This window comes from Quercus suber, unplaced genomic scaffold (assembly GCF_002906115.3).
Source record: "Quercus suber isolate HL8 unplaced genomic scaffold, Cork oak 2.0 scaffold_443, whole genome shotgun sequence".
Taxonomy (NCBI): domain Eukaryota; kingdom Viridiplantae; phylum Streptophyta; class Magnoliopsida; order Fagales; family Fagaceae; genus Quercus; species Quercus suber.
Window position 1 is genome coordinate 523,403 of NW_027069894.1, and position 72,089 is coordinate 595,491.

General features: G+C 36.5%; 4 protein-coding genes, 1 long non-coding RNA gene and 1 pseudogene across 5 annotated transcripts in view; 4 read left to right on the plus strand and 2 right to left on the minus strand.

Annotated features, from left to right (window-relative positions):
* Window positions 1-12,715: 12,715 nt before the first annotated feature.
* On the minus strand, window positions 12,716-15,793 carry LOC112011298 (uncharacterized). Its single transcript, XR_010624439.1, has 2 exons — window positions 15,568-15,793; window positions 12,716-13,226 (listed from the first exon to the last, which is right to left on the minus strand). It is a non-coding gene; the product is annotated as an uncharacterized LOC112011298 (long non-coding RNA).
* Window positions 15,794-16,518: 725 nt separating this feature from the next.
* On the plus strand, window positions 16,519-24,015 carry LOC112011305 (uncharacterized). The gene is made up of 4 exons (XM_024043681.2): window positions 16,519-16,827; window positions 20,994-21,073; window positions 21,218-21,276; window positions 23,127-24,015. The coding sequence occupies exons 1-4, from the start codon at window positions 16,534-16,536 to the stop codon at window positions 23,429-23,431; spliced, it is 738 nt and encodes a 245-aa protein (XP_023899449.1). The 5' UTR covers window positions 16,519-16,533; the 3' UTR covers window positions 23,432-24,015.
* A 13,092-nt stretch (window positions 24,016-37,107) lies between these two features.
* LOC112011315 (receptor-like protein kinase FERONIA) lies at window positions 37,108-40,675 on the plus strand (annotated as a pseudogene).
* Window positions 40,676-49,407: 8,732 nt separating this feature from the next.
* LOC136062706 (uncharacterized mitochondrial protein AtMg00810-like) lies at window positions 49,408-50,127 on the minus strand. Its single transcript, XM_065762124.1, has 2 exons — window positions 49,723-50,127; window positions 49,408-49,614 (listed from the first exon to the last, which is right to left on the minus strand). Exons 1-2 carry the CDS (start codon window positions 50,125-50,127, stop codon window positions 49,408-49,410), a joined length of 612 nt encoding a protein of 203 aa, XP_065618196.1.
* A 6,461-nt stretch (window positions 50,128-56,588) lies between these two features.
* On the plus strand, window positions 56,589-59,959 carry LOC112019809 (disease resistance protein Roq1). The gene is made up of 4 exons (XM_024052351.1): window positions 56,589-57,725; window positions 57,850-58,152; window positions 58,256-58,876; window positions 59,390-59,959. Exons 1-4 carry the CDS (start codon window positions 56,589-56,591, stop codon window positions 59,957-59,959), a joined length of 2,631 nt encoding a protein of 876 aa, XP_023908119.1.
* A 5,001-nt stretch (window positions 59,960-64,960) lies between these two features.
* LOC136062707 (disease resistance protein Roq1-like) overlaps window positions 64,961-72,089 on the plus strand; it is a 9,204-nt gene continuing 2,075 nt past the window's right edge. The window contains exons 1-4 of the mRNA XM_065762126.1: window positions 64,961-65,160; window positions 67,798-68,316; window positions 70,542-71,637; window positions 71,754-72,047. Of these exons, the coding sequence (XP_065618198.1) occupies window positions 67,826-68,316; window positions 70,542-71,637; window positions 71,754-72,047 (1,881 nt within the window). The 5' untranslated portion in view covers window positions 64,961-65,160; window positions 67,798-67,825. The remainder of the gene's footprint in view (window positions 65,161-67,797; window positions 68,317-70,541; window positions 71,638-71,753; window positions 72,048-72,089) is intronic.

The following is a 72,089-nucleotide window of genomic DNA, read 5'->3' on the forward strand; positions in this document are numbered from 1 at the left end:
CCCATTCCCACCAGAACTCCTTGGCAAGCCATACCCCAAGGGATATGAGCCACCAAAGTTCCACCCTTTTGATGGAAGGAATGAAAGTGCAGTAGAACACGTGAGTAGGTTCGTCCACACCATGGGCCCCTACGCAGGAGACCGGGAGCTGTGTCTAAGGGAGTTTGCTAAGTCCCTAGTGGACAGAGCATACACTTGGTACACCACACTGAGGCCTGGGTCCATTAAGACATGGGACGAAATGATGGAAAAATTTTGTGCAAAATATTACCCTGGTGAAGACAAGGTCACTTTCCAAAGTCTTCAGATGATAAGACAGAGGCCTGGAGAGGATCCTGTCCAGTTCATCAAAAGATTTGAAGATGTGTCCCTAGACTGTTATGGGGACCATGAAGAAAAGGAGCTCGTGGAGACTTGCGTCTCCAACATGCTTTTCGATTACAGACTCAACCTCGAAAATTTATGTATCACACAGTTCGCTGACCTGTTACAGAGAATAAGAAGGACAGCACAAACTATGAGGGCGAAGCGGGTACCAGCGTCCCAAGCCATGACAGCATCGGTAGGAGAAAAAAGGAAGAGGCCCGATGGAAAAACATTCGAGGAACCACCAGTGATCCCATGTACTGAAGAAGAATTAAACCACGTCCTGGACAAATGGATCGGGGATGGAGTGGTTAGGCCATTCACTGTATCCAGGCCACCGACCGAGGAAGAAAGGAAAAATCCTTTGTTTTGCAGGATTCATAACTATGTTAAGCATTCCACCAAATATTGCTGGACCCTCCGCAGGCTTTTTCACAGGAAGCTAAGAGAAGGAACCCTGGAGCTCACCTAGAAGGAACTAAAAGTACAAAGAAACCCCCTGCCCGACCACAAAGGAAAGGGGGTGGCAGCTGTGGTAATCCATGGGAACCCAGTAGAAGCAGAAAAGCCAGAAGGATCCTTCCACCCAAACACAGTCAGGACCCTCCAGAAGAATCCCAAGTTCAGATCACTATTCAATCAGCTGGGATTTGGACCAGAAGCAAGGAGGGTGGCTACGGAATCTCTCATGACCATAGTAGCAGATTCAAGAATGGAATGTTTCACAGCAGAATCACATGCCAGTTGAGCTTTCTTGGAGACAACCAATGCCATAACTTTCACTGATGAAGACATGGAGGTTGAGCATTCAGACCACTGCAGACCTCTCTACTTAATGGCCACCATAAATGGTGACCAAATCAGGAGAGCACTAGTGGACACAGGAGCATCACTCAACCTCATAGCCCTAAATACCTTGGAAGCCGTGGGCTTAGCTGGAAGAAGGATCCTGGGGGCTCCCATGGAGATAATCGGATTTGGGGGATCCGCAGAATCAACCGAAGGATATGTATAGCTAGCTCTAAGGGTGGGGCCAATAGTAGCCTTGACCAGATTTCATATAATCAATTCAGAGGTGTCCTACCATGTACTGCTGGGACGGCCATGGCTCTATAAGCACCGCCTTATACCATCTACATACCATCAGTGTGTTAAGGGGAGATTGAATGGGAGGCCTGTAAGGATCCCTACCAACCATAACCCTTTCAGCCAAGAAGAAGTAAACTTTGTAGAAACAATGTTCTATGATGAGCTAGAACCCGATGATGAAAGTCCCATACTAGGGACCTCAGGAACACCTATCTTGGAAAAAGAAGAAGGAGGAGGTACCCATGACTTGAGGGACCTCCTGAAGAGAAAAAGGCAAAAGAAGGAGCCTAGCACCTCAGGATCCCAAGAGTGTGTAGTGGTACGGGAACCTGGGGGAAGATTAATATACCGCTTGTGAAGGTGCGTGGGACATGAGTGCATCGTGCAGGAAGGTCCCGGACCACCAGAATGTATGATAGCTCAAGAGGAAGTCCCAGATGAGCCAGTCAAAGAGACAAATCCAGCTTGAGGAAGAATTGCAGGAAGTAAACTTGGAGGCTGAGCTGGGATCCCAGAAGCCTGTTTTCATCAGTAGTCAATTGGCAACACAAGAAAAGGGGCCACTGGTGGCTTTGCTCAAAGAATACACAGATGTGTTTGCATGGAGCTATGATGAGATGCCTGGTCTGGATCCCGGGCTAGTAGTCTATGCCCTCAATGTGGACCCAGGAGTTAGACCAGTAATCCAACCAGCCAGGGTCTTTCACACTGATATAGAAGCCCAGATAACTCAAGAGGTCAAGAAGCTGCTAGTAGCTGGTTTTATTAAGCCCATTCAGCACCCCAGATGGCTTTCTAACGTAGTACCTGTGAAGAAAAAGAACGGCCAGATCCGTTGCTGTGTAGACTTCCGCAACTTGAATAAAGTGTGTCCTAAAGATGAGTTCCCACTTCCTAATATTGATCTCTTTGTGGATTCAACTGTGGGAAGTTCTATGTTCTCATTCATGGATGGGTATAGTGGGTACAACCAGATTCGTATGGCTGCCAAGGATGCCGAGAAGACAGCATTCAGGACACCAATCAGAAATTTTTATTACACTGTAATGCCCTTTGGCCTCAAAAATGCAGGAGCCACATACCAGCGAACCATGATAGCCATCTTCTATGATATGATGCATGAGGAAATGGAAGACTATGTGGATGATATTGTGGTCAAGTAAAAAACTAGGACAGGACACCTTCAGGTACTTGAACGAGTTTTCAAAAGATGCAGAGAGTACAAGCTATGCATGAACCCCATGAAATGTGCCTTTGGAGTATCTACAGGAAAGTTCCTTGGGTTCCTGGTACATCACAAAGGAATAAGTGTAGATCCAGCCAAAGCTGCAGCCATTGCCACAATGAAAAGACCAACAATAGTGAAGGAACTCAAAAGCTTCCTGGGAAGGGTCTCCTACATCAGGAGATTCGTGCCAGGACTGGCTTCAGCCACAGGAGGTTTATCCAAGCTATTAAAGAAAGGAACTGAGTTCACATGGGGAGCAGAATAACAGGAAGCCTTCCAAAGGGTCCAACAGATCATGAATCATCTGCCCACTCTCCAGGCACCAACACGTGGGCGACCCCTATTATTGTACTTGGCATCAAATGCCCAAGCAATAGGAGCCCTGCTGGCGTAAGAGGATGATGATGGGAACGAGCAACCTGTTTACTATGTGAGCAGAACACTCAAGGATGCCGAGACCAGGTATCCCAGGATAGAAAAGGCTTGCCTAGTGGTTATTTACGCATCGCAGAGGCTGAATAGATATTTCTCAGCTCACCAAATCCTTTTAGTGACTAAGTCACACCCCATAAAAGCACTCCTGCATCAGCCCCTCCTAACGGGAAGAATCGCACAGTGGCTGATCCTGCTTTCTCAATATGACATAGGCCTAAGGACCCCCAAGGCCGTCAAGAGTCAAGCCATAGCTGACCTCCTGGCACAGTTCCCAGGGAAAGAGGAAAGCTCGCTAAGTGAAGAGATCCCGGGTGAAGTAGCAGTAGCAAAAATCCCAAGAAAGAAATGGACAATGAGATTCGATGGGTCAGCTACAACAACCTTAAATGGGGTGGGGGTTGTACTGAGCTGTGAAAATGGGGACACCATACCTCTATCTTTTAAGCTCGGTTTTCCCTGCTCCAATAATGCAGCTGAGTACGAGGCGTACTTAACCGGGCTAACTATAGCACTCAGTATTGGGGTGAAACACATGAGAGTACTGGGAGATTCCAATCTTGTAGTCTCTCAGGTGAAAGGTGACTTTGCACTAATAGAACAAAGTTTGGCGGCCTACAGGACATGGGCACAGAGGCTGGAGCAGGAGTTCCTGACCTTTAGCATAGAGTATATGCAGAGAAGTGAAAATAGGTTTGCAGATGCGCTTGCCACCCTAGGATCCCAAGTACCATTCCAGGGAAAAGACACTCTGGTCAGAATAGGAAGGCAGGAACATTCCATCTTAAAAGTCCTCTCACAGATATCCCCCGGAGAGTCCAAGTAGTGGGACTGGAGGAACGAGGTAAAAGAAAAAATGAAAGAAACAGGATCTGGAGGGGGTGTCAAGAAGCTGAGGGACAACGCTCTGATAGAAGGAGAACTATACAGAAGACTACCCGAAGGAATCCTATCCAGATGAATCAATGAGAAAGAGGGGAAGCAAAGGTTGGAAGAACTACATGCCCAAGTCTGCGGGACCTCAAAAAAGATCAGTCTATACAGGAGGATGCAACGCATGGGGTACTACTGGCCAAATATGAACAAAAAGGCATCAACTATACAGGAAAAATGTCAAGAATGCCAATCCTCGGTGGACAAGGAAGAAAGCTATGCTGTATTTGTTACAGAAGATTGGAGGACTCCCTTCATGGAATACTTGGCTCAAATGATCCTACCAACTGACAGGACACTGGCCCACAAGCTCAAGAAGCTCATAGCCAGATATTTCTTACAAAATGGGATCCTATTCAAAAAGGGATACAGCGGAGATCCCCTAAGATGCTTGGGACCAAAGGAAGCAAGGGAAGTAGTCAGGGAGGTCCATTCTGGTGATTGTGGAAGCCACCCAGGAAAGAGGAGGCTCTATAAACAGTTACTATTGTTGGGATACTACTAGCCAACAATGAAAAAGGACTCTGAGGAGATAGTCAAAACCTGCCACGCATGCCAAGTCCTCAGAGATGCCATCCATACCCACCCAAACATGTTACAGGATATGACAACTCCGTGGCCTTTCCACACTTGGGGGCTTGATCTCATAGGGCCTATAAATCCTCCATCCGGCAGTTACATATGGATCTTGGCAGCCACTGAATACTTTACAAAGTGGGTAGAGGCCATCCCCTTGAAAAAAGCCACTGGAGCAGCTGTAGCAAACTTCATTCGAGACCATATCATTACAAGGTTTGGGATCCCCAGGAGGTTGATCAGTGACAACGGAACCCCATTCATAAATAAAGACATGAAGGGGCTAACAGAGGCTTACTACATCAAGCATGGAAGGTCTACGCCCTACTACCCACAAGGAAATGGCCAGGCAGAGGCCACTAATAGGGTGATATTGAAAATCCTTAAAAAAATGAAGCAAGAGTACGGGGGAAAATGGAGCGACCACCTGGCAGATGTACTTTGGGCATGCAGGAACTCTGTGAAAACAGCCACGAGATTCTCACCATTCTCCCTGATCTATGGAACAGAAGCCATCAGCCCAGTAGAACTAATTGTTCCCACACCAAGAGTAGTACTCGAGGAAAGTCAGGAGGACACCGAGGACACAAACAATGAAAGGAGATTAGCAGACCTGGAAGGAGTAGAGGAAGAAAGAGAGCTAGCCAAGAAAAGAAGCTAGAGGTACTAGCAAAGGATGACAAGAGCATATGCACAAGCAGTACGCCCGAGGACTTTCACTAAAGGGTAGTTGGTACTAAGGACAGCGGAACATGTAAAAAGAAACCTACCAGGACCTTCCAAATTCGCCCCAAAGTGGGAAGGACCCTACATCATCAAGGAGGCCCATGATAGTGGATACTACTACCTTACAAAGGAGGATGGAACAGTCCTGACAAAGCCCATAAATGGAAAGTGGTTGAAACCATACTACGCATGAGAAGGGAGAGGTCTCAGTACATTGGAACCCTTTTTGCCAAGCTCTCCAACCTGCTAAGTGTTTCTGTCTTTTTTTTTATATATTATTATTTAAGTAATTTTGCTCAAGGCTCGAGATAGAAGGACATTACATGATCCTTACTATCTTTGTTTCGATTTGCTGTATTCCTTGAATGACATTTATGTTTTAAATTCAATGAAATTTCTTCTTTTTCTCAGTTATTAAATCCTAAGTATCACAAAGTCCTAATACAGACGAAATCAAAGGGAGGATATCTGGGGAAATCTTTTTGATGCATAACCCAGGATTACCCCACAGATAGCTACAAAGCAGCTAAGTCTCAAATACATGGTCTAGGATCCCAGGCATATACTGAGGATACCGAGCCTGGTACTTGATAAAAAAAAAACCTGCCAAGATTCATGAGCTGGGACAGGTAAAATATTGCCCAATGTACCCAGTTCAGTACTTGCGTAACTAAGAAGAAGAGGGAGGATACCTGGGGAAATCTTTCTGATGCATAACCCAGGATCACCCCATAGATAGCTATGAAGCAGCTAAGTCTCAAATACATGGTCTAGGATCCCAGGCATATACTGAGGATACCTAGCCCAGTACTTGATAAAAAGAAAAAAAAAAAAAAAAAAAAAAAAACCTGCCAAGATTCATGAACTGGAAAATATATATATATATATNGCAAAAGAGATAAAACTAAAAAGCTATATAAAAGAAAAGAAACGCTCACCTGTTTGCCCAGATGATGATGCGCCTCCCAAAGTCTTTGTACTTAACCCAGTCTGAGGTAACATGGTCTTGACAGGGCTGGGAATCTGCTCAAACTGAGAACCTGGGGATGCGGGAAGCTTGGGAGCCTTAGGATCCTGGGCAGCCTGGACGTCCTACATTGGTTGCCTGGTCTCCTCAGCCATACCACCACTGGGAGCCTCCTCTCCCCTACTCTGGAATGTAGCTGTAGCCATCTCCTCCTCCAGAGTCTCATCGACCACAGGGGGAGGAACCTCAACCTAAAAAAAAAAAGGGGGAGGAACAAAAAAAAAAAGGAAAGGACGTGAGCAATAGGGCAGCACGGATATATAACACTTGTGAAATGAATGTGAGGAAGTAGCAAAAGACACAGATAAGGAAAGTCGTACCACATCTTCACCAGAAGACTAGCTTTTACCCTTTCTGGGATCTAGCTTATGCTTGGACTGCAAAAAAAAAAAAAAAAAAAAAATCACCCATTAGTTCAAAAAAAAAAAAAAAAAAAGGGAGAAACGACAAAACTGCAACTTAAAAGAGCAAAGGAGGAACGAGGCCTTGCCCTTCTCTCTCTTTCAACAAGGTCTTCAGGTCTCTGTTGTTTACTACGGGTACGCCCAAAGGGTCCCGAGAAACCATGAACTGAAAGACTCACAAGAGCCTGAGGAAGAGAAGACTCTACCTTAGTCTTCACTCGGCCCCTTGTAGCCAAAGGTTGCTCCACTTCCTTCTCCTCAGCAAGTATCAACTGCTTCTGGGATTTCCCAGTCTTCTTCTTTTTCTTTGACTTAGAGCCAACATCCTCTAGACTCTCTTCAGCCGCGACCTCCTTCAACTTTTCCTGTTTAACTGATTTCCCTTTACTCATGCCAACGGGAGTACTAGCACTTATTCCCTCTACTGCCCCTTTTTTAATTGGTACCCCAGCAGAAGCACCAACAACAAGATCACACTCCAACCAGTTCTCTGGGAAATCCTGCGCATAAGTCATCCAGCCTTCCCTGGAAGTATGCCATTCTGCAAAACCAGTTTTGCTGCTCACAGCCGTAGAAACAACACCAGCAGTAGGCAGGGACAGACGCCAGTTGGATGATGGGGCGGAAGAAATGTCAGGGTTGGGTACTCTCCCAATCGTCCTAGAACCAGCATAATCAGCAAAGGACTTCTGAACCCTCCTCCAATAACCAACATAGCCACTAGAGGCAAAAACTCCTCTCTGAGAGTTAGGCACTACAAACTGAGGACTCCGTCTTGACCAATAAGAGAATGCCTGAAGTCTCATGAAGGGATCCAAGGAAGGAAGAGAAGGAACTATGTCATTGAACACTGGGGGAACATCCTGATCAAAGCCAAACTGCCGAAGTACTCGATGCGCCGAATAATGGGTGTACTGTGGGCCAGTCGAGGAAAGCACAGGAAGCCAGGAAGGACTAATGCAAGCCAAGTAGACTAAGCTGCCTTCATCACCACTACGTAAATCAAAAGTGTTCCCTGTACAAGTCAGAAAGGGAGATAACACAGAATTGCAAACAAAACCAGGGCCAAACTCCCGGGGGGAGCGCCAATTCAAATGGCCTGCTTGATCAAATAACTCAACCAAGTTAAGATTGCCACCTTTTAGACTCAGCCAACGAAAAATAATAGGGAGGCTGTCAGTAGAACTGCCACAAAGCCCTTTTACCACATCAGGAGATCCCTGAAACTTATCTTTCACAAACCTTAAATTCTTACATTTTGCTAAGGTAACTGAAGAGCGGTCCCACATAAATACTTGGAGAATGGCGCAATGAAGCGAAGAAGTGATAACATAACAAGAATCACCCTCAGCCTCATCTCCATGAAGTTGATCCAATTGAGAATAAACATGACCCAAAAACATGGGGGCTAGAGGATATTGGGCGCCCTGAGCCAACTTAATCGCCAAAGGAAAAAGAGTGGACTTGATCTCATACCCGGGGAACTCGCTGAATAGGAACTTGCTAAGCCAGAATGCAAGGAACCCAGCACGCCTAACCTCCTTATCCTTTTCACGTGAAAGAGTCATAACCCATCCTGACCGGTTTCCCACCAGAAGAAGCAGTACGTCCACCAAAGTGAGCAAATAATTTCTCTTCCACTTCGAGATCCTCATCAGAAAGCTTGATATCAAAGGGGTTTTCATCCCCAAGCACCGGAAGGAGAAAATTATTGACCACATCCTCCAAGGTAACAGTCAGTTCACCAACAGAAAAGCAGAAAGTATGCAAAGTAGGACACCAACGGCGCACCAAATGCCTAAGGCCTTTGGCATCTTTGAAACCCTCGAGATTCCTGGAAATAGCCACTGCCTTCAGGACGCCGGCACGATCTAAGCGACCCACAAACTCCTCGTCAAAAAGCTCATTATCCACCCAAATGGGCCAGCCTTAGATCTTTCCAGCGACAAAATCAAAGAAGATGGGGACCGCCTCCCGAAGTCCTCGCCTAATTTGAAGATCAAAAATCTCCATAGGGTCTGGAACTTGTGCGGAACCAGCAAAACCCGCTTGACCAGAAATACCCAGACGTGAGGGGATGGAGGGGTTTCGCCATGAGACACCCGAGGAAAGAATAAGCTAGGAGTATACTAGGGGTCTCACAAAGGAAAAGCAGGGCGCCCAACGACAGGCTCATCTTGCGCAGAACTAGAGGAGCCCTCACCTTCAAAGGGACTAGGAGTACGCTCCTTTCTTTTTCGAGAAGAAGAAGAAGCCATTGAAGTAATGGGTATCTGGAAAGAAGAAAAGAAGATGGCGATGAGACTGATCGAAAGAAAAGAAAAGAGTTGGGAACAGAAGACTCAGGTAAGAAAAAAAAGGAGAGCAAATGAGAAAATACTAGAATGAAGAAATAAGAGCAGTTAGAGAAGATGATGTGTGGAAAGATGCGCCAGTTGCCAAGAATTAAATTTAAAAGAGAAGAAGTTAGCGGCAGTTATTAATGAGTGTTATGGGAAACGTAAAAGTAGGTGGTGGGAGTTTTATTTCAACCCAACTGCCACGTCCCACGAGAAAGGGAGGAGTCACAAAAAAACAAAGGAGGGAAGAAGCGAAGGAGCCAGGACACCGAAGAAATGGAAGATCAGGATCCCCGTAGAAGGATCAAAACAAGAGAAGATCCTACACACACAAAAAAAAAAAAAACTCACGCATAGGCTGCAGGCAACCCATGAGCTCGGGGGGCTAAATGTTGAAGTTCAAAATAATTAAATAGCCACAAATAGGCCCAAAAGAGATGGAAAAGACTTTGGGCCCATTTCACACAAAGAAAAAAGAAATAATAAAGGGTGGGTTCTCACAATAAAGAAAAGGAAGAAGAAAAGAAAGAAAGGGGAAGAAGCCCAGAGGATCTGATCCAGAGGTCCACGAAAAAAAAAGGGCCCAAGAAAAAACAGATAAAAAAAAGCAAGCCGAAGGAAGCCCAGAAAGAAGAATTGGGTCGGAACGCCCAGAAGCAGCACCAGAGGCAGAGGATCCCTGGACGCACGAAGTGAAACTAAAGCAGATTTGAAGAGAAAAGAGACAAAAGGCACGTGGACCTTATGACCCAGGCACACAGTGGAAGTACAAAGCAAAACGCAGGAGCTTTGGTTCCAACCATTTGAAGAAAGAGACAAGGAAAAGTACAACTGGGAAAGCTGGAGCAAAAGCCAAAAAAGCCTCAGGTCAGCCAATGGGAAAATCTGGAAATGGGAAGCTAGCTGGGAGACTTTCATCCGGTCGTAACAAAAAGAAAGAAACTATGAAGAAAAAGGAAACGACACGATCCTGAAGCAACCAGGCACGGGACAGACTTCAAGGGGCAAAAAGGAGAAATCGTTAGTACCCCGAGAGCCCGAAGCTGTGCTATAAAAGGGGGGAAGGAAAAAGGATAAGGCATTCAATTCTGGACGCTTAGATCATTCGTTAAGGCATTTAAAATCGTTTCTCTAAAGTCTCACAAAAAATTGTAGAAGAGACTCTGTAAAACTGAAGGGAAAATAGAGGAATTTGTTCCCGGTATCCCAGAGGCAGCCGCTACAGTACACACTCGGATTCAACGAATTCAAACCTTGCAAGTCTTTGAAGCTTGAATGGCTATCAAAGTCTGTAATTTTTGAACTCAGTTGAACCTTGCATCATGTCTTAGCGAGCATTGTAATCACAATTAAAAGAAACTAATGAAACACACCTCACTAATTAGAGGATCCCTAACGTGTTCTTTACATTATATTTCACTTATTATGCATTTCCTTTACTGTTAAAATGTCATTCAATACGAATACTCTTTTTTTGTTAGTTGTTTGTATTGTAGGAAGTTTGTTCTGTGCACCAATCAATTCTTAAAACAGCCCTTTAGCTGCGGAGAATCGATCCCAGTCCACCAAGAACATCTTACACGGCCCAGGATCCTTGGGCCATAGTGCTAAAGAAAAAAGGCACTCTCACAGCATATTTATCAGAATGCTGCTAAGAATCTACATCTTGTATTTCATTCATCTAAGCATTTTGCAAATGATTTTAGTGATTATTTGTATGAGTATGAAGATGAAGATGAATGGCTTGTTTCATGGGATTATATGCTTAAGGAATATGGTCTTACTGATAATAAATGGTTGTGTAGCATATTTGATGTGAAAGAAAAATGGGCTATGGTATATGGTCGACATATGTTCACTACTAATATGAAAAGCACCCAACATAGTGAGTCAATAAACAATGTGTTGAAGAAATACTTGAAACCAAAACACGATTGTGTGCGCTTTTCAGGACATTACTCTAGAGTTTTGGTTGATAAGAGACATCAAGTACTACAGTTAAAGTTCAAAATAAGGCAAACAAAACCGATTTTACAATCTCCAAAAATTTTTCAAATGTTTCAAGATGAATATACGAAGATTGCTGATTGTACTATTTACAAGGCTAATAAATTTGATACTATCACAGAACACAAGGTCAAATATAGTCAAAGAATTCAAGAGCACCTAGTTAAATATGAAGCCTCAACTACAACGGTGGAATGCAGTTGCAAGAAGTTCAGCTTTGTAGGAATTCTTTGTGCCCATGCTTTGAAAGTTCTTGAATATAAAAATGTTAAAAGACTTACCGTCCAATATGTATTGAAAAGATGGACGCAAGATGCAAGGACTGGTTCTATCAAGGACTATCATGGCATTGATATTAAAGGTAATGCTCAAGAGTTGATAGGAAAACGCTACTCTCATTTAAGTCACAATGCTCGTGAAATTTCCACACTTGCAGCAGAGAATGAGATAATGTATGAACATACCAAAGAATGTTTTGAAAAATTAATGAGGGATTTGCAAGAGATTAGAAAAAAATGTCATTCGAATAATATGGAGAGTTGCATAGAGGTCCATGGTGATGTTATTGCAAATGTTTTACAAGGTGATAGCATACATAGGATTAAAACAAAACCTACTGTTGGGCGTCCAAAGAGAAGATTGAAATCTGCATTAAAGAAGAAAAATGGCAAATCTCAAAGCAAAACAACACATGCTAAAAAACATGCCAGTGGCTTACAAAAAAAAAAAAGCTTGTGAGGCGAGACAAGTTGAATCACTTGGAAGCCTAAATAAAGTAAGATTTGTTACATTCCACTGTAATATATCAATCTTGTAGGCACATAAATTTGTTTACAGTCTATGTGACAATTATTCTTTGCAATTGTTTTCAAGTTTCAACAACTACTTCTGATGTTATCCAAGAAGAGCACCATTTTGGCAAAAGCACTAAATAGGTTGGAGTTAGGTGCAACTTTATTGGATGGAGATTGAAGACTATGCAGTTTTATTTGTTAGAGATTGAAGACTATTTTTTATTGTTAGACTATTGGCAAATTGTTAACCTTTTAGTATTTTTTATTGTGATGCCATTGGCATATTGAAGACTATTTTTAATGGTTAGACCATTGGCAGATTGATGATTCCATACTAATCATGTTGTCATGTGAGGCGGAATATAGTTTAGGTTGACTTTATTTTAGCTATTGTGAGAGATATGTTTGTGGTTCAAAATGGTACCACTTGTTCTGCAGTCCTAGTTTTACTTGTTTTGCAGTCCTAGTTTACCACAAGTGTATTGTAACTTTCAGTATGGAAGATTTGTAATTCCCTGGCAAAGAAGCCCAATAATAATTCTGCTCTATTGATATACATTTCCTTGCAATATCCATTTGTTAATGCCTTGCATATTGCTATATCAGGTGGCACACCAAATTTAACTATTTCTTTCATTACATATTCACCCTCCATACTTTTGTTTATTTTACTCAAGCAGTCTATTATAAGCTCTATATGCAGTGAGATTGGGTTTTAAATTTTATACACCATCTCAACTTTCCAAGCTAATGCCTCTGCCACATAATTGTCAAAGAAATTCAAATTACTGCACTAGCAGATAAGAAATTACCATTTTAATAATAAATTGTACCACTAAGGTAAAGGACAAATACTTGGCTCAAGTGCTTTCATCAAGATCTTACAACAAAACTTAATTCACGTTGTGACCCAACAAGCATACAATCCATTGCCAATTGCAAAGGCAATAAAATAGATTCCAACGCCTTCAGTGGCAGGTTTTTGGAAGCAAATAAGGAGAATTCCAACAAATAGGGACATTACAAAAGAGCTCCATAGTATGAAAGGAACCATAAATAAAGCCCATTCCCTGATTGCCTTTTGCCATGCCAATGCAAGAGTAATGCTCAAAACAGATGCGGCTTCAACTTGTGGCAGATAAAACTGCAACACCCTTTTCTCTTTCATTTTAATAGATTCTAACGCTTGTATTAGGCCTTGAATTCCCTTGAATATAAGAAAACAAACTAACCCAACAGCAGCAACAGAAACATAGATATTCTGTCTGTATAAGCTCTTGAATTCAGTGTTGTCAGTGATGGTTGCTGTGCAAAAAGAGAGAAACCAAAAAAAAAAAAATCACATTCTTGACTTGAAAATTAAGCATAGATTTTAACTCATTCTTTAGTTATACATGAAACTTGACATGAGAGACAGTAAGAAGGAGCCAGAAAAATTCAAATTTGCCACCTGTGAACAGCAAATATATAAGCTATTATTTTTTAATCTTATGAAAACTGACTTCTAATTGTACCCATAAGAAAATAGACAAGTTCTTTTGAGATGACAGACTAGAAAAAGGTTCAAGAAAATTTCTCCTTTTGCAGACTATGAAACAATACTTTTAAATAGAATATAGGATCTCTCCAACACCTTTTAGATTTGTTTCAATTCAAAAATAGAATAAAAAGGTAGAAAATAAAGTTTAAAAAATTTTGATTGTAGCTTCAAAAGAAAATGTCAAAAGCAAAATAATTGCACAAGATGCAAGCACTGGTTGATAGCTAAGCATTAACTTTCCCAGAGTTATTCACTAGGTTCTTGGCCAGGCACATAACCATACTGAGAGTCTGAGAGATTCTTTCCAGAAGACTTCTAGTGGCAATTGGCCGATTCTCTTCACACAGTTTGACCACTAGATATTCATAAAAGTCAGCAAAAATAGGAATTTCAAATCCCTGAAGCTCTGACAACAATTTCAAAGCTGAAAGCAACTTACTATTGTTTCTAGGTCCTTCCACATCAACTTGACAAGTAAAACTATCCAGGCAAACCCCATTTCCTATCACTCATACAACAATGACTTTGACAATTTGAGACTTAAATCATTCTTGACCCAATTGAAGAAAGTGAGAGCTGATGAGGAATCAGATTGAAACCTCAACTGAACTTAAAAAAACCAGCTAGCAAATACTCTTCAGTTCTTGAAGGAATTAAAAAAAGTAAATTTAGTTATCTATGAATAAAACAAAAGGAATTAAAAAGGAAATTTAGTTCTAACCGGTGAAGCGGCGGAGACTGAGTGAGCCGACGGTGGACACAGAGGAGGATTGAGGTGGTTGGCCGGCGGTGGAGACAGAGGAGGATTTGAGGTTGGCCGGCGGTGGAGACAGTACAGGATTTGAGGTTGGCCAAGGGTGGAGACAGGAGGATTTGGGCTGGCCGGCTGGCGGTGGAGATAGGAGGCTATGGGTGATTGGTTGGAGCTGGGTTTTGGCATTCTGGGTTACAGTTTAGAGAGAGAGATCATACGTATAGAATTTTTGAGGGTTTTTTTTTTTTAATAGGTAGTGTAGTTAACTAAGGTTAGTTGAGTTAAGTTTACTTTAAGTAATCATGTGCAATGCACATGCTATTTTTTACATATGTCATCTTATTAGAGTAGTTTGTAGCCTAAAGTTACAACTGGTTTTGTAACTAAACTAAGTGGTTTGCCGGCAGTGGAGACAAAGGACGATTTGAGGTTGGCCGGTGGTGGAGACAATACAGGATTTGAGGTTGGCCGACGGTAGAGACAGGAGGATTTGGGCTAGCCGGTTGGTGGTGGAGATAGGAGGCTATGGGTGATTGGTTGGAGCTGGGTTTTGGCCTTCTAGGTAACAGTTTAGAGAGAGAGAGATCATAGGTATAGAATTTTTGAGGGTTTTTAGTTTTTAGTTTTTTTTTTTTTAAGAGGTAGTGTAGTTAACTAAGGTTAGTTGAGTTAAGTTTATTTTAAGTAATCATGTGCAATGCACATGCTATTTTTTACACATGTCATCTTATTAGAGCAGTTTATAGCCTAAAGCTACAATTAGTTTTGTAGCTAAACTAAGTGGTTGGCCGGCGGTGGAGACAGAGGAGGATTTGAGGTTGGTCGGCGGTGGAGACAGTACAGGATTTGAGGTTGGTCGACGGTGGAGACAGGAGGATTTGGGCTGGCCGGCCGGCAATGGAGATAAGAGGCTATGGGTGATTGGTTGGAGCTAGGTTTTGGCCTTCTGGGTTACAGTTTAGAGAGAGAGAGATCATACATATAGAATTTTTGAGGGTTTTTAGTTTTTAGTTTTTAGTTTTTTTTTTTTTTTTTTAATAGGTAGTGTAGTTAACTAAGGTTAGTTGAGTTAAGTTTATTTTAAGTAATCATGTGCAATGCACATGCTATTTTTTTTACACATGTCATCTTATTAGAGCAGTTTGTAGCCTAAAACTACAACTGGTTTTGTAGCTAAAATTTGTCCAATAAACAAAGGAACAAACATATATATTCATTATATTTCTCTAATACCCACAAAAATACCTTAAGCAAATTCACAATCAAAGGAAAGCATAAAAGCCTACCTAGGCATTAAACATCAAATAAATTCACATACTAGGTCTAGGAGGAGAACTGGAGAAGCATATTACCTTGCAGCTGTGTTGAGCATCAAAACCATCTTCCAAAGAATTGCTTTGAAAAAAAAAGGAGAGAGGAGGTGAACATGTGAAGAACGGTGGCAGTGAGCGATTGAGGACGGTGGCTTCAAGCGGCAGTGGGCGGCAGAGGCTAAGAAGAGAGCAAAGGTTACTTGTGATGAGAGAGAGAGAGAGAGAGAGAGAGAGAGAGAGAAATCAGTTTAACCTAGGATAAAACGACGCCGTTTTGAACATGTAGTTAAAATTAATCTTAAGTGTATCAGTTTTTGTTTTTTTTTTAAAAAAAAAAAACACTCAAAACGACGTCATTTTGTGATATATAACTAAACCCTATTTATCTCCTTTTGACATTTTGACAAAATGCTGCAACGTTTGTCATCAACAAGAATTTCAAAGACACTGAACCATGTTTCCTCAGCCTATGTTGTCCCAAAACACTCATTCACCGCCTTGTCTTCGCAGCCAAATCTTCAAAAACTGCAACAGAGAGTGATCCCTGGCGATTTCGTGAGATGGGGTTCGCTTGGTTTTTGTAGAAGTTCAAGCTTTGCCACTGGGTTCTCGCCATTACAGCACAAGCCGTTGGACTCTATTATGGATATTCAGAGAGTGAAGGATCGCTCGCCTGAGGACATTGCTTCCGCCTGGGATGATGTAATGTCTCTCACAAAAACTCCCAATTTTTTGATTCTATTCTGCCTATTATGAATCTTAGTTGATGTGATTTTCTTGTATTTTTTTAAATGGGTTTTTTTTTTTTTTTTTAGAGAGAGAGAGAGAGAGAGAGAGAAATCAGTTTAACCTAGGATAAAACGACGCCGTTTTGAACATGTAGTTAAAATTAATCTTAAGTGTATCAGTTTTTGTTTTTTTTTTAAAAAAAAAAAACACTCAAAACGACGTCATTTTGTGATATATAACTAAACCCTATTTATCTCCTTTTGACATTTTGACAAAATGCTGCAACGTTTGTCATCAACAAGAATTTCAAAGACACTGAACCATGTTTCCTCAGCCTATGTTGTCCCAAAACACTCATTCACCGCCTTGTCTTCGCAGCCAAATCTTCAAAAACTGCAACAGAGAGTGATCCCTGGCGATTTCGTGAGATGGGGTTCGCTTGGTTTTTGTAGAAGTTCAAGCTTTGCCACTGGGTTCTCGCCATTACAGCACAAGCCGTTGGACTCTATTATGGATATTCAGAGAGTGAAGGATCGCTCGCCTGAGGACATTGCTTCCGCCTGGGATGATGTAATGTCTCTCACAAAAACTCCCAATTTTTTGATTCTATTCTGCCTATTATGAATCTTAGTTGATGTGATTTTCTTGTATTTTTTTAAATGGGTTTTTTTTTTTTTTTTTGCATGAATTTCTTTGATCGCTTTGCGTGATTGACTAGCTTTGTGGAATTGTAGAAGTGAGAACGAATTGAATTTGAGATAGAATTCTTGGCAGATGAAAATTTACTATCAATTTAGGTAATATAGGTGTATGTTTATTTGTGTGCATATTTGCTGACCTTGCTTGCAAAAGGAATGTGATTATTATCAGAGAATGAGAGAAAGTGTGGGAAGGTAAATGTAATTTATTTGTACTTAGTTGATAGCCTGTTTGGTTGCTCAGAATCTTGAAGCTGATTTTTTTTTTTTGTTACACTCTGTTTCTATTTGGTTCGTGAGAAAGTTTGCGAAAGCAGACGGAAATTTAAATTTTTTGGGACTTGAGGTTAAATTGTCATAGATCTATTTGGTTGGTTAGGAAAAATTGGAAAAGATAAACGAATTTTGAAGATGTAAATTATGTAATTTTTGTGTGTTTTTTTTTTTTTTTTTTTTCCCCCTCTTTAAAGCTGCAATTTTAAGTTTTTAGCTATTGAAATGGAAGAATGATGAACATGGTGGAGGCTGGTACCGCAGTTTGTTTATTGAGAAAATTTGGGATCAATAAAGCTAGATTCTGGAAAGTGTTCATTAGTCAAGTTATTATACCCCAACTTGAGCAATTGGAGTTGTCCCTAATTACCAAAGTTCTTTGGTACATAACCAGTGAATAAGTTGCCCCCTAATATCTAGAATGGTAACTTTTGAATTATTAGTTATGGAACTTCGAAGATTTCCACCAAGCTTTATTTTCTCCTAAATATACTTCTCTAACATTGGGAAGTGAAATGCCTATATCTGTAGGAAGACTGACCGAAAGGCGATTTGATACCAGTGAAATGGACTCTGTTGTTGAAATGCTAAAGAGGGTCGGAGGAATGGAGCCTGTAAGTTTGTTGTTGCTCAATTTCAAGTTGCTTAAATCAGAAAGAAATCCAATTTCCCTTCTGGCATATTACCTGCCAAAGTGGTTAACATCCAAAAACAGAAGTTCATAAATCTGCCTGGTTCATATTGCCCCAAGACTACCTACAGGTACAATCATATAATTGGTTCAGTTTGAATGTGCGCATTATCCCCAATTATAAACTGACTTGTTATAAACTTTTTTTTTTTGGCTGAATGACTTGTTATAAACATATAAAGAGTTCTTCCAATTTATCATGATATTATATGATCTCTTAACAAAAGGAAATGTGAAATGTTACCTGTCAAGTTGTTTTCTCCAAGGTCCAACTTTTGTAGCGAAGTGCAATTCCTGATTCTTATAGGTATTGTTCCAGAAAATTTATTATTGGTGAGATAAAGTACCTCGAGTACAGAAGGATGGTAACAGATATCTGTTGGGAGACTACCATATAGATCATTGTTTCTGAGAATTAGATATTCCAGAGAAGATATGTTGAAGATGGAAGAAGTTAAAACTCCTGTTAGTTCATTATTTTGTAATCTCAATATTTCCTAATTGAGTAGGTTCCCAATCTCTTCAGGAATTTCACCTTTAGAGTAGCTAAACATTAGACATAAAGAATTAAAATGGAACAATTTAGGAGATGCAACTAACATAGATTAATTTTTAGTATTATTTTGATGGGAAAACAAAAAATGAGTAGGATTGTCACATTCCAACTACCCCTCAAACATAGCTATGTTCCCAAATCCCCAAATTATTTATCCTTAAACTATACCTTTGAAACTATATAGGCCAAGGACAACCTCTCAAGTCTCAAGCATGGTAATGTTGCCAATTTCTCTTGGTATGCCTCCTGTAAACATATTTGAAGACAAGTGATAGAATTTGTAGCTTCCTGCCTTTGTATAAATGGGAAGGAATCTGTCCAGCTAACTTGTTGAAAGAAAGGTAAAGGCATTTAGAAATGGAACATGATAGCACATATCAATTGGAAGGCTACCATTTAAGCTTTTATTTATGAAATGATGCTTTGCAATGAGGAGGTATTGAAAATAGTGGATGGTATGGAAACCATGAGCTGGTTATTATCCAGGTATTTTATCTTCAGGTACTGAAGATAACAAATTTCCTCTGGTATATGTCATTGGTGCTTAGACTCAATGTCTCAAGGTTTGAGATGTTGGAGAGGGAAGGTGGGATTCTACCTGTGAAGCCATTGTCTTCAAGAAGTATGTTTCACAGCCTAGATAATGTTCCAAGCCATGTTGGAAAAAATCCACTAAAATCGCTGTACTGCAAATTAATGAGATTTTTAATCCATGCAAATGACTTGGTTCATCGGGCAATGGGCCACTAAAGTTGTTGTCACTGAAGTTGATGGAAACTAAGAATGAGAGAATGTAAGGAGGAATGGTGCCAGTTAGACCAATGTTAGGAAAATTCAAAGATATGACTCTTTGGTACCAAGCACTACAAGTGACTCCCATCCAATTGCAAAAGTATGTTGGTAGACCAGTTATGTGACAAGGGATTTTCAGGTTCAAATGAGATATGGGACTTGAAAGCAAGAAGGGCATATTCATTTGTTAAGTTTGTTAAAGATACGGTTAAGGAGGCACTGAAATGGTGTGTTAATAACACTGAAACATAAAAGAAGACGCAAGTTCTTTACATATATAGAAAATTGAAATAGTACCAATGAGAAACAAAAATGATCAGCTACTGCTATGGAGAAGGAATCCCAATTAAATAGCGAGTCTGGCAGGGGAAGATCCTTAAGAATGGAAGGCGGAGATTTGAAAAATGCGTTACTTGTCTTAGAGTAGATTTTCTTTATTTGACCATGTTATTGGCAGCTTGCAAGGAAGAGTGATCCAGATTTCCATTATGAATGCTGTCAAGGTCAACTTCACATTTACTCAAATAGACAACAACTAAATTGATCAGTAACCATGTGAAGAGAAAAATGGTGTGATTTCAATTCATTGGGTCTACTTCAAATCTTTTACACTATACACCTTATCACCACATTAGAACCTTATCTTAGGAACCCATTTTAAAGTTTTGGGTTAGAAGTTAGAACATAGAGGCATATATGTACTAGTTGATACGATGTGTGGGTATGTTACTTATAGGTTCATTTTGAAATATGTTGTAAGAAATTATTTTATGGTCTATGTATAATGGTCATTATGGGTTATAATCTTTGAAGAAATAGATTCAGTTATATTACATGTCATTAAAAAGAGAGTAATGTAAATTGTTAAGATTAATATAAATATTATTGCTTGAGTGAATGAAAAATATGTAATTATTTCCACTAACTAAAGTGAATAAGTTTTTTGCAAAGTAATCAAAATGTTGTGTGGTAAATTAGTGATTGTTATTTCATTGATGAAGCTAATACTATGTTTTACTCAATTAGGTGAATTTTAAAATTTTGGCTCATTGACTTGTGTTCTTTGTTTCTAAGAAACATGAAAATTCTGTGTCCACATTAACTGCATCTGGTTGTGAAGGAAATTGAAGTAAAAGATTGTACTTGGTGTAGCTTTTTACATGGGTTGATTTCTATCTTAATTAGTGTGTGCTTCTTTGGGTTTTTCTAAGAGAATGTATAAATGATTTCTGCTGTCAGTTTGCTCTCTCTCTTCTTTGATGTTATTACCTTATTTTTGGTCATAATAATATGCATTTTGTGAAACCCCAAGAACTGTTTTGCTTCTTGTGATGTGAGCATAACCACATTGCGGTCAACATTTGCCAAATGAAGTGTATTTTCATGATCCATTCCAAGTTTATGGCCTTTCTAAATTTGTTGGCCAAACTTTAGAATGCATTTTATGGAATGAGCTTAATTTCCTTGGACAACTAATTAGCATATGAGGAGTTCTTTTGTACAATGATTGTTTAGAGAATCTGTAGCCTGGTACTATATTTGAGAAGGTTAAGGTTTCTATGGAAACTAGAATCTTTATGAGTGAATTGAATTTTCCTTTGCTATTTTGAACCAAAATTATAGTGACATGGAACTCTAGGACCATAGCTTGTAGATAGTTTTTTTTTTTTTTTTTTTTTTCTTATGCATATATTTAGTTATTTTTTGGAGGTGTTATGTTTGTCAGTATCACTTGGGAAGAGGCCATATTGGTGCATCTCTGAAAGCAAAGCTTTATTACTTGTTGGAGCAAAGAGCAGCTGATTGGTAATTCATTTAGATGATGCTTGTTTCCCTTTGCACCTTTTATTATATTTATTGGGAAAAAAAAAAAAAAAGATATTGATGTTTGTACTGTATGGATATCTTCTCTCCATATTTTGCTATCCATACTTCTGTCTTTTTTTGCAGCCGATATTTTGTTATTCCTTTGTGGAGAGGAAGTGGTTACACAACAATGTTTGCTCAAGGTTTGGTTTTTAACTTTTGGCTTTATATCACACATGCTGTTTTTATTAAGCTTTGTATATGTGCTGAGAAAATTTCATTTAGCGTTGTTGTTGGTGGAGTAATATAATCCTGGAAATTCTTATAACCCTGGATATTAATTAAGATAATTAATCGCATCATCAGATTTTCCTTTACCTTAATGCTGGTGCAAATTACTAATCTACTGATCTATTTAGTTATGAAATGTAATAGTATTTATTTGCTAGCAAATCATGTATACATTTGACCAGGAGCTGTAACACATCCGAGTGCAAACCCAAATAGAGGCTGCCACCAAACTCAAACAAGCTTGTATTTTTTTATGATCATTAATATATTAGAAGTATCTATTCTCTTGTTTTTATGTTTTCTACACATTAGCTGAAGCGTATGCAATGGAACGTTCAAAGGAGAAAAATGCATTGGCAAGGTCTGTGTTGCAGAACAAAACAAAAGCATTATCTATTAAAGCTTGAGCTGAATGTGTTTCAATTTACAGTTGATATGTCATAACCCAAATAGTTTTGGAGACAAAGTCTTTTTTTATTAATAAAAATTGTTATATACTTATTAAAAGAATAATAATTAAAATTGTTATATAGAAGGAAGTACAATAGATTTTGGAATCAATGTAATGGGTATATACTCAACCATTTACTTTGAATCACTCAAAAATACAAAGCATCTATTTGAGGGTTTACATCATTCTATAGTAACCAATGGAATAAAATCTACAATTTTTGATGGTCAATTCATTCTTCTCCTATTATTGCTGTTGTATGCACACTAATATCTTGATAGGGATTAGGCATTAAGGAAAAAGTATAATACATAAATAAGATATTTTTTTGATAATGTTGGATGCACACTAATATTCTGATAGGGATTAGGGATAAAGGAAAAATTATAATACATAAATTAGATTTTTTTTGATAATTTGATAGTTGGGGGAGGGGGGTTAAGCCATGGATGTCATATACATCAGAAGGTGCCAACCAATTGAGCCAAATGGCTCTTGGCATAATAAATAAATAAGAATTGAAGAAAACATTCCGTTCTGTAAGCAACACATATTAAACTGCTAAATGAAGTTTATATTTGACTTGGTATTCTCCTTCTTGGAGGAATCCTATTGGACTGAATTTACCCTTTTCTTTATACTTAAAATTATTGTGGTCCTTAGTAGACTCTCCATAATAACTAAATTCATCTTCTTTGTACTAATGAGTACTGGAAGTGCCTGTTGCAATTGCCTAGTTCCCTGTTATTCAGGTCTTCAATTGACAAGACTTTTTAACTGCCTTACTAGTATTCTAATGCATACCCTGAGATATGTTTCTAATTAATTCAATTAAAGAATAAAAATTTAAATTGACAAGCCTGTTCAACATTACTATCCTGTTTCAAATGTTCTTTCCCAAACTAGATTGGTCTATCTCCTGAAATGGTTGAGCCCCAGTTCTTTATTCTCTTTTTACAATTTTGTTCTAGAAAATCTATTTCAAGTAACCTGTTAGGGTTATGGTAACCTGTTAGGGTTATGTTAACCTGGTAGGAGTACTATTTGAAACAATACATTTAATATCTTGTAAAAGGCTATTTTAGCTAGTGCTTTCAAAAGACTTTTAAGAATGTTATATGTTTTTACACTCTTACAAAAGCAATATTTCAATACGGGACAGGGAGCAGCATATGAGTCATCCACGGCTATAGATGTGCTTTTTCATGTAACGAACTTTTTACAGCTCACTATACAACTTATTATCAGTAACAAAGTTGATCTTCAGTGTATTTGCTATGGTTAATATGCTTATTTGAACTTTTCTTGCAGTGCAGATGCCGCACATACTTTTCACTGGTCTTGAAGATTACAAGGCAAGAGGAACTCAATCAGCTCCTTACTTTACTGTATCTTATTACAATGAATTTGCAGAAAGCAAGGACTTGGTGCTGATCCGTGGTGATGTTGTGTTCACAAGCAAGATTAGTGACACAGAGGCAAAATGGCTGTTGGAAACGACCCAATCTTTTTATTTGAATGATGTGAGGTACAAGCTGGTTGAACGGGTCAACAAAGAAACACATGATTTTGAGTTCAAGGATGTGTTGCAAGCATTAGACATGCCTTTGCTATGATCTGCCAAAAGAATGGAACTTGGCTAATATGATGGTGGAAGACAAGTATTTAGTCACCATAGGAACTGAGACTACTTAAATTGCGACAAAGACATTATCAGGAATTGTCCTCATCAGAATCCAATATGAATGGCGTTAAAGCTTTAAGAAGATAAGGTGGGGGAATCCAAACCGATGCTTCTTCAAATCAAATTTCCTTCCTGGTTGGAGGAAATTTTATTTTTGGGGACTTATAGATTCTTTGCCAAGAAATGAAAATCGATGGAGTTGTGGATAATCCAGATCTCCCTTCCTCTTTCTTTGTCTCTACCTTGCTGTTCAGATTATAAAAACAGCAATATATGGCCAATGCTTGACACTTTCTAGAGGGATTTCTTTGGTTAATTCTCTTTTGCAACTTAATTCAATGGTAAAATGGATTTGTGGATCCTGTTATTGCTGACAATTGATTGAGATGTATCTTTAAATTTTTTTTTTTTTTTGGCAAAACTGTAGTACAATTGAATTCCTTAGGTAATTTATAAATTTTAACTGCATCGATTTAGTATAGAAATATTATCTCTTTCAAGGAAAATTAAAATCAATCATGTGATCTATTAGTCAATGTAAACACATGGCTAACTTTAATTGCAGAACCTAAGAATCTGTACTTAAGTTTATCTTTTGTTTTATTTTATTTAATGGGTTTGAATGTTGTCTTAGATCAGCTTTTTTGGGCTGAAAGTTGTTGGTGAAGTGCCAATGTGGAAAAGAAACCTTGGGCTCTTCACACTTGGAAGAAAAGGATGATTTAATTTAGTAGGCCTTCAACACTTCCTTCCCTTGTTGTGCAAGCTTAAAATTTGAAGATTCTATTAGAATTTTTATTAAATTTATTTTTTGTCCTCCCTACGCTGTCACAGCCACTAATCAGAGCATAAAATGTTGTATGTGAACCTATAAATTGTTTCGGTTTCTTGATCTTCATGCTATAAGATTTTTTCCCCTTTTATTATTTAGTGAATCAGGGATGCTAAGGTTACTAGTTACTACTATATAAGCCTTACAAGCTAATATCTTAATTAAGAAATGTTTTATTGTTGATGTAGCATCAATCGCATTCATTGCCATGTTAAACTATAAAACTCTTGTAATAAAATTGGTATTAGTATATGATACTCCCAGACTCAAGGGTGAGCGAAGACTGAAGAAGGGTGTTTGACTTCATTAACACAACTGTGAGATTGTCACTACTCTAGCTTTGAGGAAAATAGTTGATAGATTTTCTAGCAATCCATATTATCCGTTTGGATCCGCGTTTGCGGGTCCACGTTTGCGTTTCTTTCCTCTTTTTTTTTTTTTTTTCCCCAGCCGCATGTTTTGACTTTTCAGCAGTGAACAATGCACCTGTGCACTATTCACAGGTCCCACAAACTTCACTTTTCAGCAACTTTTTCATTAAAAATGAGTCTCACGGTACTATTCACACATTTAAAAATTATTTTGCTACAGTATTTTCAGTTTTTTATTTTCAATTTCAGCAAAATAAGTTCTATCCAAATGGATCTTAAATGTTTATAGGCATATGAAAAACTTGGTTGGAAGAGTTATAAAAGTCTTACTGAAAAACACATTAACAAGGGGAAAAAAAGGTAAAATTGTTATAAACATGGTCCCACAAGGTTATGATTCACAATGTTTTCAGTTTTCAATTTTCAATTTCAGTAAAATAAGTTCTATCCAAACGGACCTTAAATGTTCATGGGCATATGAAAAACTTGATTGGAAGAGTTATAAAAGTCTTACTGAAAAACGCATTAACAAGGGGAAAAAAAGGTAAAATTGTTATAAACATGATCCCACAAGGTTATGATTCCATGAGTGCTACTTTCCTTTGACAAATGATATTTCACTAGCATAAATAAAGCATAGAATTATGAATGTGCCACAACTCACCCACATGGACGAGTTGTGACTGGTAGGGAGATCTAAAGAGAAACTACCTCACTGGCAAAATATCAGATACATTTCCAGGCAATGTAGGTTACAAACTTTGTATCTCAGCAGAAACCTACTAGAAGGAGTGGTACAAAAGTCTCTTGCCAATTGCACATATTTGGTGGTATTAGATATTTGGAACAACTAGATGCCTTCCCATGTCACTTGAAGTACATATCTAGTTTGCGCATCCTTGTTTTGCGATCAAACAAATTTTATGGATCTATTGATTGTGGAGGACCAAATGTTACTTAGCCGATGCGTCAAATTGTAGACCTAGCCTCTAACAACTTTAGTGGTAAGATATCAATAAAAGCCTTGGCTAACTCAAAGGCAATGATGGCTAATAATGAGAACCCATCAAAACTCATTATCATCCATTTTTAGACTCGAGATGGATCTTGTAATATTGATACATTAACTGTTATCTACAAGGGTCTAGAGATCATTTTGGTGAAGATTCTTACTATTTTCACTTCAATTGACCTTTCATGCAACAATCTTGAAGGGCCAATACCAGAAGAAATTGGAGTACTCAAATCCTTGTATATTCTCAACTTGTCACACAATGCTTTCACAGGCCGAATCCCATCAGCTTTGGGAAAATGAAGTCCAACTTGAATCACTAGACTTATCAAGTAACGTGCTTGGCGGTGAGATCCCTATGCAACTTGCAGATAGTCTATCTTTCCTTTCGGTCTTAAACTTCTCGTTTAATTAATTAGTTAGGCCAATTCCATACATCAAGCAATTTGCTACATTTTCATAATCTTCCTTTGAAGGGAACAAAGGACCATATGGGTGTCCTTTGAAGACAAAATGCGCGTTTCTGGAGCCAAGTTCGTCGCCTCCAATATCTGAAGATAGTGACTCAAATTCTCGGCCTTTAATTGGCAGGAATTACTTAAGTGTAGAACTGGGATTTGTTTTTGGGATGATCATTTGGCCTCTTGTGTTTTGTAAGAGGTGGAGGATTCGGTATTGCAAATGCAAACACGTTGATGACATTTTATTCAGGATCTTCTCACAGTTGTACCTTGGAGGAAAACAATACTGAGGAATCCAAGCACATAGGAATGTGGGGCGGAGGCAGTAGGGATGGCTTTCATTACGAAGAGCAATACATATAGCCATAAATAACTTCTTCTTTTTTTTTTCTATTTTTCTTTCATTATAAGAGAAAAATAAAAATGTATCCTTGCAATTGGACACGAGCTTTGTCAGGTAAGATGTTTGTACTATTTCATATTCGCAATGAACGTTATTGTAAGATTATATTAAATTATGCTGTTTTCATATACAACTAGCTTAGATATTTTAATAAGCAATTATATTAATATATTTTAAAATTTTTTACTTCTTTTCGTTTGTCTGAAATTATAACAGGTGGAATTTGACCATGTTTATAGCTTTCAATTAATACAAGGACATTACTTTTATTTTTTAGACGCTAGAGTATTATGCAACTTGAACAAGAATTATATATAAGCTAAATAAATATTTTAAATATTGAATATATTTTACAAATAAAATGAAAAGACTTATTGTAAATAGAAAATCATATGTAAAAGCAAAAAGTTAATTTATGTTGATGATATATAACCTACTAAAATGTAGGTAAAATTTTTTGAATCGTTCTTTAGAGTATTTTCAAATTCCGTCACTTTTTCCAGATTGATCTCTATTCTTGAGATCACCCTTATTGCAAAACATATGTTGGCCTCATTATAAATAAAGAAAGATAAAAGGAAAATGAAGAGTGATATTTTTTTTTTCTACAAATGTTTATATGTCAAATATTGTGATTAAACTTTGAAGTGAAGTACTTTCTAGCATTTGACATCATTTTATTTACAAAAATCAATATCAATATGTTAGATCAAGAAATTTTCTTGTAAAATTATCGTGAGCTATACTTAATTGGCCTACCGCAATTGCACAACTATTAAGGAAGATACTAAACAGATTTTGTGGCCTGCACTATTAGCCTACCAATTGGACCACCTTTGGAGGAGTGGAGGCAACCCCAACACCCCAGCTATATTTTCTGACAGAAACGACTAATTGTAATTCAATGGCCAATTATATGTACTATTTTTTCTTTTTTTTGCTAATCTCCGATTATATGTACTAGGAAGTAGGGTTCATAAAAAAAAATGTACTAGGAAGTAGGTTGAGGAGAGAAAAGACCCATGAAACATGACTTTTTTGGCACGGGACTGCTATTGAAAAAAGAAGCAAAAGCCAAAAGACAGGTTAAGAGAGTGGTGGAGACTCGTGAGAGAGAGAGAGAGAGGGAGAATTTGATTGATTGTTTTGTTAGTAGAGATTCATCGAAGAGATGAGCTGTCATCAAAGTAAACAGTGTATTTTTTTTTTTTTTTTTGGTAGTGTTAGGTTTAGTGTCTTGTAAACGCCTTTGATTGTGTCAACTTTTGTTTATACTAGACGCAAACCCGCACGTTGCGCAGGATATATATAATCAATACTTTCCCCTTCTATTTATATTAATGACAAAATATTTTATATTTCTTTAAGAATTTATTTATAAGTATTTAACCATGGTTAGTAAAAACATTACTCATAAATTTAAAAAAAAAAAATACAAAATTTATTGAGTACCAAAACATTTGAAACGGTAAATCTCTCCATAACTCGTTGAGAAAAGAAAAGGGAAAAAAGAAGAAGCAAAAGTTGAGTATAAAAATCACAAACAAAAGCAAAGTTGAGTATAAAAAACAAAGCTATTTAAGCCAGACGTAATGCGCGGGTCTGCGTCTAGTAGAAACAAAAGTTGACACAAACAAAGGGCGTTTACAAGACACTACACCAAACGTTACAAAAAAAAACACAAAAATACGCGGTTTACTTTGACAACGGCTATTCTCTCTAATGAATCTCTGTTAACAAAACAATCAATCCCATTCTCCCCCTCTCTCTCTCTCTCTCACAAGTCTCAACCACTCTCTTATCCCGTCTTTCGGCTTTCGCTTCTTTTTTCTACCACTTATTCTATGACAAACTTTCAGTAGCAGTCCCATGACAAAAAAGTCATGTTCCATTGGCCTTTTCTCTCCTTAACCTACCATTACTTTCATTATGTCTTCAATTCTCTACTGTATCAGTCTTTCTTGTTACTGCTCCAATGAGAATTCCACTCTTTTCATGGCTTTTCTTCATACCCATTTGCTTAATTTTTCTGACCTTCAGTATCAATGTGATGTCTAGCCAATCTCTCTCTCTCCATTGGTAACCTATTATTTTTCCAAATTTGATGATGATTTTATTGCATTAAATATGCACTTGTAGTTTTTTTTTTTTTTTTTTCATTTAATTTTGCAACCCTTAAGTTAGTATATCTATAAGTATTACTTTCTTTATATTATATTTGGTTTGATATCCTCATTTTTTTTTAATTTTTTTTTTTTTTATAATTTAGTGTTTCCCAATTGGCATTTGTTTTGTATTACATTTTTCCTTTGGTGTATTGGGTTTGGGAATGAGTGTGTCTCTAGTATCACTCCACTTTATGAGGAAACTTTCATTTATTAAATCTAAGTAAAATATTAAATTTTAATTTTTTAAAATAAAAATGAGAGAAAATATAAATAATTAAATGATATGGAAGATGTGAGTAAAAATATAAGATATAACGGTAAGCACCAAATTATTCAAATCATGCTATGTAATAGAATATTATTATATTCTTATGTACTATCTTTAATTCTTTATAATGCAATAGAATGATATGTAACAATCAAAGAGAACAAAATAATAATTATAATAATAATAATAATAAGTAAAAACTAAATCATATCAACCTAAAGTAGAGTTTTAAAGAACAAAAAAATTTATCAACCTAAAGGAGAGATGAAAGAAAAAAAATATTCACCAAAAAATTGAGTGAGATATAACATTTTTTGTGATGGAGAATTATATATAGAATGGAAGAGAGAATTAAAAATTTATATTAAGATGATAAGAATAAAAAGAAATAAATAAAGGAAGATAAAAGGAAAGAGGAAGAGTGATATTAAGGTAGAGGGTAGCGAGGAGATGAAAAGATAAAGAGAAGGTAAAATGTTGGATAAAGAGTAAATGTAAAAGAAAATAAATACACTTTTTTTAGGATAATTTTATTTAAATTTAAATTTAAATTTAAATAAAATATTCTATGTTCAATTTCTAAAAATAAAAAATGTGAGATAATATAAATAATTTAATAATATGGAAGATGTGACTGAATTTACATGTTGAATAACATAAGATGAGAAGAAAAAGAAGTAAAAATAAAATATATAACAATTGTGGGGCCAAAGAATTTGGCAACCCCGGCTCATTTCATAATGAGCCCAAGGTCCACGCCGAGGAGGAAGGAATGGCCGAGGACAAACAAAGAAAGCCCAAATTGCCAAGGAACATCACCGAGGATGATTCTGTCCTCAGTCAACCAAGATTATAGAAGGGAAGAGCGGCACACCATCAAAGGCATTCTCCCAGAGCATTCCAAAAAGAAGGACGAGTACGATGGACCAACCATAGGAGCATGGTGGAGGAGCAATCCAAGGAGAAACTGTCATCTCTGCATTAAATGCCCACAACTAACGTTCTGACCGCATTAATGAGGAAATGACTATTGAATAGTGTTACCTCAGTTACTGCAACTCACAGAACGCCAAAAAGGGCGTTTGATGGAACAAGCATTCAAGTATAAGCTTGGATGATCAACAAGTGGAAAGTTAAGCTCATTTAAAAAGGACTATATAATAGGAGCAACTCACCATAGAAAGGGGGCATGAGGACGATCTCAAGAACTCTCGCAACCATTATCATCCAATATACACAAAAGTAGAGCTTCTCGAACTAGGCCGAGGACAAGCTTTCTTTGATAAACTTAACCCCTTTCTGTTTGATCAACATAAAAACCCGTTTTAACTGTTATCCATGCACTAAAGCCTATCTCTATAACCCACTTTCTACAAATTCATTGTACCGAGTCCACTGGACCAAGATCCCACTCATTGTACCTCAGTTACTGCAACTCACAGAACGCCAGAGAAGACATCTGATGGAACAGGCATTCAAGTATAAGCTTGGATGATCAACAAGTGGAAAGTTAAGATCATTTAAAGAGGACTATATAATAGGAGCAACCTACCATAGAAAGGGGGCATGAGGATGATCTCAAGAACTCTCGCAACCATTGCCATCCAATATACACAAAAGTAGAGCTCCTCGAACTGGGCTGAGGACAAGCTTTCTTCGATAAACTTAACCCATTTCTGTTTGATCAACATAAAAACCCGTTTTAACTGTTATTCATGTATTAAAGCCTAGCTCTATAACCCACTCTCTACAAATTCATTGTACCAGGTCCACTGGACCAAGATCCCACTCATTTTTGGGCTTAGTCCAAAAATCGAGACCTTACAATTGGCGCCGTTTGTGGGAAAAGCTTGTGTAATAGTGAGTGCAACGGGTAGTTAAGATAAGCTCAGGCCCTCATCAGCCAGGGTCCCTAGGGAAAGCTACTATGGCGGTCAGTTTACTATGCGAATAACACTCTGCATAAGGCACACACAATTATGGTCCCAGTTTAGCCTCTGCTCAAGTCCATATTTCGAAGCGTGGGTTATATGGGGAGGATTGCTAAATGGAGGACAGTTCTAGGGACTTCTGACATCAAGTACAGGCCTCGTACCCCTGACTAGGGTCAAGTCCTCACAAATCTGGTGGCCGAGTTTGCCGGACCTCTACTAGGGGAAGTGGCAGCAACACGGAGCGATTCAAGGAGGCTCCGTGGCGGGGCTCGTTCTGGAAAGTATATATATTGATATCTTCTAATCTACTAAAGTGGTTAAACAGAGCCTTGACTATGACGGGTCCTCGAACCTCCTGCTTTGGGGGAATTAGCACACATTAACAATTACCTAAGTGTTAGACAGAACCAAGGTCTTGCATAGTCCTCGAACTCAAACCTATGGGGAAACTAATAAATTTTGGAGATTATCTAAGTGTTAGACAGAACCAAGGTCTTACAAGGTCCTCGAACTTAAACCTATGAGGAAACTAATAAATTTTGGAGATTATCTAAGTGTTAGACAGAACCAAGGTCTTACAGGGTCTTCGGACTTAAACTTATGGGGAAAGTAATAACTTTTGACGATTATCTAAGTAGTGGATAGAACTAAGGTCTTGCATGGTCCTCAGACTCAAGCCTATAGGGAAACTAACAACTTCTAACAACTATCTAAGTGTTAAATAGAACCTAGGGCGTGCCTGGATCCTTGGACCAGACGCTTGGGGAAAACCGACACCATGACGTCATTATAAATGCCGAACAGAGCCTTAATGCATGAGAGTCAGCTCGGATGGCCTACTTTAAATCCAACATCCTTTCATGGCTAACTTATTTAAGGTTAGCAGCAGGGTGCTATTGTCGGCTTTGTTAAAGTCAGGGTGACAACTTTTTGTTACCATCAACACCAGTTCCAAGCCCCATTGGAAGGAAAAATAACAACATACATACACTAAATTATTACTGCAGAGAAATGAGAAATTAAAATTCATAAAATAAAAAGTGCAGTCCTTTTTATTAAATAAAGGAAAGATACATCATACACCAAATGGCTTAGGCGAGCTAGTTTTAAAGCTAACTATAATAGGAAAGGCTGAGGCAGGCTTGTTTTAAAGCCGACCATACAAAGAGAGGCTGAAGCAAGCTTGTTTTAAAGCTAACTATAATAGGAGAGACTGAGGCAGACTTGTTTTGAGGCTAACTCTAAGAAGAGAAAGCTCATGGGAATGATAGATCCGCCACCTTGTCCCAGCGGCAACCGATCCAGTATGAGTGGTATCGACAATGAGAAAGAAGAAGAGATAGAAGCGCCTAATGGCCCCATCCTAAGATGTTCCCTTGATTCTCTCCCAGCTTCATGATAATTAGGCATTGGAGATGGCAACACTCGAGTATCAACCATTCGACAATCTTGCAAACCTCTGTTAATGTCCTGCCATCAATGTGAGACCCAAACTTTGTCGCGCCAAAAGTCTGATGCGGTATGTGCTTGCTTCAGTTCTTGGCCGAAGGAGGAGGGTCTTCTTCCTTGCTCAGTTGAAAGGTGGGAACATCCTTGGCCTCTACTTCCTTTGCCTCAACTGCGTCGTCCAGGATCGAGGCAGCATTCTTGGTTTCTAAAGGGGGCTTAGTTTCCTTGCCCTTGCCCTTATCAAGGGCCATCTCATTCACTGGACCTTGATCACGATCTTGGCAAGGTCCTTGATAATGCTTGGAAAGTTGAGAACTTGAGGTTCTTGCTGAACTTGAAGATTTGTAAATATGAAAGAACGATTCCCCCGGAGCGTCTTATATAGGAGGTGAAATCTAGCGGAAATTAATTCGCACGGTATCTAAAGAAGGAGTTACAAGCGAAATAACTCCTGCCCAATTTCCGAAGAAATCCTCAACCGTTAGATCACCATCACACTGTTGAACGTGAGGAACACAGAGCCACCAGAATTTAATGAAGGAGTGCTCCGTATATCGAAGCGCTAGGAACGTGTTTTGGGCAGGTGAAGAGACTTAGGTGCTAACGAAAGACAAGATTTGACAAGCCGTGACAAAGACCCGAGGACATCAAAATCTTCCTCTCCGTCTAAGGAGTTGGACAGCAAGATTTTTAGGGGCTATTGTGGGGCCAAAGAATTTGGCAACCCCGGCCCATTTCATAATGAGCCTAATGCCCACATCGAGGAAGAAGGAATGGCTGAGGACGAACAAAGAAAGCCCAAATTGCCGAGGAACATTGCCGAGGATGATCCTGTCCTCGGTTAACCAAGATCATAGAAGGGAAGAGCAGTACACCATCAAAGGCAGCCTCTCAAAGCATTCCAAAAAGAAGGACGAGTATGATGGACCAGCCATGTGAGCATAGTGGGGGAGCAATCCAAGGAGAAACTGTCATCTCCACATTAAATGCCCACAACTAATGTTCTGGCCGTATTAATGAGGAAATGACCCCTGAACAGTGCTACCTCGGTTACCGCAACTCCTAGAACGCCAGAGAGAGTGTCTAATCGGACAGGCACTCAAGTATAAGTTTAGATGATCAACAAGTGGAAAGTCAAGATCGTTTAAAGAGGACTATATAATAGGAGCAACCCACCATAGAAAGCGGGCATGAGGGCGATCTCAAGAACTCTCCCAACCATTGTCATCCAATATACACAAAAGTAGAGCTTTTCGGACTGGGCCGAGGACAAGCTTTCTTCGATAAACTTAACCCATTTCTGTTTAATCAACATAAAAACCCATTTTAACTGTTATCCATGCACTAAAGCCTTGCTATATAACCCACTCTCTACAAATTCATTGTATCGGGTCCACTGGACCAAGATCCCACTCATCTTTTTTACTTTATAAACTCTCTTCTTTTTATTTTCTTTTTTCTTTTTTTCATTTTAAATCCCACTTTTCTTCGGTTATTCACTACTTGGTTAGCTGAAATCACTATTTTGTTTCTTTCTTCTTCACCTCTTTGGGTATTTTTTGCCCCATCAAGGAGCAGAGGCATTTGAGTTTTGGGCATTTTTATTGTGGTGTAAAAAATTATTATTTTTATTATTGAAATAAAGAGCCAAAATACATATAGGGGATTACCAAAAAAAAAAAAAAAGTTAAAAATTAAATTTAAAAAATAAGATTAAAAAGAAAAAGAAAAGCCTACGAGCACATGCATGAAAAATCCCAATTAAATGTGACTAATTAGAAGTCACTAAAAATTTTTTCCAACAAAAAAAGTATTTGAGCATGCACATATAGCTTTCTATGCCATTAGTTTAAGATGCATTTAGTTTGAATAATATTTTAAAAATTCTATTTCTAATTATACTGTTTTTTCAAAAATTAAACAATTGACAATCAAATTAGAAGTAATGCAAAAATTGGATGATATTTATAGTATACTAGCCTCATCACACCCACTACGTCCATGCTAAGAGACTTTTTTCCTTTTTCTATTTTGGTTTAATGTCAAAAAAGTTTCACTCATCCTAAATTGAAGTTAATATGTTTGTCCAATAATATTATGCATTTGTAAACTACTAAGTACTGATAGAGTCAGGAGTGTGAGGCTAGCACCAAAAAGTGAATACTCCATATACAAACATATGGTTTTAATGTAATTTTGGTGTTCATTTTTTTGGAGCCATCTGTGGTGAGCCTTTTTGGTATTCTGGACGGGACTATTTCTGCTATACTATGGCCTATAGTTCGAGGGTAGGAGAGTCGGGACCGACTTAATTGAAACTCACCTCAACCTAGCTTGTGCACAAGCTAGGACCTCTTTTTGCAAAGATTTTGGTCATGTACCCACAGTAGGGGATGCTGTCATAGAAATGTTATAGTAGACACATAATATAATTGGATAATAAAAGAGATATTCTAACTAAAGTGCTTGCTGCCAACCAAAGATAATATTTAAACAATTTCGCAATAGAAAAACATGGTAATGTGAGTATGGCATAAATAATTTAGCAATAGTAAACAAAATAAATGCTTAAACAATCATGATAAAAGAGGGGAAGGGGGATTAATCTGCTGAACTTGGCTCCTTAGCATATTTAAGTCCAAGAAGGAAACCAATCTCTAATGTGGGCGATCTCATAGGAAAATCCTGCTATAGGAATTGCCTACTTTTAAAAAATGGACCTAAATGGCTCAATCTCTAATCTCTTAGCTTGCTAAAGAGTAGGCTATTGAGAGGAGAGAAGGGGGTAGCCTATCGGTGCATGCCTTATCACACTCTTTTTTTTCTCACTTCATTTCCTATTCTTTTGTTTTTCTTTATTTTTCTATTTATCCTCTCATTTTTTTCTTTTTCTTTCTATTTCTCCCTTATTTTTATGTTCCCTGCTGTTCTTCCTTGTTTTTCCATTTTTGTTTACTGTACACAGCTAAAACTTATTTATACTACCTGCAGTGATGAGATTTACTGTTTTACCCCTCAACTACTTTGGGCCTGGTGTGGGTGTCCTTCCCAGGCCACCCACTGGTTTGCTAGTTGCTCAGCCAGCACCACTACCCTGTGCTGGTTGTGCCACATTTCATTCCCAAACAAAAGGAGTTTTGTTTTATTTTCTTGCATTCCATGGCATTCCTATCCGGATAAGGATTGGGTATTTTCTCTTACTAACTCCTATGGCATGCACCTAGTGATTCCAACTCATCTTTTCCTCTTTTGGGTGGTACGTCATCCCAACAGGATGTTTCCCGCAAAAGAGCTTGAGTAGGAATCCCTTAATAGACTTCCCCCTTCTCCCCACTGCCAGACCATACCCTCTCTTACCTCTGACCCATGACCCACTACGCCTGTATTGGCTGGGTACAAGTGGGTAGTGCCTTAGCCTTGTGCGTGCTCTACTCTTATGTGGTGCATGGATGAGTTATTAGGTCTTCATTCGTTGCATCTTGTTTCTTCTTTGGGCTGGGTCTTGCTTGGGGACGGGCCCTTTCTTCTTCAATTCAACCCCAATCTCCCTTTACTTCTGGTTTGTAGGTCAACTAATACTTTTGCCACGCCACTGCACTACCATGATATTACTTAACTGTGCTTGCTGGGCCTCCTTTGGGCTTGCTGTGTATTTTTTCTTCACTTAGTTTGCGTTGCCCAGCATTTCTACTAGGTCAGTTTTCATATTATACTGGGCTTCCTCGGCCCATTTTATTTCTCTACGCATCCTCGGCCTGCTTCATTCCTTTGGGCATCCTTGGCCCATTCCATTTTTACATTCCCATGGGTTTTTGCTAAATCTTTCGAGCTTCCTTGGCCCAATTACTATATCCTTTACTTTTGGGGATTGTTGGCCTTTGCACCAACCCCTTTTACGAATTCATTTCGTTAGTCTCTTCTGGCCCATATTTATTCGCTTTTTACTTCTTATGATTCTCATGGGCCTACTACTTCCTTTTCTAAGCTCTCCTGGGCTCGTTTGCTTTCTTTAGGGCCTTTTTTTCTGCTTTATAGGCCCGTGGACCATTAATCCTATTGTTTGGACTTAATTGTTTTTCTTACTTTGCTAATTCTTCTTCCTTTACCCCGTTTAATATTGTTCGGCTTTTTCTTGTTATTAGGCCCTTTTGCCAAAGTGGATATCAACACCAACCTTATCACACTCTGATTATATCAATAGTTTGCAAATGTGCAACATCTTGATCAAACACGAAACTTCAAATTGGGATAAATGAACAATTTTACATTGAACCAAAAAAAGATTAAAAAGACCTATGAGAACGCATGTAGTGCATGCAATGAGTTTGTATAAGATACCAAGATTCACTAACATAATTACTTAACAATGATCTATGGTAATGTGATTTTTTTTGGTAATTTTATATTACTGTAATTTTTTATACATACAAATGAACCAACCACTATAATGCCACTATAACATCAACGGCAGACCGCCAGGAATTTTTCCTAGGGGAGCCGAACTATTATGACCAAAAAAAAATTTTATTTCATAAATTAACTTTAAGTCACATCTATTTGCTAGATCATGTTCTAGAGAAGCAAACACGTCCCTAAAAGTATGTATGACCTAGTCCAAAACCAAAAGCAAACACGGGTCTCCCACATTAGCAACTTGAGTCAACTTGCTATACTAAAGCCTCCCCAGGCAACTTCCCACGGCCCCACCCCCACCCGCTTATTCCTCCAGCATTTTTAACTCCGTACAGACCTAAAAGCTATTGTGGTTGATAGCATCATCAAGCGATACAATAATTTTGCTGTTTTTACTTTCGTATGGTTGAAACAGAAAAGGAGTTTCCTCCTCTTTAATTTTCTTTCAATTTGCTACTCAGTAACCTCTTGCTCCCATGAAGAACCACTCAATGTTGACACCTTTCTTCTTCATCTTCGTCCTCTTTTTCATCTTTCACCGTATCACAGTTGCTACTGCTACACCCCCTTACATAGCTGTTGATAATATTACCCTCGACTGTGGCTCTTTCGGCAACTCAAAGGCTACCGATGAGCGTGACTGGATCGGAGACATAGGTTCCATGTACGGTCCCATGGAACAAAACAACGAATCTAATTCCTCTGAAGCCCAACGCCAAGCATCCGTTGAGTCTATCCCTTACAGTACAGCTCGGTTGTCTTATTCCCAATTCAAATATGTGTTTCCGGTCACACCTGCCCGAAATTCGTTCGGTTGTACTTTTACTCAACTGCATACTCAGGTTTTACCAAGTCTAAAGACTTTTTTACTGTCAAAGCGGGCTCGTTCACCTTACTTAGAAACTTCAGCACTTCCATTTATACTAATTCTTCAGGCGAAAAGTATTTTGTTAAAGAGTTCTGCATCAATGTTGAAAAAAATAAAAAATTGAACTTAACCTTCATTCCTTTTACTAGTGGTTCTATTAGTTACTATGCTTTCATTAATGGTATTGAGGTTGTCTCCATGCCTATGGACCTGTACTATACCTCAAGTAGTTCTATTATAGAAGGTAAAGTTCCTGTTTATGTTGGCCAGGATCCTCAGTTCTACATAAACTCAGCATGGCACTCGAGATGGTTTATCGATTAAACATTGGCGGGAGCTCCATACCCCCAGTGCTAGACACTGGATTGTTTAGACAATGGTCCGAGGGCATAAATGATTATTTGTTGAGCGACGGTGTAAACCCTCGTGTTCCATCTTTGAAACTCAAATACTCAAAAATACCAAAATATATTGCACCTGATGCTGTCTATCAGTCTGCAGCTTCAATGGGTCCAAACAGGACTAGGAACTCAATGTCTAATTTGACATGGGGATTACCTGTTGAGACGGGATTCAAATATTTGGTGAGGCTCCATTTCTGTGAAATAGATCCTGAGATACAGATCTCTGGCATAAGGGAATTCACCATCTATATAGACTATCAGCTAGCAGAAGAAACGGCAGATGTAATATTGTGGGCTGGCAATAACGATACGCCATACTACAAGGACTACGTAGTAATGATCCAAAACAAGGGCGAGGATAATCATACTCTGGCCATTGATCTACACCCTGGAACAGATACAACTTTGCGCGATGCCATTTTAAACGGTGTGAAGTGTTCAAATTGAGCGACTTATCTGGCAATCTTGCTGGACTAAATATGGTCCCTCCACCGATGGATCAACAACCTGCTCTTACAGCCAACAAGTCTAATACAAAGAAAACAATGTTCATTGCTACTGGAAGTGGTGTTGGCTTTTTAGTCGTGGCCGCTCTAGTGTGTTTCATGGTTTTCTGTAAATTGAAGAAGACTGAGCGTTATGGTTCTTACCATCCACTAGCAAAGTGGTGGTGTTGGTTTAGGCCAGATCCTTACAAAAGAGAGTTCTCAAGGAGAACAGCTTCATCACTGCCTGGAGAACTATGCCGTTACTTCAGCCTAGATAAAATCAAAACAGCAACCAATAACTTCAATGAAGATCTAATTGTCGGTGTAGGTGGCTTTGGCAATGTTTACAAGGGTCTGATTGAGGAAGGTAATGAATAATACAATGATTAATTTTTAGTTTTTTCCTGAATTAGTCCTAATTGCAATCTAACTGCATATAATTTAGATTAGTGATACTATATTTTGCACGGTTGTTTAATAATTTGATCAAATCTGACTTGTGTCGAGTTCCTATACATATTGGACATGGTCATATATGAAGGGAAAATATTTTCTTACACACATTTTACATACACTATTTTACAGAATATCCACAATCAATGTGTTGACATACACATTTTAGAAGATAAAAGAAATGTCTTCTTTTAAAACATGAAAGTGAGTATCATTGCCCATATATATAAACTGTTTAATGTAACCACCGTGTCCTATTTTAGGACGTCTTCACATCTTATAGTTTCCAAAGAGCATAGAAACTAGACATAAGTCATACTCTTTGTTTATGCACAATAATACAAGAGTGGTGCTAGAGATGGTACAAATTCCATTATATAAAACTTACACATTAATGTGTTCTCATAGATTGTTGAAAGTTGCAAATTAATGTTATAGGTTGTTCAAATCCACAAATCACATTCATCGCTACATTTATTGGGTTTTAGAAACACAATAATACAATATATTTTGTCCTTTAGATAATATAGTGGTGGCAATCAAGCGCATGAAACAAGAGTCTCGACAAGGTGCTCGTGAGTTTATGACAGAGATCGAGATGCATGCTTTCTAAACTTCGTCATGTGCACCTTGTGTCTCTCATTGGATATTGCAATGATAAGGGTGAGATGATACTTGTTTACGAGTACATGACAAATGGTACCCTCCGCCACCACCTCTATGACACCCCGAATGATCCCCTCACCTGGAAACAAAGGCTCCAGATATGCATAGGAGCATCACGTGGTTTGCACTACCTAGACACATGTACAAAGCACCCTATTATCCACCGTACGTGAAGACAACAAATATTCTATTGGATGAGAAATGGGTATCCAAGGTTTCAGATTTTGGGTTGTCCAAAATGGGTTTGGATAACACTGCTGTTAGTACCCTAATAAAGAGGACATGGGGGTATTTGGATCCAGATTATGCAAGGCGCCAACAATTAACTGAGAAATCAGATGTGTACTCATTTGGTGTAGTGATGTTTGAAGTGTTGTGTGCTCGAAAAGCATTGAACCAAAGACTCCAAGAAGAGGAACGAAATTTGGCAAGCTGGGCTCAAAAATGTATTGAGAGAGGGACCATCAATGAAATCATTGATCCATATCTAATGAACAAGATAGTGCTAGATTGTTTCAAGGTATATGTGGAACTTGCAGAGAGTTGTGTAAGTGATCATAGAATCGAACGACCCACAATGAATGATGTGATGGAAAGGTTGGAGTTTGCATTAGAGCTCCAAGAGTATGCAGAAGCAACCAAGGATACCAATTCAGATGTGGTATCATTTCGTGTTGCCACTGGCAATGGAGCTCCTTGGGACAACAATGTTTACCATGGACAGGTGTTGGAGTCGACTAGTGGAGCTGAGTTAAGTACAATTAACACTGGATTAAGTTACCCTAGTCTTAATTCTATTACTATTAGTACCACAAGTCAAGATGACTCCTTGGCTACTAAAAATAGTAGTTCTTAAGCTATATAATTATAGTTTTGTCTTTCTAAAAGTCAGAAGTAGTTATGTTATGGAGATGACAGAAGGATTTGTAATATTTATTATTAGGAATAAAAAGTGTTGTAATGGAACAACTAAACCTATTCATAAGTTTGGTTGTGAGTTGTAAAATTAAAATAAAACTTAAGATTTATTTTAGAAAATATCTTATTCATACAATTATATTTACTAAAAATTAATATTTTTTTAAAAGAGAGATAAGTTATGTTTTATGATTTTTTTTTTAATTTTATTTCCATAATTGTTAAGTGAATAAGGAAAGTTTGTTTATTTTAAATTATTGTCTTACAGGAGCATGATGCCTAGTTAAAGGATATCTAACACCAAATGATATTTTCAATGAATAATTAATTTTACGTAGAGAATTAAATAATAAAGATAAGCCATAATGGTTTGCTTAAGTGAAAAAAAATACGTCTACATTTATTTACAAATATTTAAAATAAATTAATTATTAAAACAACAATTAAATAAATGGATAAAATATCGGCTATAATTTCTTCTAGGTTCAATATTTTATGGTTCCAATAACGAAGGTGGTATGAACCTTCATTTCTTTTCATCTTTTGGAGCATTAGAGCACTAGTATTTGAGGATGCAAAAAAAGTGTTTATTTTATATCTTTAAAAATTACTTTATTTATTTTATTATCTCATTTTACAACTCACCCAATATCTCAGTTTCTATTTTTACACATAACTCGTTAAAATAATATAAAATATACCAAAAATAATATAAAAATTTTGGTTTCTCTATCTTCTCCTCCATCTCTCTACCATTTTGTTTCTCTTTCCTCATTAAAATAATATTTTTGTTTTACATTTTTGTGAACAGTTGGTAAAAATAAAAAATAAGAACTGACCCCCAGATGTGGGGCAATTTGGCCTTATTGGTTGCTAAAATAGCAAATGGGGGTTTTTAACACCCCTCCAATGCTAGTGCTCTAAGCATTGAGGGTGTCACCAAAATTCTATTTTTAGCAACAAACACACCCGTATAATGGGTGTGTTTGTTGCTAAAAATAGAATTTTGGAGACACCATCAATGCTTAGAGCCCCACTTTATATGGGTGTGTATCGCTAAAAAAATTTGCCACTTTGCTACCGTAAGTTGTTACTTAGAGCATTAGGATCTAGGTTTTTATAACAATTCTTATTTACCATCTGAAAACTTACTTTATCTATTATACCATCCAGCTTTATAATACACCTAACATCTAGTTTTTATTTTTCCATACAATACATTAAAATAGTATAAATTACACAATAAAATAATATAAAACTATCTATCTCTCTTATCCATTCTCTCTTCTCCCTCTAATTTCTCTCCCTATCTTTGTCTCCCTCTCAACCACCCACCACTAAACCCAAACCTAAAACCACTACCAACAACTACAATCAACACCATCGCAATCCTTCACAGAAAACCCAGCCCATCGTGTCTCTCTCTCTTTGTCTGCCAAAACCCATGGCAAAGACCATAGCCAAACCCACAAATTGCAACAAAAACCCACCACCACCACCACCACCTATCAACAAACCCAATCTAAAAACCTACCACCAATCAACAAACCCATGATCTCAAAACCCACCACCACTACAAATTTGGCACCAATCCAATAGAGGGACAAGAGACGGAAGAGAGGGAAGTGAAAGAAAAGAGAGAAGTCTGAGAAAGGGTGTTGCACTAAGTGAAAGAGAGAAAGAAAGAGAGGCAGAAAGAGAGTTAACCTAGGTGAGAGAAAAGGGAGAATGTGAATCAAAATAATAGATTTAAGTATACAACTGAGCTATAGTGAGTTGTGGTGGTGGTATCATAGTGAGTTGGGGTTTTTTGTTTTTTGTTTTTATCTAATTTTTGGTATGGGTATGTGATAATGGTGGCTACTGCTAGTTGTGGTTATGGTGATGGTGATTGATTTCTGGTTGGGGTGGTGGTTGTTGTGGTTGATTTTTTTTTTTTGGAAATATGTGGTTTGATTTGTGGGTGAAGAGAAAGACACTGCTATGAAGTGAGAGAGGTGGTGAGAAAGAGAGAGAGTGTGTGTGAAATTAATAAAAAATGAATAATATTTGATATGATGTAGAAAATAAGAATTGGATGTTAGGTAAATTGTAAAATGAAATTATAAGATAGATAAAATAGCATTTTAATTGTAAAATAAAATTTTTTTACAACCCCGATTGTAAATGCTCCAAGAGTAAAAGAAAATATCAAACTAATTGATCGGTGCATGACTTTTTGTCTAGATGGTATGAGATATAATTATCTATTTATTTAAAATAAGTATTTTGTTTACAACCTCCATTGTAAATGCTCCAAGAGTAAAAGAAAATATCAAAGTAATTGATCGGTTCATGACTTTTTGTTTAGACTGTATGAGACAAAAAAGATAAACCGTGACCACAATAGTGGGCCATACTTCATAGATGAGACATTGAATGCGAAAAGACCATCATGAAACAAAATTAAACGGTTAGAAACAATGGGAAAAAGAACCTGGACTCACAATCATGGACTAGGCAGATGTTGTACTCTCCTCTAATTCTAAGAAGTCTAGCTCTAAACACTTTTCCAATGGGCCGTAGCCTAATTGTATTCCATCTTGACATGTGGTGTGAGTGTGAGGTCACGGATTCATTGATCTATCAACTATTTGTCTCCCGTTTCTTGATGTGAAATGTTTCACATGACACTTTCTTCTTCTTCTTTATTTTCTTTATTATTGTTATTTTTCTTTTAAACATGACACTTGTATATAAGATAATCATGTTAGGGTTAATACTCTTGCACTCGATTTATTACACACAAGTTTACACATATTCTATACATTTTTTTTTATCACACAAATACTTGTAAACTTCTGTATATTAGAGTGTGTATAATAAACATAACCCATCATTTTGTACAAATGTGAAAGAGTATGGAGATTGTGAAATATGAAATCATCGTAGCCTAACTCAAAATATCAATAAATGATAGTGTTAAATCAATAATATAATAAATAAATAGTTAGTTATTATTTCTTTATTAGAGAAATTTCATAAACATAACAAAATATCATAATATCTTTATAGTAATTTTATTTTGAACTATTGTTTGTTTGGGTATAATTTTATTTTATTTTAATGTATGGTAAATTGACATCTCAACTTGTTGAAAAAATATTCAGAGATTTTTTATTATAATAGTAGAACTCTTTACATTACTTGTTTAAAAATGGTAAATCAATTTGTAAGATAGTAAATTTTAGGTTTAATTATACATTTAGTGTGTGTTTGGCAAAAATTAAAAAGCCAACTTAGTTTACTATTAAGCTTATTTTTACTACTATTTATGGACCCTACTGCACTTTTTGGTACTATTCATGGGTCTCACTGTACTATTTCAGCTAACTTTTACATTTATCTACAGTACTTTCAGTAAAAAGTTGTTGAGGTACAAATTTTCGGGCCTTAGTTTCATTAGCCCACTCACAAAAATACCCACACAAGCCTATAAATTATTTTAAGCCCACATAAATATTTTCCACATATTACTCTAATATTCTCCATGTTATTGGGCTCCCACAAATATTTCATATATAAAGCCCCATAAATTGCTTTGGGCTCTCTCACAAATATTACCCATTATATCCCACATGTTATCCCACTTAGATTTTCCACAAATAATACTTATCACATTGCTACCAAAATTGGGTCACAAAATTACACTCTCTCCACAAAAGGCCCAAAGTCATTTAACTTGTGGGTAAAGCCCAAAAGCTTAGCAAAACTTTTTTAAAAAGCCCGTTGTTACACAGCACCTCTAAAGCCCGTTGCTACACAGCACCTCTAAAGCCCATTGCTACACGGCACCTTTACAAAGCCTGTTGCTACATGGCACCTTTAAAGCTCATTGCAACATGGCACATTTACAAAGCCTGTTGCTACATAGCACCTCTAAAGCCCATTGCTACATGGCACCTTTACTAAGCCCGTTGCTACACGGCACCTTTACAAAGCCCGTTGCTACACGGCACTTCTAAAGCCCATTGTTACATGGCACCTCCTAAGTTCGTTGCTACACGGCACCATTTACTAAGTCTGTTGCTACATGGCACCCTTACTAAGCCCATTGCTACACGGCAATATTTTACGAAATCTTAAATTATCTTACAAAACCCAAATATTAATTTGGCACTATTTTCTTAAAGCCCAAATTAATCTATTTTCGTAAAGCCCAAATATTAATTTGGCACTTATTTTACAAAGCCCAAACATTAATATTTGGCACCATTTTACTAAAGCCCAAATAATAATTTGGTACTATTTTCATAAAGCTTAAATATTAATTTGGCACTATTGTCATAAAGCCCAATATTATTTTGTCACCTATTTTACATATGCTAAAGTCCTTCACTCATGGTGCCTTCTTTCTTCTCCTACCCATCCTGTTAAGAGCCAAGAGCAGCCATGACAAGGCCCTTAAAGCTCTTGAAACAACTTGAAATCAACTCATTTTCATACTAAAAATGCATACTCTTTGGTTCATGGACCAAGCACATGAATCCCAAATGGGAAAATTTAGGGAAATGTGGTTTGGAGGGCAACAAGGGGATCCTAGCAGAGTTCCCAGCAAGGGCTTCAAGATTGACAACTGGCTTGGGGTGGCACAATCTACCCTAGGGAGCTCTGATTCTAGCAGCAACATAACCAAGATCATTAGCCTAATGCATGCTCTAATCCCATCAGCCAAGGCCAATCAGCATTCAATGCTAAGTTAGAATCTCAGCTGTTATTACCTAAAACAACAAGAACCTTCTAAAAGTTGAGCTTACCACTCTTAGCTAAAATCCTAGAAATGATTCTCTAAGGATTTTCTTAAGATTGAGGGAGATTTAGCAGAGATTATTTGCTAATTACCCATAAAACCCTACTATAAATGAAATTCTCCATTAATGCTTCAAGGGGAGGAGGGGGCGCAAGATACACTAAGATACACATCAGAAAAATAATTCTTCTTCCACCTCTCTGTTTTAGCCTTCTTGAAGCTCTGAAAAAGTCATTGAGTTCTTAGTTTTCAAGCTCAAAAACTAAGTTGCCTAGCTCCTAGCTCATAAACACTCCTCATAGTTTTACTCATAAACACTTATCTACTCCCAGTAGAAAGTCCCAGCAACCTTACTATACATTCCCACTCATTACTAGTAATGAGTACTCATATTACTCACAAATGACTCTCTCTACTCACTATATATACTATATTCACGAGCATGCCTTGACACCATAATGATCTTGCTGTGCTAGCTGAGATCTCTCTCTCTCTCTTCATCTCACACTAAGTTTTCCTCATTATTTGTTATTATGGAACCCATGATATTTACTTATTCATTTACTATTGATGGCTATGATGTCACTGTTACTATAGAATTTTTCCCTCATATTGTTGTATTAGAAGACTCTTCTCTAGAGCTAATAGATGATGAGTTTGAAAATGTAGATATTTCCTTTAATCTGTGAAATAGCTGACAGCTGGAGGTTTATCCTGTTTTATCTTATTTTACCACTGGGCCATCTTCTGTAGAAACATTTTACTACTGGACTATTTTCTTCAGAAACACTTTACTGCTGGGCCATTTCTTGCTATATGTTTTTTTTACCATATTGACGTGTCTGGTGTAGGGATTGTTTACGGGTCATTCTTGTCAACTTCAATCTAGGCCCAAGGCATAAAATACAGTGAATTCCTTGGATCTTCATCGATAGCCTTTGGGCCGTGCATCAAGACCATCGTTGAGTTTCGGTTTAGACCCCCAACCCAATATAAATCTCATTTGTCAGGAGGAAAAATTTTTCGCCCTCGACAAAAGTTTTCAATTTCAGCAAAACAAGAAAATCCCAAACAGACCCTTAGAGAGAGTTTGGATAGCATTTATCACCAGCATTTATGCGTTTTGCTGAAATAATGTGGGTCCCACAACATTATTCACAGACCCACAAAAGTCATCCAAACACAAATTTCAATATAAATTTGGGTCCCACAGCATTATTTACACATTTAAAAATTATTTTGCTACAGTGTTTTCAGTTTTCAGTTTTCAGCAAATAAGTGATATCCAAACACACCCTTAATGTCTGTTTGGGTCCAGTATTTTGTTTATTTTTTAGCTTTTGTGCACAAACTTATAAATCCTTAATTTTTTCTTCACTCTCTTCAAAATACAAGCATATTTTGGCACACATTTGGTAAAAAAAGATTGGCAAAAAGTAAAATAATCTGATGTTAAACTCACACTTAATCCTCAACTTTTATAGTATATTTTAAGATGGTATTCATCTATTGAAATGTTTCATTTTGTTGTTGATTCTTACTAAGATATAAGTAATACTATAGATATAACAAAAAGTTACAATAATTTCGTAAAATTTATTAAATTAGAATGCCAATTCATACATGAGTCCTTCACAATTTCTAATTTAAATTATGTGGCTTGCTAATTTGGGAATGTTTGTAAATTTAAACATTGCATTCTATATATGCATAGATCTTTTCACTCAAAAAACACCAAGAAAACTTTAGGCTTTCATCATAGACATTCATTTCTTTGGCCCCCAAACCCATCCCATGCCCCACTTCTTACGCATACACTTTATATGTGATTATTTCTTTTATGAATGGTCATTGTCCTCACTTGACAGGGGTGCCTTTCAGAGCTTAAAATTGAATAAGAGATGAGGATGGGTTAGGAGATTCCCTTTCTAAGCATCTACCTCCAACTCCAACTTATATGTCATTTCTTTTCCACACGTTGAAATTAAAGCTTCCAAACAATTTTGACGAAGTGCACGTATGAAGGTTACATTATTGATGGGGCCACCCTATCTATAATCAGTGGATAGAGTTAGACTTGGTAAATGATTTGGGTCAAGCAGGTTCAGGTTTGATTCAATTAGGTTTAGGGCATAAACGAATTAACCCTAAATGGGGTTTTAAAACTTATTACACTTAATTCGATCTTTCACAAATCGGATTTTCAAGTATATTTTTATTTGCAAAAATTTATAAATTTTTAAAAAAGTTTAAACATATTCTATTTATCTTCTTTTTGATTAAAATAAGAGAGCAATGACTTGAAGTAATACATAAATAATATAGAATAAGAAATAAAGTCAAAAGAATAATGACCAGAATTTTAAATTTTTACTAAAAAAAAAATAATCATGGTAAGATTATATGTGGATTGCATAGTACAGTTTTTGTTTAAGCCATGTAATTTAAAAATATTTTTAAAAAGACTATAATATCTTATTATAAAAAAATAATTAAACACTAAAATTATACAAATTCCATATAAAAATAACTGACATATTTAATATTTATTTGTAAATATTAAATTTTTTACATTATAAATAGTTCAGCAATTTTATGTAATATGAATCACTAACGAATATTATATATAAAAATCGAAAAAAAATAAAATAAACGAGTAATTGAAACTTCTTGCTATAGTTTATGTAACATACATATTCATATTTTTGTTAGAGAATTTACAAAATAAGTTTCTTTAGCATGCATTTTCACTTTTTTTTTTTTGTTTTTTTTTTGTTTTTTAAGGTCAAGTAGAAACAATCTCACAAAATGTGGGTGTTTTCAATGGCTGATAAGCAAGAGTGCAAGACCGAAAAAGTAGAAGACATTCAACTGCCTTAGAACATCCCAAGGACAAGGGCAAAAGCAAAAAGGGAACACATCTTACTCTTCAACAAAAACCTAAATTATATTATGAAATGGGAATAGACCCCAAGCATTACAAGATGCTGCCCAATAAGCTAGATTATGAGCAAGAGAATTAGATTGTCTTGGGGAGGAGGAAAAATACCAAGCAACAAAAGAGTTAAGCATAATTCTAATACCAAGAATTATATTAACAATCTCCCAATCTTGATGGATTTCTTGATTGATTGCCTTCAATGTGAGCTGGGAATCCTCTTCAAACAAAACATAGTTGAAGTTAAGTCTAGATGCTTCATATACAGCTAGAATGGCTGCTTTACATTCTGGGCATAGAATACTTACTGGTGTTTCAAAACATGTCCAACCATATAATTTGTTTGAGCTGGGTCCACATATTAACATCAATGATACATTTTTCCGAATAAGACTATAGTCTATATCTGTTTTATTTGTTTATTAAGATTTTACCAACATGTACATTTTCATGTCTTTATTTATCACGTGAAATGCCCTTTCCAACTTTCTCGTGAAGACTTTTCAAATTTTCCAGTCTTTGGCACCTCATTGGACTTAGTTTGAGTTCAATGCATAGATGTCATTATTGTACGATATGCGATATGTATTGTATTAACAATATAAAGTGAGAGAGAGAAAGACTGAATAGTCTGTATATTGTGTGTAAATAATAATGTACAATAGAGAGCCTTATATAGGCTAAGTATATGTGTAGTACAAGTAATATGAGTAAATTACAAGTACAGTATACTAGGCTAAGTCCAATGGGCTAATCTAGTCTAAGCTATACACTAACATCCCCCTTCAAACTCAAGGTGGTAAGGAGGAAGCCAACTGGAGTTTGGATATAAGATCTCAAAGACGATTAGGTGGGTGAGTCTTAGTGAAGATATCAGCAGGTTGGTCAATAGAGGAGATGGAGAACAACTTGAGATTGCCTTTCTTGAGATGTTAACAAGTGATGTGGTAATCGATCTCAATGTGCTTGGTGCGTTCATGGAAGACATCATTATGAGCAATGTAAATAGCACTACGATTGTCATAATAAAGAGTAGCAGCAGTGGGTTGTGGAGCATCCATGTCAGCCAAGAGCTAGCGAAGCCAGACAAGCTCGCAAGTGATGTCGGCAAGGGCATGATACTCAGCCTCAATACTAGAACAGAAAACCACATCCTGCTTCTTACTACGCCACGAGACAAGAGAAGTACCCAACAAGAAACAAAAACCTGTGATAGAGCATCGATCTGTCAGATCACCTGCCCAGTCTGCATCTGAATAAGCATGAAGCTCGAGAGAAGACTGAAAGGAGTAGTGGAGTCCATGATAAAGTGTGTCCTTGAGATATCAGAGAATTTGAAGAATGGCAGCATAGTGGATAAAACGAGGGGCAACCATGAACTTACTGACCATACCCATGGCATGTGAAATATTTGGACGAGTAACAGTGAGATAGATCAAACTACCAACCAACTGACAATAGTGAGTAGCATCAGATATAAGTTCACCATCCAAAGGTGTGAGCTTTGCATTGTATTCCAAAGGAGTGGAAATAGTCTTGTTGTCGGTGATACTAGCTTTGGAGAGAAGATCAAAAGCATATTTAACTTGGGAAAGATAGTAGCCATCAAAGGATGAGGTAACCTCAAGCCCAAGAAAATAGCTGAGAATACCCAGATCTTTCATCTCAAAATTTTGACTAAGGAAGTGCTGAAGAGAGTGGATACCTGCAGAATCATCTCCAGTAATAATCATATCATCAACATAAAGAAGAATAAGAGTGATACTAATAGAGGTCTCCACTGAGGAAAGCATTTTTCACATCCATTTGATAAAGAGGCCAACGGCGAACAGTAGCCACAACAATGAGACATATGATAGATGTAAGGCGAGCAACAGGAGCGAATGTTTCCTCATAGTCAATGCCATACTCCTAAGTAAAGCCCTTGGCAACTAAGCGAGCCTTGTACCATTTAATAGATCCATCAACATTGGTCTTAATCTTGTAAACCCACCTACAACCTACAACAGACTGACCAGGAGGCAAATCAACCATATCCCAAGTGTGATTCTTATTAAGGGCATCTAGTTCTTTGTTCATAGCTTGCTGCCAAAGAGGGTCAGTATGGGCCTCATGATAGGTGTGAGGTTCATAAAGGGTAGCAGGAGCAAAAGAGCAATGATAATCAATGAGATAAGGAGGAAGAATGCTTACCCAAGTGGAACGATGAAGTTCAAGACCAACAAGAGACTTAGGAGAGGGTGGTGCCATAGGATCCAAGACAGGTGGGTCATATGTCAGGGATAGAACCGGAGATGAGTCGTCTGGAGAGGCAGTCGATGTTGAAGAATCCTCCACAAGTTTAGGATAGAGAGGGAGGAAAAGATCAGTAAAAATGGGAAACTCTGAGGAAGAGGACGCAGGAAACTACTGAAAACTCGTGAAATGACGATGTTCCCAAAACTTAACATGACGGGAGACACAAAAGCGATGAGAAATGGGATTATAGCAGCAAAACTCCTTTTGAGATACACCATAACCAAGGAAACAACAGAGACGAGCATGAGGTTGGAGCTTTGCTAGTTCATGAAGAGGAAGAGAGACAAAGCAAGCACAACCAAAAACCCAAAGAAAGGAGTAGTCAGGAGTTTGACCATAGAGAAGCTCGAATAGAGATTTTTTTTTTTTTTTTTTTTTTTTGTAGTTGGTGAAGGAATACGATTAATGGTGTACACAAATTTGTTTACATTTCTTATATTTAGATTTCTCTTTATAAGTTATTATGTTGATGAATACATATATTGATTTTTTATATTATATTTTAATTAATACTATGCTTTAAAGGAAATTACAATTTATGATTAAGTTATATTTTTTATGTGCAAATTATTATTTTTTGTTTGTGTTTAATTCGTTTACTTTTTATGACAAAGATGTTAAGATTTTAATTTATTTTAATACTAATTTTAATTGAAAATTTTGAATCAATATTATGGCAAGCTATGTCTTTTATTCTTACCCCAAAACTAAAATCTTGACTCGACCTCTACTTAATAGAATTATTTATATATATTACTATATTCTTAGTCATTTGTGTTAAGAATATAAAGTGAGAGAGAAAGACTGAATAATCTGTATATTATGTCTAAATAATAATGTACAAGAGAGAGCCTTATATAGGCTAGGTATGTGTGCAGTACAAGTAATATGAGTAAACTACAATTACAATATACTGGGATAAGCCCAATGGACTAATCTAGTCTAAGCTATAGACTAACAACCCCCCCCCCTTCAAACTTGAGGTGGCAAGGAGGAAGCCAATTGGAGTTTAGATATAAGATCTAGAAGACGACCAGGCAGGTGAGTCTTGGTGAAGATATCAGCTGATTGGTCAGTAGAAGAGATAGAGAACAACTTGAGATTGCTTTTCTTGAGATGCTGGCGAGTGATGTGGCAGTCGATCTCAATGTGCTTGGTGCGTTCATGGAAGACATCATTATGAACAATGTAGATAGCACTACGATTGTCACAATAAAGAGGAGTGGCAGTGGGTTGTGGAGCATCCATGTCAGCCAAGAGCCAGCAAAGCCAGACAAGCTCGCAGGTGGTGTTAGTAATGGCACGATACTCAGCCTCAATACTGGAATGGGAAACCACATCCTGCTTCTTACTACGCCACTAGACAAGAGAAGTACCCAACAAGAAATAGAAACTTGTGATAGAGCATCTATCAGTCGGATCACCTACCCAGTCCGTATCTGAATAAGCATGAAGCTCGAGAGAAGACTGAGAGGAGTAGTGGAGACCATGATAAAGTGTGCCCTTGACATATCGAAGAATCCGAAGAATGGCAGCATAGTGGACAGAACAAGGGGTATCCATGAACTTACTAACCATACCCACAAAATGTGAAATATCCGGACGAGTAACAGTGAGATAGATTAGACTACCAACCAACTGACGATAGCGAGTAGCATCGGATAAAGGTTCACCATCCAAGGGTGTGAGCTTTGCATTGTATTCCAAGGGAGAGAAGATCAGAAGCATATTTAGCTTGGAAAAGATAGTATCCATCAGAGGATGAGGTAACCTCAAGCCCAAGAAAATAGCTAAGAGTGCCCAAATATTTCATCTCAAAATGCTGACTAAGTGCTAAAGAGAGCGGATACCTACAGGATCATCTCTAGTAATAATCATATCTTCAACATAAAGAAGAATAAAAGTGATACTAGCAAAGGATCTTTGGACAAAGAGAGCGATGTCATGAGGATTCGAAGTGAAACCCTGCTGAGCAACAACTGAGCTAAACTTTTCAAACCAAACTTGAGGAGCCTACTTGAGGCCATAAAGAGCATGACGAAGGCGACAAACTTGACTACCTGAGTGTGAATAGCTAGGGGGTGGTTGCATGTACACTTCCTCTTAGAGGTCTTCATTGAGGAAAGCATTCTTCACATCCATTTGATAAAGAGGCCAACGGCGAATAGCAACCACAGCAATGAGACATCTGACAGATGTAAGGCAAGTAACAGGAGCAAATGTTTCCTCGTAGTCAATGCCATACTCTTGAGTAAAGCCCTTAGCAACTAAGTGAGCCTTGTACCGTTTAACAGATCCATTAGCCTTGGTCTTCATCTTGTAAACCCACCTATAACCTACTACAAACTGACCAGGAGGCAAATAAACCATATCTCAAGTGTGATTCTTATGAAGGGCATCTATTTCTTCGTTTATAGCTTATTGCCAAAGAGGGTTAGTATGGGCCTTACGATAGGTGTGAGGTTTATAGAGGGTGGCAAGAGCAAAGAACAGTGATAATCAGCGATATAAGGGAGAGGAATGCTTACCCGAGTGGAATGACAAAGTTTAGGGCCAATAGGAAACTCAGGAAAGGGCGGTGCCACAAGATCCAAGGTAGGCGGGTCATATGCCAGGACAGAACCAGAGATGATTCATCTGGAGAGGCAGTCGATGTTGAAGAATCCTCCACAAGTTCAAGATAGAAAGGGAGGAAAAGATCAGTTAAAATGGGAGACTCTGAGGAAGAGGACGCAAGAAACTGCTGAAGACTTGTGAAAAGACGATGTTCCCAAAACTCAACATGACGGGAGACACGAAGGCGATGAGAAATGGGATTATAGCAGCGAAACCCCTTTTGAGATACACCATAACCAAGGAAACAACAGAGACGAGCACGAGGCTAAAGCTTTGTTCGTTCATGAGGAGGAAGAGAGACAAAGCAAGTACAACCATAAACCCGAAGAGAGGAGTAGTCAGGAGTTTAATCATAGAGAAGCTCGAATGGTGATTTGTAGTGTGTAGTTGGTGAAGGAATACGATTAATGGTGTACACAACAGTGAGTGTGGCCTCACTCCAAAAGCGCTCAGGAAGAGAGGCAGAAATGAGAAGGGTGCGGACAACATCAAGAATGTGACGATGTTTTCATTATGCACGACCATTTGTTGAGAGGTGTCAGGACAAGACTGCTGAGGAAGGGTACCAGCATTATCTGATGAAAGACTTTGACGGTGCGATTGAACTGTGTTTCAATCGTTTTATGAAATGTTTGGTAAATAGACACAAGTTCAGACCTATGGTGAAGTAGATAAATCCAAGTATATCAAGAAAAATCATCGACAAATATGACAACATATCTAGATCCCCCGTCAGTGGGAACAGGTGCAAGATCCCAAATATCAGAATGTATAAGATCAAAAGGTGCAGAAGAAAAGGAGTCACTATTATTAAAGAGCAATTTTGTTTGTTTGCCAAAATGACGAGAAGTACAATCAAAAATTTGAAACTAGACTGAACCTAAATGACCTTGAGAACCTAACAACTGAAGACGAGATAAGGATGGATGACCAAGACAAGCATGCCATAGATCAGGTGAGGGGGTGGCAGTGGTAGCAGTTGCAGAAACAACTTATGAAGGAATATTCAAGTCATGAACCTCAAACATGTGACCAACCTTACGGATTGTCTCAAGCACTTGACCCGCCCGGGGATCCTGCACATCTACACCATGATTAGTAAATAGAAGATCTATGCCTAATTCACAAAGTTGACCAACAAAAAGCAAATTGATGGATAACTTTGGGATATGAAAAGTGTCACGAAGAGATAAACAAGGAGAAGAGATTGTTCCTTTATGACTAATAGGCATAGGAGTTCCATCAGCAGTGTAAATGGTGATTGGATATTCTAAGGGTGCCTTATCAGAAAATTGGGATTCATCAGGAGTTATATGATTACAACATGCAGTATCAAAAAAACTAAGGTTGTTTACTTGAGGTGACAGAAAGGGCAGTAGAAGTGCAGGATAAAACCTGTTGAATTACTGCCTCAATATCAGCCATAGTAAGTGAGGAAGCCAAAGATGGACTTGTAGGAACCGATGGATCTAAAGGACATACAACAGTTGCCCGAGGAAGAGGAGCTTTATTCTGCTCTTGCATAAATGTCTACAGTTTATGACAAACTAAGATGTCATGGCCTTTGGCACAGCAAAACTTACAGCGAGTACCTTTGGAAGACTGAGAGGTGAGACGCCCAGAGTTAATTTGTGGAGGAGCAGTGAATGCAGCAATGGGAGGCTGTGGAGATGGTGTAGCCAATACATGATCAAATGATGACATATGATGAGTAGGCCGACGGTTCTCCTCGGAATTGAGCTCCTTGACTGCAGCATTAAGAGAAGGAGTAGGAGACCGGCTAGGCAGAGAAGTCTTAGTAGGCTCAAAATCCTCACGTAAACCCATCATGAAGTGCATAAATTTACGGCGATCCCGATATTTGACAAAGAGTTCAATGTCCTTAGAACACACTAGTGGAGGACCTGCAGTAGAAAGTTGTTCCCACATAGTAGAAGTTTGAGAATAAAAATCAGAAATAGACTGACCTATCTCTTGGCGCATTTGATAAAGCTTTGATTCAATGTGGAACTCCAGGCTTGAATCATTAGTACAATTATAGGGATCGGCCAGAAATTTCCAAGTAGCCTTAGCAGTCTCAAGATGAGGAAGAAGATTATGAATGGAAGGAATATAGGTATTGATAAACCAAGACAAGATATTACTCTGAATACTCTCCCATTTCTCTAGGCGTTCTTCATAATCATCCGCTATAACAACAGTCTTGGAGGCATGTTCAGCAGTTGTGGCTTTGGACTTAGGGTTTGGTACTAGCTTAGGAATTGAACCAGTCACATATCTCCACAATTTACAACCCTTGAGAAAGACAGTCATATTCTGAGACCATGCATGATAGCTAGTAGAACCATCCAACATAATGGTTACAGGACGAATGATATCTCGTTCGTTTTGTTGAGCCATAATGAAGAAAATGACCAAAATGTGGGATTTAAATACCTCAAATGAAGAAACAGAGCCCAAAATTAGAATCTACGCAAAAAACTGAGCAAGACAGGCCCTGTTGAAAATTTTTGACTTTGGCCAAAAAGTCAACGGTCAATAATGTTGGTCAATGGTCAAAGTCAACTGCTGACGTAGGCGGATAACGCGAGGTGTTGACGTAATCTGATGATGCAGATGCTGATGTGTGCAGGATGACATCAGCCTAGGGCTGACGTGGATAGACACTGATAGTGTTAGGCGCACGGCTGTGCGTGTGAACTGCTGGTGGCGCGTGGCGGTGTGTGGAGCGCATGTTTGACAGTCAAAAGCTTTAGGCAGCACATTTGGGCACGTGTCAAGTCTTTTCTGGCTATTCTTGGTTGGGTTTTGCTCGGGATTGGTTGTTCTGTCACGCTATTCCTTTGCTTTGGCAGTTGGATGAACAAAATGATGAGATCTAAGAGATGCAGGGACTGTGGATGTGACGGCAGTAACTCGCTTTTGACAGTGGCTACTAGATGAAGGCGAGGGCAACAAAAAAGCACCGAAGATGACCACAGGAACTAGAATGTTAGAGCAATGGCTTTGATATCATGTTAAGAATATAAAGTGAGAGAGAAAGACTGAATAGTCTGTATATTCTGTGTAAATAATAATGTACAATAGAGAGCCTTATATAGGCAAGGTATGTATGCAGTACAAGTAATATGAGTAAACTACAAATACATACTCTGCTTAGCCCAATGGGCTAATCTAATCTAAGCTATACACTAACAATTTGGATTTTGGAATTACTATTCTGGTGTTTGCATTTACTTATTTTTCTTCTTCTTAATGTGAGATTTGCAAGAATTTGAGGGTAATTTACAGTGAAACTTAACACTAAATATATGCTTTCTTTTGGGAGGGGGAGGGTAACATGGGTGATTCAATTGCATTGCTTGATTGTCTCTCTTTTTGTAGGCATGAGTCAGAATTTATCAAAGATATTGTGGATGAGACCTTGCACAAATTAAGTTATGCTTTGCAAAGAGATACCAATGATTTAGTAGGAATAGATTCTCAAGTGGAAGAATTGATGACACTTTTGGCAATAGGATCGAATGATGTTCGTATCATAGGGATTTGGGGGATGGGAGGAATTGGCAAGACAACTCTTGCTAGAGTTGTCTATCATATGATTTTTAATGATTTTGAAGGTGGTAGTTTTATCACTAATATTGGAGAAGAATTTGAAAGACACGGTTTACTTCCATTACAGCAAAAACTCATTTGTGAAATTTTGAGGGAGAGAAGTATGAATATACGAGATGTTAATGACGGAGTTCTTATGATCAAGAATAGGCTAAGACATAAAAGGATTCTTCTTGTTCTTGACGATGTAAATCAATTCAACCAATTAGAAAAGTTGGCTGGGAAGCTTAATTGGTTTGGTCCAGGTAGTAGAGTTATTATCACAACAAGAGATAAGCATTTGTTGATAAGACATGACGTATTTGAAATATATGAGGTTAAAGAATTGAATAATGATGATGCTCATCATCTTTTTAGGTTGAAAGCTTTGAAGAGAGATTGTCTTGCCAAAGATTATCAAGAATTGTCTAAACAATTTGTAAATTATGCTAAAGGCCTTCCTCTAGCTATTGAGGTTTTGGGTTCTTTTTTGATTGGTAGAGGAAAAGAGGAATGGGAAAGTGAATTAGAAAGGCTTAAAGAATTTCCGAAGAAAGAAATTATCAATATATTTCAAAGAAGTTTTGATGGACTTCATGAAGTAGATAAGGAAATATTTCTACATATTGCATGTTTTTTTAATATGAAGAATAAATATTATGTCGAAGAAATTCTAGATTATCTTGGCCTTCAGCCAAAAATTGGTTTAAGCGTTCTCATTGAAAGATCTCTTCTAAAAGATCATGATAGTCACTTTTTGATGCATGACCTACTACAAAAAATGGGTCAAGACATAGTTCGTAAAGATTGTCCTCAAGACCCCGGCAGGCGGAGCAAATTATGGTTATATAAGGATATTCATAACGTGTTGATGAAAAATTCGGTAAGAGATCATTTATAGAACTTGAGCATATACCTTATAATGTTATTCAATACAGTTAAAATTTGAAAATTTCTAACCATCATATATCTTGCAACTCACTCAATATCTTTTTCTTGACTATTAGGGAACAGAAGAAATTCAAGGCCTCGTCCTAGAGCTTCCTATGTTTCCTAAAGATGAAGAACAACATAAATCTGAAAAGGCATATTGGAAACTTGAAGCTTTTTCAAAGATGCCTAACCTTAAATTGCTTATAATTAATGGTGTTCATATTTTGCATGGTCCCAAACATCTTCCTCATAGTTTAAAATGTCTTCATTGGAATGAATATCCTTTAAAATCTTTGCCATCAAGTTTTCAATGGGATGAACTTGTTGAACTTTGCATGTTCCACAGCAAAATTAAACGACTTTGGGAAGGAATAAAGGTAAGATTGTTATTTAAATACTCCTACACATTTAATAAGAAAGCAATAAATTATATGGTTTGTGGAACCTAATCTAGCTTTTATTATTATTGGCTTTCAACAGCACTATGGCAAGTTGAAGTCCATCAAATTGAACGATTCCTTGAATCTCATAGCAACCCCTAATGTCACCGGAGTTCCCAATCTCAAGAAATTGGTGTTTAAAGGTTGTATAAATTTACATGAGGTTCACCCATCTATTTTAGTTCATAAAAGGCTTACTCTTCTTGATCTAGAAAATTGCAAAAGCCTTAGTAGTCTTCCAAGCAGGTTTGAAATGCAATCTCTTGAGATTCTTATTCTTTCTGGCTGTTCAAAAATCAAGAGAATTCCAGAATTTATGAAGAATATGGAACACTTATGGAAACTTCACTTAGATGGCACTGCAATTACGAAACTTCCCTCTTCAGTTGAACATTTGACTAACATTGCTTCATTGCATTTAAGAGATTGCAAGAATCTTGTGTGTCTTCCTAGTATCATATGTAGTTTCAAGTCACTTAAAGATATTAATTTGGCTGGATGCTCGAAGCTTGACAGTCTACCGAAGAAGCTGTGGAATGTTGAAAGTCTAGAAATGCTTGACGTGAGTGGAATTACTTTAAGAGAGCCACCTTCCTCTGTTGTTAACTTAAAGAGTCTTAAAGTACTATCTTTTCGGGGATGTAAAGGGCCGCCACCTAAAGTATGGCATAAGATTTTCCCCTTTAATTTAATGCCAAGAAGAAGCCTAAATCCTGTGAGCTTGGTGTTGCCTTCCCTTTTGAGTATGTGTTATTTAAATAAATTGGACCTGAGTGACTGTAATCTTCAAACAATCCCTAATGATATTGGAAACTTATCCTCTATAAGTTATTTAAATCTAAGTGAAAATCACTTCAGTTGCCTTCCTAAAAGTCTCGTGCAACTATCCAAATTGTCAGAAATTAATTTACACAATTGCACAAGACTTCGTTCATTACCAAAATTGCCAGCTGTGACTTTTGTTATTACAGCAGATGGTTGTATGTCATTGGAAGAATTTCCAGCTAGATTAAAATCACACCTTTTCGTCACCCATTTTCATCTTTTCTTCTTCAATTGCTTCAAATTGGCTGGTCGGAGTGACGTGCTGGGAATGCTAAAAGCTCATGAGGTGTGTGTGTGTGTGTGTGTGTGTGTATTTGTCAATTCTAAAATCATGGTTTGTATGTTTCAGGAAACCTGCAAGCAATCTACATTTTGTCGCTTTGTTGTCTATGATCTTGTTATTCCTGGAAGTGAAATTCTGCAATGGTTTAGCCATCAAAGTGCGGGGAATATAGTTAATGCACAAGTGCCTTCTCATTCTAGTAATAAGTGCTTTGGAATTGCTGTGTGTGCTGTTTTTTCATGCCGCAATGTTCATCTTTCTAATATGGCGCTTTTTTTGAGATGTCACATTCTAATCAATAAACGTGAAAATTCAGAGTTTCATTTAGGCATTTGCCCAAGATTTGTTCAGGTTAAATCACGTCACCTTTGGATGTCCTATATACCCTCTCAATTGTTTAGTGAGGATGGGAGAGCAGTATTGAGTCAAATTGATGAGGATGGATTCATACAGATAGAGGTTAGATTTCAATGGGATTTCAGTGGCCTGGAGGTTAAGAAATGTGGATTTCATCTATACGAAGAAGACATCAGAGAAATCAAAATGAAGCGAAGACGTGATAAATATGAGGGGGCTGGAGCTAGTGGTGAAGGCAGCTCTAACGATGTCCCTCACTCAAAGAGGATTCAAAGATAGAGAATATATGGGCTCATGCTAACTCTGATCGCAAGGATTCTAATGAAGGGCCTGGTAAGTCATCTTTACATATATAGACTCTATAGCTTCCTATTGGGATGGTGGTAACCTTCTTTTCTTTTCTTTTGTTTTCTTTTCAGAGAAAATAGGCCATGATATAAAGGAATCTACCTTGTTCACACGATTGTTTACAGGACATCTATAGTCTGAGATTTTTTTTTGGTGTCAAAATGTCATAGTCATTACTAGTTTCTTAAACCTGTGAGTGTCAGAAGGTTACTCTGTCATTTTCTTTTTAGTTAAGTAGTTTGATAATAAGTTACAAGGAAATTTAATGCAAATCAACCATATATACATCACTTGCTTGTTTTATTTTATAATTTTAACTTTTTTGTTTGTTGTTTACACCAAATTCTTATTAACTTTCTATTAGTTTGGTGGAAAGTTAATGCAAATTAACCATTGTCTTTGCTTTGTTGAGTATAATAGCCTCCGCTGCTCTATATTTGCATTCACTGGTAGTTTCTCATTCTTCCCTCTCTCACTCACGGTCACTGGCTTCTGAAGTAGTTTCAAGCAGTGGCAGAACAACGTCTGTGAAAGGTGAGTGTGCCTTTTCTTTTCTTTTTTGGTCTTATACCTGAATGCATCATTGTTGTCCATTTTCGATTTCTTGGATTTCATTTGATAGAATCACATTTCTTTGTTTGATTTAATAAGATGAAGACATATATGTTAGAATACCATAGGCTATATCAAAACTGAGTAGATCATGCTTTTGTAGAATACATTGATTTTTCAATATAACTAGCTACTGTGATTTTAAGAATTTCATAATGGATCTAATGTATTCCTATTTATACCCTTTCTATCATACAATTTAACAAAATAAAGATGTAGTTAGTCAAGGGATTTCTAATATATAAGCGGAACCATGAAAATATTTACTTTTGCTCTCTTTCCTTCTCAGTCTAAATTCTGAACACTTCTATCTTACATATTCTGACAATATGTGCAAGTGAGATTTGGAATTTGTGTGTTGAATTCATGCAATTGTATTCTTGACAGTTTCCCTACAAGGTGCTCGGGAAGATATTTGAATATAAATTAATTGTTTTTACTAAATTTTGGCTTATTCACTTGAGCTTTTATTTTATTTGGACTTTCCTCCATGATTTTTCATCTTCTTATCCCTTCTTGTTTTGTTGGATTTCAATTATTATTATTTATTTGCACTCACCACTGGTTTCTCACTCATCGCTCTCTCACCCACGGTCTGCAACTCCTCAAGCAGTCACAAGCAGTGTTGTCTCTGAAAGGTACGTTAGCGTTTTTCTACTTCTTTTTTTCTTTAATTGGTCTCATACCAGAATGCACCATTGTTGTCCCTTTTTTTATTTATTTATTAGAATGATATTTCTGTGTAACTGTGTTGATGTAATGCGATCAAGACATATATGTTAAAATACAATATGCTATAATGCTATATCATCAATAGAGTAGACCATGGTCCATGGTTTTCTAGCTACCATGATTTTAAGTTTTCCATAATGGGCATAATGTATTCCTATTTATACAATTCAGTTTTGGATTCATTGTAGCATAATGTAGCAAGTAAAACAGCTTCTCTTTTAACATATTTATACAATATATGTAAATGTTGGTTTGAATTGATAGGCTTAAATCATGCAATTCTGTTTGACAGATTGCTTACAAGGTGCTCATGAATGAGCTCCATTGTAATTTTAAAAAAAAAATGAAATTTGGCTTATTTTTTTAAGCGTTCTCTGTTGGGTCTACTTTCTCGATAATTTTTCATCTTTATATTCCTTCAGGTTTTGCTAGATTTCATTTAATTTGTATAATTTTTTAAATACTTGAATCTTGGACTAATGGGATTAGACAAATGCAAAGACAATAGCTATATTGCCTAAAAAAATTGGTCCTCTACATTTTTAATCCAATGTATAACTGCCCCCACCGAATTTTATATCAATTTACTATGACGAATCATTAAACAGATAAATAAAAAATTAATAAATTAGAAATTCTTATTCAGATATGGAGAAGGATGCTAGACGCTTTCACAATAACTTTGTATGTTATAGTAACTTCTAACAGCAAAATATTCTTGTGCAGGTGCATGGAACTGCGTAAGGAAGAAATACCCCAAGGTTCAATGGTGAAGATCATCATCTGGTTTTCCAAAGTAATTCCAAAGCATGTGTTTATAGGCTGGGAAAGACTAATGGTTCACAACAAAATGTCCACAAAAGATTGAATGTGTAGTGATGTTCTATGTAAAAGAGAATTGAAAGTAGAAAGTAGAGACCACTTATTTTGTGATTGTTCTTTCTCAATGAAGATATGGTGAACCGTAATGAGCTGGTGCCCAATAAAAAACCCAAAGTCCCATTGACTTGAGATTATGCTCTGGGATGAGAAATCCATTTGGTCTATACTGTCATTGTGGTCTACTGTGTGTCATATTTGGCTTCAATGGAATGCCAGTATTCATCAAGGAAGATTACTTTCTGAAGTGGCTATGGTCAAAATGGTTGGGTGAGAAGTGAAGAACAGAGTTGAATGTAGCAATTACTGCAATTCTGTTCAAAACAGGGGTATTGATACTTCAGAATAGGGGTATTGGTCCTTGTCTCCGTTAACTAACAATGTTGAAGTTTTCACTGTGTAATGTCTATGGTGTAGATTGTTTCTGTATTGGTGTTGTATTCTTTGGTGGTGTTTTGGACTGATTGTACATCTGTTTCTGTTGAAATGAATTGCTCACTCATCTCCCACCACCCCCCCACCCAACCCCCCCCCCCCCCCCCCCCCCCCCAAAAAAAATCATTCTTTCTTCACATAAGGTTGAGTTTATTTACGAGTTGTTTGATTAACTTATACATTTCTTATATAGTTGTGAGAACAATTTTTGCTTCAAGGCCAAGGGCTAGACCGGTTGGAGCCTTAGGCAATTTTTGCTTGTCCCACATTGGAAAGATCTCTTCCCTCTTTCCACCTTATAAGAGATGACTAATGGTTTAAGAGTACCACTAGTGGTACACTTTAGCCATTGGCTCATCCCTTATAAGGTAAAAAGAGGAAGACAATCTTTCCAATGCAGGACAAACAACAACCAATTATTTTTAGCCCTTTAGAAATCTATACTAATAATTATTAATTGAGTTATAGTTGAAATCATATTATTCAAGACAATTAGATAAAACGATATTCAATAATGAACTCTTAAAAATTAGATTTTTTATTAACCTTTTATAATTATAGTTTGTTTACGAATACATTATTATGAGCCCATTTGGTCAATAAACAAAACATAAACAAAAACATTTCGGAGTCAATCCTGAACAATTTATAAGCTGTTGGGTTAAATTTCGCCTAGGGATTGTCTGATTTTTGAAGTTAAACCACTAAAGTCATTCTTACTAGTTTTGCTTTCTAATAGCTATATTACACCCCAAAAAAAAAAATATTCAATTTATTTATTTTTTCTACAACTTTTTAATCATTTTAAAAAAATAATAAAATAATACAACCGTTTAAATTAAATAAGTAAATAGAAAATAAACTATAGCAACTAAAGATCTCATTTCATTTTCACCTTCGTTTTGCTCACATCTGCATTTAATAATTTAGCTTTGCCTTAGCTGTAGAAACTTACGAAAGTCCAATCTATAGAAGACTAGTATCTAACAACTCTTCAATTTACTCCATTCAAAACGTTGCATATTCCTTTGAAATAAAATAAGAGAGAGGAGCTTGAACTTTGAAGTAGATATTAGTAACTGTTGGATGGGCTTACCTTTCGGGCCTGTAGTAGCAGCAGCTTATAATTTGATGGATGGGTCTTTACGGTTCAGTTTTAGTTTTCGTTTGTTGATTTGGATTTTTTTGTTACTTAATTATATTTTTTAGGCCTCAAAACGATGAAGACAAAACAAACTCTATAATAAGACAGGTCTTCCAACAAAGTTCAAGAAAACTTCACAAAATATCTTCAGAAGAAGACAAGTAAACAACCGCAAAAGTCATTTGCGTTTGAAATTTTGAATCCCTATTTACCGACCCAAAAAAAAAAAAAAACCCACTCAATTTATTTATTTTGATGCACAACTTTTTAATCATTTTTTTAAAATTAAAACCATACAGTTGTTTAAATTAGTAGCAGGAACCAAACTGTGGATCCCACCTTCAGCCCGCGTGAGAATCTGAGGGTGATTTGAGTATGGGTAAAATAGTTAGCTTGAACTATTTTTATTTACATTAATTTCCTTGAAGTTCTGGGCTTCCATAATTGGTGCAAAGTTAGGAACAAGCTCAGTAACATTGTCGGAAAGTGCTGGTAAGATTTCAGTTGATAGGCATTAGCATATTTTTTGGACCTGTCGTTTTCCCTATATATCTTCTAAGCAACATCTTATAGGAAGGCAAATAGTGCTGCTAAACAAAACAAACAGACGAATCTTCCAACAAGGTTCAAAAGCACTTCACAAAAAATGCCCTCGGAAGAAGACAAGTAGATAACCACTAAAGTCATTCTTATCAGTTTTGGGTTCGAATAGCATACAGACAAAAAAAAAACCTACTCAATTTATTTATTTTATCTACATCTTTTTAATCATTTAAAAAAATAAAATAATACAACTTTTTAAATTAAATAAGTAAATAAAAAATAAACTATAGCAACTATAGGGTCTATTTGGTAATGTTGTTTGACCAACAGTTTTCATTGTTTAAACAACACAACACATATTTCCAAAATACTGTTTCACTCATTTATTTTCACAACACTTAAATAACATTACTAAAAATCTCTTATTAAACGGGCCTATATATCTCATTTTGTCACCTCTACATTTAATAATTTGGCTTTGCCTTAGCAGCTGGAACCAACTATCAGTCCGTGTCTCCATTCTATAGAAGACTAGTATTTAACAACTCTTTAATTTACTCCATTCTATAGTCTATACTAAAGTCTAAAGATACTTTAAAAAAGCAAGGGTCATTACTTATACTTTACACCTACACTCTTTAACTTAAGTTTAGTTAAATGAATTCTTAGCTGTGGACCATTAACGGAATTCTCTCTCACTCTCTCTCTCAAAACGTTGCATACTCCTTTGAAACCTGCAATCACACAATAGAAGCTTCACGGACAATACTGCAATTCTATATAATCTGTAAGTTTTCACTTGTTACATGCACCCTTCTCTTCTCTTTTTATTTCCTCTCCTTTTAGTTTCACTCTTTTCTTTCCAAATCGTTTCCTTTTACTTTTTATTTATTTATTTTTTAGCCCTTTAGAAATCTATGCTAATAATTATTCACTGAATTACAGTTGAAATCAAATTATGTGAGTTAATTAGATATATAGAATAATCTTCATTAAGAAACTCATAAAAATTAGATTTATATTAACATTTATAATTAAGAATTCCATATAATTATTACAATTAAGAATACGTAATTGTGAACTCATTTGCAAAATAAATAAATGTAAACAAAAAGATTTCGAGTTTACATGCTGGTCATTGGTATCCTTTTTTTATGGCGTCCTTTTTTTTTTTTCCTTAATTATATTTTTTAGGCTTCAAAAAGATGAAAGCAAAACAAATGATCTAAGACAGATCTTTCAACCAGGTTTGAGAAACTTCACAAAAAATACCCTCGAAGAAGATAAGTAGACAACCACTAAAGTCATGCTTAATTTTGATTTCGAATCCCTATTACCAACAAAAAAGAAATTAATCGATTTAATTATTTTATGTAAAAAAAAATTATCAATTCTTTTTTTTTTTTAATTATCAATTCTTTTATTAAAAAAAATACATTTGTTTAAAATGGATAAGTTATATGTAAGCTAATACCATGTATAATTTGAACATTTCTAAAAAATATATATAATTGAACTGTATAATTGTGATTTTTTACTTGTACTCATGCATATGCATGAGTATAAGTTAAAAACAATCACAATTACACTGTGTTAATTTATACATTTTTTTAAACAATCACAATTATGCATATGCATGTACAATTAAAAAAAAATCACAATTATACAATTCAAATTAAACTTTTTTGAGAAGATGTTCAATTATACATGATATTAGCTTTACTTTTTTTAAACATACATTTCTTAAAAATATGTAATGATTTCTCATAATATATATATAATATATATATGATTTAGAATTTACTTGCCACAAAAATTAAAAACTTAGATGTGTTGCGCAAATTGAATTTCATTTGAAATTCAATTTAGAATCTAATTAAATTTTAAACTCTTCAATTTTACACTCATTAATTCACTTGACACTAAATTAAAAATTAAATGGGACATATGCACAAATTGAGAATCCAATTAAAACCTAATTAGATTTTCTCTAAGTTTTGCTATTAATATATATAATATATATATGAAGGAAAGTGCAACATTTTTTTTAGCAAGTCAAGAAATCATTTAATTAACTCTCTTTATTAAAATGTAGGTCTAAAGTGTGGCCCTTGGTTTTCAAAAGTATTTGTAGTTTAGACTTTAGTTTGTTGATTGAGGGGAGTAGAGTAAAATAGAGTAGAAATGACTCAAAATTAGCCTATTTTCAGTCAATTTTACTTTTCTCTCCTCCATTCTTCTCCCTCCCCCCTGGATCCAAACGGGCTATGGAAAAGGGAAATTTCTTCCATATAAAAACTCCCTGTTTGTTTCCCTCAAATTCTCACGCGGATTGAAGGTGGGATCCACACATTGTTTCCTGCGCTAGTCTGCTAGTGCTAAGGCAAAGCCAAACAAAATGCAAATGTGAGCAAACTGAAGGTGAAACGAGATATTTGCTATAGTTTTTTTTTTTTTTTTTTTTTTTTTTTTTTTTTTTNGAAATCTTCGATTTTTACACTCAATAATTCATTTGGTACAAAAATTAAAAATTAGATGGGATACGTGACTCAAAATTGAGAATCCAATTGAAATTTAATTGGATTTTTTCTAAGCTGGCTTTTAATCTATATATATATTAATAGGCAAAACTCAGAGAAAATTCAATTAAAATTTGAAACTAGAATCCAATTTTGTGCCGTGTATCTAAATTTATGTAGGGACTACACAATAATTATCTACTTAAATTTGTGTCATGTGTCTACTTAAGTTTTTTTAATCTTTGTGCTAAGTGAGTTAATGAGTGCAGAATACTAATAATCTAATATTAATGAACTATAAATTTCTTTTCTTTTCTTTTTAAACCAATCACACATACTCAATAAAAATCATCACACAACAAAGATCACCACACATTCTATCTTATTAAAAATTAGAAGAAAAAAAATGATTATAAGTAGTATTAAATTTATGTAAGAATTTTAATACGTGACTAATTGTGTATGATTTTTAATATATACATACGTATGCATATGTTACATGCTATTTTTTTTAATAATTTGACTAACTATTTATATTTTTATGATAAAAATTATGTTTAATTTTAAATGCATCCAATCCATGCATATGCATGAGTTACATGCTAGCATATATAGAATTTAAACCATCAATTACACAATATAGTAGCTTCACCGACAATACAATACTGCTAATCTACTATTCTCCAAAATCTTTAAGTTCTCACCCTTTTTTTCAATGAGTATCTGTAACTATAAGTTCTCACTTGTTATATATGTTCATTCTTCTCTTTAATTTCCTCTCCTTAGTTTTACTCTTTAAATTCTACATAGTTTCCTTTTACCCCTTATTTGTTTATTTATTTTTACTTGAAATCTAATTGAATGACATTTTGACGAGTATCTTTAATTCTATATTGTGATTCAAGGTTTACTTGTAAGCTTAGATTGGCTTTCATGGATTCAAAAAGCCCATCTTTCTCTTCTTCCAGCCATAAGTGGAAATACGATGTCTTTCTAAGTTTTAGAGGTGAGGATACTTGCAAGAATTTTACAGACCATCTATACACTACCTTGAACCAGAAGGGTGTCAACACCTTCAGAAATGATAAAAATCTCGAGAGAGGAGAACCTATTTCCCAAGAGCTTTTAAAAGCAATAGAAGAATCATTGTTTGCTATTGTCATTCTCTCAAAAAATTATGCAACCTCAACATGGTGTTTGGATGAACTTGTGAATATCACGAAATGCAAAAAAGAGATGGGGCAAATAGTTTGGCCCATTTTTTACGACGTGGATCCATCTGAGGTGCGAAAACAGATGGGTACATATGCACAAGCATTTGACGAACATGAAAAACGTTTCAAAGATAATATAGATAAAGTTCACATGTGGAGAGCTGCTTTGACAGAAGTGGCCAATCTCTTTGGATTTCATTTACAAGATAGGTAATTTGTGCTAATGTCATTATATCTCTTTATATATTTTATTAAATAATCGTCTTCATTGACATGCGAGATTTATTTTGTATCTACTTGTTAGGATGTCATTCTAATGCATTTGACATGACAATAATAATCTCTGTTTTTGGTTAGGTACTAGTCCCTTTGAAATGTATAATTACTTGGTACAAATTATAAATTATTAAAAATTTATAATATAACACTATAAGGGTACTTAAGATTTTGACATGTATAACCCTAAGTCTTTAGTTATAGCTCGTTATTGTCTTCTTTTAGATGTGGGATTACCATTTTTACATGGGAAATTGTATCTCCTTACTTTTCTACTTTTCGATGTGGAATTCATTTGAATTTAAAATGATTTACAACAAATTTGCACTTTTGACTCAAAAAATAAACAAATTAATTTTCATTCTTTACTACGATGAGAAATAATATGTCCACAACATTTTCATTACACTTTTACAACAAATCTTAACTAGTAGGTTGTTAATGGTTGTTATTGGTAGACAAAAAAGTAATTTAAGTTGTGAGACTCAAATTAGAAACAATAATAATTTACCACATATAATTGTTGTGAAAATGTTATAGACCAAGCACTTCTCTCCTACGATAGCTTCACCTTAATGAAGCTTAACACAAGTAAGATAACTAACTTTATACAACCAAGGCCACGCTTGTGGAGGCTTGTCACGACCAATTTGATACTAGTTCGTTGTCATTCGAGAATAGAAAATGTGCAATATTCATACAAACAATACACTAGAATATTGCCAAAGGCCTTGTAACTGAATTGGCACCTCCCTATGCACAAAGTGCTTGGGGGTCTAGGAGGGAAAGGGTTCGAACTGTGGAATTAGCAACATGTTGTAATTATCTCTCAAAATACATTAGAATATTTTCACAAGACAAACAATATATATGTGTGAGTAGTTCACCGAGAAAATCTTTCCTCCACCTTATTATTCCCCTAATGGGACTCCTCCTAAAAATGGTTTACCCTTTATATCAGTCAGGTTTCTGCTCCCCTGTCCCAGCCAAAAAAAAAGTTCTAAAAAGAAGAGAATCCTCTTCCAACAATTTGTAGTGGATTTAAAAATTACTTCTTTATCTTTAGCCAACCCCAACAAATTGTTATAAATTTTTATTTTAGGATTCAACTAACATTTGAAAAAAAAAAAATTTGCACTTGTATTTCTCTTTCATAATATTTTAAAGGTTACACTTCTATAATCATAATGGGACATCCATTTCATTAATTAAAAAAAAAACTGATGTGGTACGTGATGTGATGTGGATGAACTATCAATTATAAAAATAAAAATAAAAGTTATCCTATTTTTTTGTTCCTTTAAAAAAAATTGTAATACCTAGAACCTTGTTTAGGAGTTAATACACATAATTTTAATAATTGAAAATGAAAGTTAGGGACTTAAACTAGAGAAAATAAAGATGAATTATTTTACACATTCTTAAAATAATCAAAAGCACATATAGAATTTCTTGAAAATTAATAGGTACTCTTACACAGTTAAATTATTTGTTTAGATTTCTCTTTATAAGTTATTATGTCGATAAATATGTATTGATTTTTGATATTATATTTAATTAATACTATGCTTTAATAGAAATTACAATGTATGATTAATTTATGTTTTATGTGAAAAATAATTTTTTTAAGTTTTTATTTATTTATTTATGACAATTAAGATATTAAGAATTTAATTTATTTTAATATTTATATTAATTAAAAAATTTTGAATCAATATTGTGTCAAACTATGTCTTATTCTTACCCCGAAACTAAAATCCTAACTTCAACTATACTTAATAGAATTGTTTATATGTGACTCCAACAGTAACTCATTTCTTTATTCTCAGTTATTTGAATTTTGTAATTACTGTTCTTGTGTTTGAGTTATTGAATGTACTTAGTTTTCTTCTTGTCAATGTGAGATTTGCAAGAATTTGAGGGTAAGTTACATTGAAACTTAACACTAAATATATGCTTTCTTTTGGGAGGTATAGGGTAATATGGGTGATCAATTGCATTGCTTCATTGCCTCTCGCATGAGTCAAAATTTATCCAAGATATTGTGGTAGAGATATTGCACAAATTAAGTTTAACACTAAATATATGCTTTCTTTTCGGATATGGAGGCTAATATGGGTGATTCAATTGCATTGCTTGATTGTCTATCTTCTTTGCAGGAATGAGACAGAATTTATCCAAGATATTGTGGAAGAGATATTTCCCAAATTAAGTTACAAATTCCCAAGATCAGATACCAATGATTTGGTAGGAATAGATTCTCGAGTAGAAGAATTGATGTCGCTTTTGGCTATACGATTAAACGATGTTCGCATCATAGGGGTTTGGGGGATGGGAGGAATTGGTAAGACAACTCTTGCTAGATTTGTCTATCATAAGATTTTTAATTATTTTGACGGTGGTAGTTTTATCACTAATATTAGAGAAGAATCTGAAAAACATGGTTTACTTTCATTACAACAAAAACTTATTTGTGAAATTTTGATGGAGAGAAGTATGAATATTCAAGATGTTGATAAAGGAGTTCTTTTGATCAAGCGTATCATGTGCAATAAAAGGATTCTTCTTGTTCTTGATGATGTAAATCAATTGAACCAATTACAAAAATTAGCCGGGAAGCTTAATTGGTTTGGTCCAGGTAGTAGAGTTATTATCACAACTAGAGATGAGTCTTTGTTGAAAAGACATAACGTATTTAAAATATATGAGGTTAAAGTATTGAATAATGATGATGCTCTTCATCTTTTTAGGTTGAAAGCTTTTATGAGTGATTGTCCTGCCAATGGTTATCTAAAGTTGTCTAAACAGTTTGTAAATTATGCCAACGGCCTTCCATTAGCTATTGAGGTTTTGGGTTCTTTTTTGTTCAATAGAAGTAAGAAGGAATGGGAAAGTGCATTAAATAGGCTCAATGAATTTCCTGATAAAGATGTTATGAAAATACTTCAAATAAGTTTTGATGGACTTCATGAAACAGAAAAGGAAATCTTTCTACATATTGCATGTTTCTTTAATATGAAGGAAAAATATTATGTGGAAAAAATGCTAGATTATCTTGGACTTTATCCTAGAATTGGTTTAAGGGTTCTCATTGAAAGGTCACTTTTAAAAGAATTTCAAAGTAAATACAAGATGCATGAACTATTACAAACGATGGGTCAAAGCATAGTTCGTAAAGAGCATCCTCAAGAACCTGGGAGGTGGAGCAGATTATGGATATTCAATGACATTCACAATGTATTGGTGAAAAATTCGGTAAGAGGTCATTTGTAGAACTTAAGCATATGCCTTATAATGTTATTCAACACAATTACAATTTGAATAACTCTAGTATCTTGCAATTCACCTATCCCTTTTTTCTTGATTATCAGGGAACAAGAGAAAATCAAGGCCTAGTCTTAGAGCGTCCTAAAGTTGAAAAACTACGTGAATACGAAACAAGATATTGGAACCTAGAAGCATTTTCAAAGATGCCTAACCTTAAGTTGCTTATAATTCATGGTGTTCAACTTCTGCATGGTCCCAAGCATCTTCCTAATAAATTAAGACTTCTTGATTGGAGTAAGTATCCTTCAAAGACTTTGCCATCAGATTTTCAACCAATTGAACTTGTTGAACTTCACTTGTTGCATAGCAAAATTGAACGGCTTTGGAAAGGGGAAAAGGTAAGATTGTTATTTAAGTACTACTGATACAATTTTGTTTTT

Coding starts and splice junctions, on each gene's coding strand:
- LOC136062706 (XM_065762124.1), bottom strand. CDS start 50,127: ATGCTTTCCTCAGTGGAGACCTCTATTAGTATCACTCTTATTCTTCTT. Junction 49,615..49,722: donor TTTCACATGCCATGGGTATG/GTCAGTAAGTTC, acceptor TACTCCTTTCAG/TCTTCTCTCGAGCTTCATGC.
- LOC112011305 (XM_024043681.2), top strand. CDS start 16,534: ATGCTGCAACGTTTGTCATCAACAAGAATTTCAAAGACACTGAACCAT. Junction 16,828..20,993: donor TTGCTTCCGCCTGGGATGAT/GTAATGTCTCTC, acceptor TATGTTTGTCAG/TATCACTTGGGAAGAGGCCA. Junction 21,277..23,126: donor CACAACAATGTTTGCTCAAG/GTTTGGTTTTTA, acceptor CTTTTCTTGCAG/TGCAGATGCCGCACATACTT.
- LOC112019809 (XM_024052351.1), top strand. CDS start 56,589: ATGGGTGATTCAATTGCATTGCTTGATTGTCTCTCTTTTTGTAGGCAT. Junction 58,153..58,255: donor GACTTTGGGAAGGAATAAAG/GTAAGATTGTTA, acceptor GGCTTTCAACAG/CACTATGGCAAGTTGAAGTC. Junction 58,877..59,389: donor GTAAAGGGCCGCCACCTAAA/GTATGGCATAAG, acceptor TGTATGTTTCAG/GAAACCTGCAAGCAATCTAC.